At 37.2% G+C, this 67,069-nt stretch overlaps 2 protein-coding genes across 5 annotated transcripts in view; one reads left to right on the top strand and one right to left on the bottom strand.

The window, feature by feature from the left end:
- The first annotated feature begins 3,612 nt into the window (after window positions 1–3,612).
- LOC112964179 (insulin-degrading enzyme) lies at window positions 3,613–40,487 on the top strand. 3 transcript variants are annotated; one of them, XM_026061929.1, is made up of 14 exons: window positions 3,613–3,736; window positions 4,735–4,857; window positions 7,319–7,401; window positions 12,676–12,820; window positions 14,840–14,950; window positions 17,022–17,142; window positions 19,464–19,555; window positions 25,970–26,081; window positions 27,211–27,378; window positions 30,306–30,578; window positions 32,950–33,011; window positions 34,648–34,720; window positions 36,660–36,727; window positions 37,805–40,487. In XM_026061929.1, exons 2-14 carry the CDS (start codon window positions 4,777–4,779, stop codon window positions 37,898–37,900), a joined length of 1,485 nt encoding a protein of 494 aa, XP_025917714.1. In that variant the 5' UTR covers window positions 3,613–3,736; window positions 4,735–4,776; the 3' UTR covers window positions 37,901–40,487. The 3 variants fall into 3 exon arrangements, with proteins under 3 accessions (XP_025917714.1, XP_025917713.1, XP_025917712.1); XM_026061928.1 differs by lacking the exon at window positions 12,676–12,820 and adding an exon at window positions 11,988–12,132 and having other exon boundaries at window positions 3,614–3,736; XM_026061927.1 differs by lacking the exons at window positions 3,613–3,736; window positions 4,735–4,857; window positions 7,319–7,401 and adding an exon at window positions 12,002–12,132.
- A 17,917-nt stretch (window positions 40,488–58,404) lies between these two features.
- MARCH5 (membrane associated ring-CH-type finger 5) overlaps window positions 58,405–67,069 on the bottom strand; it is a 33,924-nt gene continuing 25,259 nt past the window's right edge. Inside the window, exons 3-6 of one of the 2 annotated variants that reach the window (XM_026061912.1) lie at window positions 66,419–66,549; window positions 62,651–62,834; window positions 62,007–62,173; window positions 58,405–60,768 (exon numbers count right to left, since the gene is read on the bottom strand). In XM_026061912.1, coding sequence (XP_025917697.1) covers window positions 60,652–60,768; window positions 62,007–62,173; window positions 62,651–62,834; window positions 66,419–66,549 — 599 coding nt within the window. In that variant the 3' untranslated portion in view covers window positions 58,405–60,651. The remainder of the gene's footprint in view (window positions 60,769–62,006; window positions 62,174–62,650; window positions 62,835–66,418; window positions 66,550–67,069) is intronic. The other variant, XM_026061913.1, reaches the window with a different exon arrangement.

Genomic DNA, 67,069 nt, shown 5'->3' on the forward strand with positions numbered 1-67,069 from the left:
CTCCCTCTCTCTCTCTTTCTCTCCCTCTCTCTCTCTTTCTCTCCCTCTCTCTTTTATTGCATTTTGTAATGAGATTTTGTGGAAGTGGCTTTCAGTAGGCTGTATTGCCTCTCGTCAGTTTTACTGGGGTTTTGTTGTTGTTGAAGTTATAAACAAATCTAGGAATTTGAGTTCGTTTTGTCTCTGTCATGACGTTTTTGTACGTTTTGAACAAGATATGTATAACTCCTTCCACTGTTTATTTGAGAATATCATCATTTGGAAGACAAAGTTGAAGTTGGCTCCGAAAACAGACATTGTTCTTTGCTAAGTATAAAATCATTTTTTGCAAAAAAAAAAATTGCTTTGACCTGTCTGTGATTAATATCACAAATATTATGGTCTCAAGTATATTATTTTTTACCCTTAGAAGCTTGGAGGTTTTTATTATGTAGATCTGGAATGTAATAGTTGATATTCTTACCTAGAAATATGTTTATTTTAAAGCACATTTATTCCCTTCCCAAGTAACATTATTCGGTGGATCTGCTGCTTGTCTCCGTTTTACATTTCAGGAGAGTGAAAAGTGAGATGGTATCTAGTAACTATGTATCACATTTGTGCTTGTTTTTGAAAACTGAATATGACTGAGTAACTAAGGACTACCATAGTCTTTCATGTACAAGAATGTACATGTAGAAGTAAATTGCATTTACAGTTCCAACTGTGCTCCCTTTTCATAAATGGTTGAGAAGCCTAATTGCACTGCTTGAGTTTAAATGTCCTAGAAGCAGATCCTACCGAAGATCACCTACTTTGCTTTTCCAGTGCATTTCAACTCTGACTTAAACTGCATGGATATTCATAGTTTTATATAGCACAACACAGGAATGAAAAGCAAAAGTAATGTTACATAATTGGTAACTTTTAAAGATGCCCCATGACACATTTAAATAACTGCATAACATTGTATTTCTACTTGTGGGGCTCTTTTTTTTTCCCCTCTTCTTTTCCTGCCCTGCTGTTTGTTGCTCTTGGTGGTTGTCTCTTGCCTTAGGTTGCAAGTCTCAGGCAGATGAAATGCCTTCTGGTTTGTTGTACGTGGTAGTGAGTGTTATTCTGAGAGTCCAAAATGTAATGAATTATTCCAGTGGTGACTTGATGGTAGGGTGGGCAGGGGGATCCCTTAAAGTAGAATTACAAACAGAATTGCAATGCTAATTTCCACAATTTCATTTTCTGTACATTGAGCAGGCAGAATTATTTTTAGCTCTTTCATTCTAGCATGTTCCTATAGCAAACGTATGGATGCTGGGATTGCCACTGCCTCAGTGGGAGCAGGACAGGAGGAGCGAAGGGGGAATAACGGACCTCTGTGTTATGGAGTAAAACACCTTTGTCTCGTTGCTGCGACTGCATGATTATTGGAGTTTTACGAGGCTAATCTTAGACTGGCCAATGTTTAGGAAAAATAACGGGGGGGAGGAGGAAGGCTGGGTAGATTTCTCTAAAATTCTAATAGACTTTATGGTTTTTATAGTCTCTTAGCAACTTCATTTGTAAACAGTCAAGCTTCTGCTCACCAGCTGTCCAAGTTAAAATGCAAAACATAGTAGAATATTCCTATGGCTCATTTTTATGTAAACAACAATCTCTTTAATAGATTTCACTGTGTTGACTGAGCTAGTGTCTGCTGTGTTGCAAGAACAAATGTTCGCTGAGATTAAAATGCTTAGGTCTTCGAATGTTTATGTAGTATTGGTCCTTTTTGTGTAAAAAATGAAATAGATGTAACATGCAGACAGATACAAAAACACTCGATGTGAAGTCACAATAAAAATGTTAGATCATCTCTTGTCATTTGCAATGAGAGATCAAATATCTGTCTCTTAAAGATGGATATTCTCATTCTGGTTTGGACATTGCATAGCTGTTGCAGAAGAGCAAGGGGGATGTGTGCGTGTGTGTGTGTGCGCGCGCACGTGCGCACGGACTCGTGCTGATGATGTGCTTCTTTCAAAGGTGGGGAGTAAAAATAGCTCCCTTCATGAACCTGGAGGCAATCATCTGTATCTCTGAAACATGAGGTTTGATTACTCCTCTTTAGTGTGTATGATTTAAAATACTGTCTCAAATCAGTCTGCGGTACAAATCGTGCTTCAATTTTTTTAATCTAATGCTAGAGAATGTGACTTTACAATCCTATGTAATTCTTTGAGATATATTTCTCATTTATGTTAATGTAGCTAATGGTAGCTATTGTTGAGTGATCTTATACCCCACTGTCCTCCTGCTGCTTCAGTTGCAAAGCACAGATTAAATTATGGTGATTTGAAAATCTTGATAATAGGGGAATCTGGAACTAGATACAGTGGAACCCTGGTTTTTTTTCAACCTTCTTGGATCACTTACTCATTTATGTGTAAATAGTTAAAGAAAAAGGAGGGATGAGGACATAATCATTTAGATTATTAACCATCTGTGTATTTAAACTTTTCTGTTTTGCAAAATTCGTCCTGAGGGTATTCTCTGATAATGTATTTGTAAAGTAAAATACTGTAGTATGAGGCACAGCCATATGTGCATTTTGATTTCAACACCACTTTGCTGTGAGCATTAGAAATACACAGCAGAATGTTACTAGCCTGAAGATATTGTGATATAAAAGAACACTCATATTGCATATATTTGGATGTTTTAATGTGCATTTTAGCCATCTGTACAAGATTTGATACAATTCAATATTGCGCTATTCAGTATCTAGGGATTGCTAAATGTGTGTAGGAGGTAGCTGCGTGACCTTTTTTGACAACTTCAGAATTCTTATAAGCATTTATATACTTTTAAAGCTAGCTCATTATTTCTGTTGAATAGTCCTACATGTGGTAGGCAGTTAAGCCGAATTAAGGAAGTTTTCTTAATACCTATTGTGAAGACTACTGGAAAAAAAAAATCTATGAATTTGTAATTTTCTTTATGACAGATTTCCCTCCCTTTTATCTGTGGTCTGTAGGTTTCTAATTGAGTGTAATTCTGTTGTATTGACTGTAAAATGTATTAACTTTCCCACCCCCCAAAACGCCCCCAGATGTCAGTCCAAAATGAGAAGGACCCAAAGTGAGGAAACTTGCTTACTATTAACCAGATAATGAATGGAAAAGTGAAATTGCAGTAATATAATCTAAATGCCTAGGTCTGGAATAAAATTTCATTGCAATAGAAAAAGATTATATAGTCAGTATTTTCACTTATCTGAGTTTTGAGATAGGTGGTATGAAAAATGCTAGTCACTTCAGTAATTTTGTAGAAGGTCTTGAGGACTACTTTCTATGTTTTCTAAAACAAGGATAAAGTCTAAGAAATAGAAATTGCCTCACCAGTTATGCATAACCCCAAACTCTAACACGTTACAAAAACAGTAAAATTAAATTGTGTTAATAGTCTGATTTCATGCTTAACTTTAGTGGATAGTTCAATATACATGTATTTGCTATCTAAATGTACTCTGTAATTGTCTAGTGCCTTCAGGGGCCATTTACCATTTCCAGAAATGAATGCTTTCTAGTGATGGAACAGAAACAACGTTCTGGATACTTTTGCACAGTCTTTTCTGAAGCGCATTGATACCAAAGTGCTTTGTCTCTTTGTTTTCAGAGTTGCAATAGTTTCTAAGTCTTTTGAAGGAAAAACTGATCGAACAGAAGACTGGTATGGAACACAGTACAAGCAAGAAGCAATTTCTGATGAAGTCATTAAGGCATGTTAAAGCACTTAATATATTTCCAATATCCTCAAGTGAAAGTCAGTGGTAAATTCTTACTTAATTCTCCCTTTAACAGAAGCGAGAACTTAAATCTGTTGTTCTGCATTACATGGAAATTGTACAATGAGTCTGTTTTAATATTATGAGAAGTAAGGATCTTATGTTAGTCTTTAATTTTTATATTTTTATTACATAAAACACTTTAATGGTTTTAAACCATGTTAAGGTTAAATACAGGGAATATTATACAATGTTGCAAAAGGTAAATAATATGCAATGGCTACTTAAAAATATAAGCATCAACTTTTTTAAACTTCAAAGTCTCTATTAAATGTTAGTGAACTACTTTGTTCTTTGAAAAGGAATATTTTTATGACTGCTATATGTTTAATTGTGTTTTTGAAATTGATTTTTGCAGCTTATAAAATGAATATATTTTGCAAATTAAATGAGTTTCTGAAAATCAATACTTCGAAAGAGGAAGTGGGCAAACCCTTGTTGAGTCTAGTTATTCATCTGTTCTTTGAAGAAGAGATGGCTGTCAAATATGCCCTGGTGCTGTATTGGGCCCGCCCAGACTGCTTTGGAGAGACGTTGCATAGGAGCACGTTGCTTCATTTAGCTTGGCTGTAGCTGTGTTCTTGATCAGAGTTTCTGCTTATGAATTTTGTGTAACGCCTTCGCTTAATGTTCACAGTAGGAGAATTGCTGAGATGCAGAACCACTTTCCACTGTACTGTGAACTTTCCAAAATTATTTTTTCTTTTGTCTTCCTTCTTCTGAACACTGCATCCTACTAATGGCCTACTCCAACTTTGATTACAGACTTTTTTTTCCTGTTATCTTACCATCACTTACACGTAAGCTGTTGCAACACGTTTGTATTATCTGTTAGAGCATAAAAGAAGTAAGTGTTGTTAGAGCATAAAAGAATAATTATATTAATTAAGCAGAAATTCCGCTTACCCTCATTGTTTCCCCTATTTATCTAGAAATGGCAAAATGCTGACCTGAATGGGAAATTCAAGCTTCCGATGAAGAATGAGTTCATTCCTACTAACTTTGAGATTTTGCCATTGGAAAAAGATGCAACACAGTACCCAGCCCTTGTCAAAGTAAGTTATCTGTATTTGTTCTGTTTGCTAGCTAACCTTTGGGAAATTTAGTAGTTACTCCTTTGTACATTTTAAAAATAGAGGTAATTTCTTATGCCAAAGTGTAAATTGTTAAACTTCTTTCTTAAACCAAAGGAATGAAACCCTTGGGTTATCGCCAGGAAGACAGTAGAAAGCCCATTCTTGCTGACCTTTGGACTATGATTATTTGGGTTCCTATGAAAATGATTCTACAAATCACTCACACTCTTCTTGCCCCTTTAAAAGCGTGTGAACAATTGATAGAAATAGTATTGAAACTTTTTGTTTATTCAGCAGAAGGAGGACTGCCACTTTTACATTTTTTGAGCAGTGTTCAGTAAGTCCAGGGAGTAGCCAAGGCTGTGTTTTGCAGCTGTGTATGGAAAAAGCTTGCATTTGCGTGTGGAGACATGTACACACACAGATACACGTCACTCTCCACTATCCTGGAAGTTCATTTAATGATCCTCAATATGTTAAGCAAAACTCAGTTTTTCTGAGTACCTAAATATTTCTTCTCACTACTAAAATATAACTGTCTGCTAATGCTCATTTCTGTTTTAGGCTTAGCTGGAGGATAAACAGGAAAAGTCTTCTGCCACTCTGTGTTCTGCTTCTGTTTGAATAATAAATTAATTCCAAAATACTTTTTGTACACTAGATTGATCTAAGTCTATTTTAGTGTGCAAACACATCCTTCAGAAGAACATATCTGTTCTGCATAGGGCACTTTAGGCATATGCTTGAAGTAGTGTTATTAACAGAGGAGGACTTTGAGTATATGTTTATATTCATCCTGAACTGAGGCACTAAGTCTCAGCAGGGACAAATACTACAGCTCTAGTGACTAACACTGCTTGCTACAAACGCTTGGAGGTCCTTTAGTGTCTCTGTAGCAACTACACAACTGATCCACATAAAAGCTTGGCTTAAGGCATCTTCTTTGGAAATGTATCTGCCTTTTAAACATGTTTGTTGAGGGAAATGTTTTTAATCTTCTCACTTGATGAAATAGACATTATCTCTTCTGCCGCCATCTCTTTTATCTTCTCCCCAGCTCTATGTCTGTCCCCTTTTCCTTTTGTTGGCCCTGGCATTTATCTGACCCCATAGCAACCAGCAGAGATTAAACTTAAAAAGAAAACAATTTTTCTGCTGGTTTCGATGCCTAAGTGAGCTCACTATGGACTGGACCACGGTTGTGGGAGACACCACTGTTAGGGAGGGGACAGGAACATGGATGTAGGAGCAGAATGGCCCTTTTCACTGGCAGCTTGTCACTAGGTCAGCTCTGCTGTAATGGCACGACGTGCCCTGGAAAGCCCTCAGGACAGAGGGCAGTTAGGGGGTGAGCTTTGGCCTGAGGACCCAATTGCTACTATGCACTGGAGATCTCCAGCTCTTGGGTTAGGTTCCCAGTGCTGGGCCCAGGCTCTACTGCTTATCGTTCTGTCCCTGGTGCAAGACGGTGTATTCTAAACTGTGTACTAGCAATTTAATAATAAAAAAAAATGTTGTCACAGAGAGAAGCTGTAGTTTGGCTTTTTAGTGTAAATAGAGTATTGTATAGGGAAAGGTGTGCCATAAGGGACAAGACTTAGTTCTTTTATGTAAAAAGGAGGAGGAAAGTACCATTCTAGATCCCTGAGAAGCAAAGAACATCTGCTCAAAAATATGAGAAATGTTTTTACATAAAAAGTAATCTCTAATTATGTATTGCAATTTTTGAAAAAGGTGTTGGGGAGAAGAAATTAACTAGTGTTGGAAGGGAGGAAGAGGATCTATTTTAGTTTTTGTGGGAGAAAAAGGAATGGGGGGGGTTGTTTAGAGTCTTTCCTGTACTGAGAGATTATTCGAAAAATTTTTGGTGATGGATCTTTTAACTAATTTTCAACTAGTTTTATTTTTTTTTTTCTAGATGTATGTGGGTTTTTATTATCAATGTTATTTTAAAACAGCATAATATCTATTCATCATTTTTAACAACAATTATAAGAAATTATATTTTTAGTCTAAAATATATACCTGTGATGGTAGTGTAATCACCTCCATGCTGCCCCCATCATGGCACATCCCTTAATGCCAACACTAACAGAAATTTCCTTGAAGCTAACTTTATAGATATCTTTGTCCATTCCTGCTCTAGAGAAATTATTCCCATGTTGATCATGAGCTCATTCACACAGCTGCAGCCATTTAGCCGCTTGCTAAGATGACATATAACTATATGAGTAATGTATGAGAAGAATAATGAGAAGCCAGTCTCATTAAGGATTGATGGATGTATACACAAATTTATATAACAAAAATGTGAATTTAAGGGGACAAAATTAAACTGACATTAGAAGTAATTAAGTGAAGTTTTTTAAAAATAGTGTAATCAAACATTACAATTAGAAGTTAGGTGATTTAATAAAAAAACTCTCTTTTCTTGACACAGGACACTGCTATGAGCAAACTATGGTTCAAGCAAGATGACAAATTTTTTTTGCCAAAAGCTTGTCTCAACTTTGAGTTTTTCAGGTATGCAATATGTTAAGTATATCACACAAATTGCACTCCAAAAGTTTCTTGTTTGTTGGGAATCTGCATTTATGTGGCAAAAACTTCACTGCATGTTTTGAGGCTTTAAAATGGTTATCCTTGCTTGGTAATGTGCAATAAGATACAGATAGCAGGAAGGCTGATGAATTATGCAGTAGTTGAACAGAAAGCAATTGCTATTGGTCATCTATATTAACATGAAAAGTTTATTAAAACTATTTTTCTTTTATGCTTTATTTGCTATACCTGAAATATACCTGTCAATAGCCCTACTACTTATTGCAATATACCTCTTTAAAAATGAGTGAATATTTTTTGAATTATGACTAAATAGCAACTATTTTAAGATAGTGTTTTATTTATAAAATGTTCTTCTGATATGGTTTTAGGTACTTGAATTCTCTTTTAATTTGGGTATTGCAAGCCAATATAAGATTTTAAGTGTCTAAAATAGTGGGAAATTATTTAACTAGCAGCAATAATTAATTTTTTAGAAGATTGCCCTCTGTGTTATCAATTAATGTGTGATTCTCACCTCAAGATGTGTGATAATATACTGTGATGTTGAATCTGGTCTTGCATTATTTTCATCACAGGAAAGTTACTATTTTTTAAGCAAGCATGGAAATGATGCATCTTCTTAATGCTCCAGATCCTTCCTCTGGAGTAATAATTCCTAGCTTTTGAGTTTTTTAAAAAAATACTGCTGTCCTTAATGTGCAGCGATTTATATGATGGACTACAAAAGGTGAAAATAGTTTCAGAAGCTCTCCTCCTTTGTACTAATGAAATGTATTAGTGATTTTGCTGGAAAGGCTATTTTATGGACTCTGATAGACATGTATCCTGTAGATACACTGTTGAGTCCCTGTTTTGAGTGATCACATAAAATTTTTTCTAGATAGTCTTGGCGGACTTTTAGGTTGAGGGGTTTTCTGGAGAGTGGAGGGAGAAGCTCAGCATTTTAACATATGTTTCCTAGTAAGTATGCCATTCATGTAATAAAAATAAGGTCATATAAGAGCCACTTTTAGAGATAGTGTGAAATAGTGATGCAAAATGCTTTAAGACAGTAACAGAGAGAACAGTAAGCTCAGAAGAAAATAGTGTGTTAAGTCCCCTGTAATAACTGACTTAAAGCTTGGGCAGAGAATATAGAGTCAGGAGAAAGAGAAAAGTACTTGCCTGTCTGAAAATATTTTAAATTGCTAAACACCATATCTGAGGGAACTTGTTTTATGGCTGCTATTTAGGGTATCCCTGTGACTCAAAGTCAAAACTTGGTACTAGTGTTAGCCACCGGTTGGGAAAAATAGATTGCTTAGATGTTTCCTCTTTCTATTTGCTCTTTGAAACCACAGGACAAACATTACAACAGTTTTAGCTTTCATGTGTCAGGAAATGGAAGAGCAAAGTGATAACTACCTGTGAGAGAAATAGAATTGCAATTCTTTGTTTTTATCTGGTGCAATGGATTTCCACTCTATTATGTTTGCCAAAATCCCAAATGGGATTTCATTGATTGAGACTGATTTTATGATGTACAGGTATTTTAAATATCCAGATGAACTATGAGGGATACGATCACTAAACCAGTTTATGACAGATTAAAAGATAATAGTACATTTTATGTAGAGTGCACAAAGGTATAACTATATGCATATATGCACAATATGGTGACAGTCTTTCCCAGTTAGATTTGTACCTTCTTCTCAAGGAGTCTGTTTGAAGAGCCAGGAGTACTTGAGCTTTGCTGGCTAATGTAGTGCAATGATTTGTCTCTCTACTCCTCGGAATGACTGTAGAGGGAAAGCTAGCTTTGGTTTGTGGTTTTTTTCCTTTCCTTTTTTTTTAAAAAAAGGTATGTTAATTGTGTATGATTGGATATGAGGAGACTGATAACATTGGCTACATCATCTCCAAAAGAAGTGGTGAGCAGGTTTGTCAGTTTTTGGTACTTGAAATGGATTCTTAGTGAATCTCTCTGTCTTTTGAGAACAGTCATACTGATTGTCATTGGAAGAAAAGGTAAAATGTGTTTAGTGTTTCCTAATGAGAAATGATGAAATATCCATGGCTTCTGTGGCTGTTTCTTTTGAGTAGAATTCCAGATGTCTTTTCTATTCAGGATACTTGTGAATAATCCCGTCTTAATAACATACTTTCCTTGAAAAGTTTTAGCCATCATCTTCTGATCTAGAATGAGCTTATGCTGCCTTGTAGCAGATCCCAAGAATTTGTTCACACTGTAAGCTGCTTCAATAAGCTAGAAAAAAGCAGGAAGATTTCTACTGCCTGCGGCCCTAACCATCATGGATCTTTGGAAGGAGACCCAGAGATTCTAGCAGCACCTGCTGCGTAGATGAATTGAGGTGAAGTTGATGAGGGTCGTGAAATATTTCCCTCAAACATGGAAACCCTATGACGTTGCCATGGTGTGAGACTTGTATTAAAGAAACCCTGCATTAAACGCCTCTGACGTGAGATTTACCATCTAGCTTATAGGATGATAAAAAGCTTTTGCTTTTGTATGAATTATGACTTAAGAACTCAGCAAGTATCCTTTTTTAAAAGGAAGTAAAGTAATTCAATGTGATATTGTTTTGAAAACTTTCTGAAGATAGTTATAAACTCTGCACTTCAAGTCCCTCAGGGGTTTAGAGAGATGGATGTTAAAATACAATGCTAATTATTTTTATCTGGATGTGTGTTTAAGAAACTTTTTAAGCAACTGAGTGCCTTTGATTAAAATAGTAGTTCATAAGGTAGTATCAACACTTAACTGTTGAGACTAGCAATGTAATTTATAACTCTGAAGGGGGGAAAAGACTAGACTAAGATTTTTTCAAAGACACTATCAGCGATTGACTTGCTCTGCTTCCTCAAATTTAGTTTAAAAAAAAAAGTAGATGAGAAATAAGCATTTATTTACAAAGTTGTCAGGAATAGGCAATGACTCCCAGAACAGTATTATAATAATATTCTGTTGTTTTTCACTCAACAATTGCAAAATGATTTAGTAGTTGTCTGTATTTTCAAAATTCTCTGTTGGCCTGACCCAGCTAAATGAGTACACAGAATTTATAATGGATACAGATGTAGTAATCACTCAGAAAGATTAAGTCTCTATTCTGGTGTCAAAATGGAAAAGAATTTAGTGAGTTTGGAGGGAGATTTAAGATAATGTAGGATTGACCTACATCTTGCTTTGAATTCAGTGTTAATTAAAAAATTAAGTATTAATTGGATTTGCATCATTGGGCATACTAAAATTGTTCAGTTTTGTTCATTGTAGAGGGAGCTGTAAATAGCAGAATCTTATATTTCTACTGCTCTGTTTGCTTAAGTCAAAACGTATTTGAATACAAGCCCAAGCCCAGAATAACTACACAGTAGCAGTAAGACAGCATTTCCTGGGCTAAGATTTCAGACTAGTGGGCTGTGCTTCTTGAACAGAAAATGTTTTGTCACTTCCTTTGCTTAATCTAAATGGCAGGGGAAGTCACGGCCTCAGTAAGAACTGCTAGGAACTTTCTTAAAAATACCTTTGTATTTCTAAGTTATCAGTGTAAGTGTATTGGTGATGTGATCTGTCTTTGTTTTACTATGTTAATGTTAGTATACACTATGAAATACCATGGTAGGTCAACCTAAATACATCTAACGTGGTAGCTTGTCTCTGAATGTGACCATTAGTGGTTGCTTAGGGGGAAAAAATCAAAATGGCAAGGTTTTGAATGGTAAGCAGTATCTTGACAGGAAATTGTTTTAGAAACTCCTGATTATCTCTGTGAAATTGGTTTTAAATGTACATGTACTTCAGAAGCTTTAGAAATAAATATCTGGTCATAGTAGAAATAAGTTGTCTTGACTCTACAAATCTTTAAGATATACCCATATTTAACAACATCAATACTATTGAAACATGGCTCGAGTCTTTGAGTTGCATTTCTCTTTTTGAGAGATTTGCGGTGATACTGTATGTGATTTGATAATACTAACATAAGAGTAGATTAAGTATAGTTGTTGCCATTAAAAAGATATCACACAAAATTACCAGGATATGAAAATGAGTAAGCCAAGCTTCTTTCCTGAGCTGAGCTTAGGATGTGCTGCATATTTTTCGTACCATGAATTGCTAATTTCTTAATTTTTTAATAGCAACTACTTTGTTTTCTAATAGCATAAAAGTATTAAATTAATGTTTAGTATCTAGGCTTTCATTTTAGTCAATTAAATAATGTTTATGATTGTGTGTTTAACTCATTTTACACTTCATGTGTTCTGACTTTTGCAGCAAAGTAAATATAACATGGTTTGATTTTTCCAGCATAAATAAAAGAATATCTCTGGAGTCTTCAATGTACTTAGGCAACACCCAGCCATAAGCAAGCTAAATAATTATTTTCAGGTTATCTTCATATTTGGTTTTGAGATAGGAATCCTTCATAATGGGATCCATCAGCATACTTGCAGTAAATATTGTTTCTTTCAAACTTAAAAGGCCAAAAGAAACTGAGAAGTAATTTTAAACTGCATATTTTACTTTCAACATTTTCTTCCAGCCCATTTGCTTACGTGGATCCCTTGCATTGTAACATGGCCTATTTGTACCTTGAACTACTCAAAGACTCCCTCAACGAGTATGCATATGCAGCAGAACTAGCGGGCTTGAACTATGATCTCCAAAATACCATCTATGGGATGTATGTAAGTACCCAAATCAAGGAAAAGCTTCGAGCCTTGAAATTACTTCCACTCATCAACATTTTTATATTGATTTGATGGAAGCATTTTTATTTAAAAAATGGCTTTTTCCATTGTGGGTCTAAGACTGTTATTCCTTTTGATCTTGATTATTAACCATCCTTTCTTTAATTTGAATTTTAAGTTGAATTTTGTTCAAAGTCTTCAGCAATCTTTCCATTCATATTAAGCAAATTTCTTCTTTCTTTTTATACCATTCATGAAATTAATTAGCTATAAGATTTGTTCCTCCTTTAAAAAGGAAAAAACCTAATCCAAGCTTAGATTTTTATTTCAGTTCGTCAGATACCTACTAAAAACTTTCTGACTAAGGGGGGAAGAAAACCCCCTTTCACTGCTGTTAAATAAATGGTATGCTTCAACTTTCCTTTCCAAGAACTACCGATCATGAGGCTGCATATACATACTCTTCAGTCATGTTTCTTCATCCATTACTTTGTCACTGCTTGAGGTATCAAAGCATTTCTTTTGTTTTTTTTTTGTTAGTCGCTACATTTATGCTGATCCTCTCCATTGCAACATGACATACCTGTTTATCAGGTTATTGAAGGATGATTTAAAAGAGTATACATATGCAGCACGCCTCTCAGGTTTGATCTATGGCATTGCATCAGGAATGAATGCAATACTTGTAAGTAAGAAAAGAACACAGGAGGAAATGAGACAGCTTGGGAGTTGTTGAGCTTGGAAAGAACACTTGACTTCTGCATTTCTAAAAATCTTTTTTTCCTTGCATATATCTCATGAATTAAAGGCAAAGCAAAACGATGTATTTTAATGAGTAGTGAATGACTTGTTTTAAGATCACAGTGTCTTGTGAACATGTGTGCTGTGCGATTGTTGCATTGTAATTCACATTTTTATCTGCTTGCATGGTAATCTTAAAAGTAACAATGTTGATTTCTATATAAAACAGAATAACTTTTCAGTTGAATGAAACTTAACTTTACAGATTTTGTTATAATGCTCTAATTCTGCAGTAGTGAGCTGTGGAAATGGCTTGTGCATGTGTTCACTAGAATGCAATGCTGGATATTTATGGCTTTCCTTAGTTGTTTTTGTTATGTGTTTTGAAGTGCTGACAATATTTACTTGATAAATATTGATATTATGTTAAATGGTTATTTCTGGGATTTATCATAGAAGATTTTAATAATCTCTCTTGACATTCTGCTAAAAGCTTTTGTTAACCATTGTTTTAGAGCAAAATTTGTTTTGAAATTTCCTGTAAGACTATTATTTTCAGGATAATCTTAGTAGGAAATTGCTGCATATAGTCTTTACATTTCTTGTATGAAAAAGAGTACTGTCTTTTTATCCCTACATTTTTTTTCTCCAAGAAAAATCTAATATTGTATTTCCTGATAGCATCCACATACTGAAAACATGGCTATCTGTTTTCAGTCTCAAAGCTTGCTGACATTCTCAAGGTCAGAATTAATTAATTAAAAAAAAAACAGGAAAAAGAAGTTCATTTTGTCCATTTTTAGCCACAGTTTAGAGTTATTTTTGTTAACCCTTTTTGTAGGGATGGTTCTTGTACCATAAAGATTCTATTTGCAAATACTAAAATCAGTTTATGCCATACTGATACCTAGAAATTTCTAATAATCTTTTCTATATCGTGAGATGTTTTATAGTCAATAAGTGTAACCATTCAATGTTGGTGTCTTAAGCAAGGATAGATGCTACACTAAAAACAATCACCCACATATAATACTGTTTTTGTTCTCGCACTAATTTAGGGTATTGGCCTTTGTCATACATGCATTTTTTATACCCTTTTCTTCAAATTCATAGTTTAGATGTAATTACATTTCAGTAACTATAGAGGGAAAAAAATCCATGTTTTCAGCCCTAAAATATAATTAATATATCAAAATGTAGGCATCCATTTGAATTCCTGTTTCCAGATATCAAATTTTGAAGTTTTTTCTCCCCAAAAAACTCCTAATACCTTTTTTTTCACTAGACAAACTTTCTGTAGCTTGATGGAACCATATAGTCATTTTTTTTTTTGGGGGGGGGGGCTATTTCATGTATGCCTTCCAAAAACTTTGTGTGATCAGAGTGATATTAAAATTGTAGGCCAACTTCCTGTTTTTTCAGCCCAGCACCATCCTTAATACAAATAGTGCAGCTGTTGGCAGTACCCCAGTTTTCGTAATATTGCTTACTTCCACTTTTGTGAATTATATTTATGAATAAAAAGATAAACATGAAACAGGGCTAAAAGTAAGTTGGAGGAAATACTTGAAGAGGGCTGTGAGTCTCATTTTCATAACTAAAATGAGCAACCTAGAGTAAAACCGTTTCAGTACTCTGAACATACGGTTTACTGACTGCACCCAAACTTGTAAACAATAAAAAGCTATATTCAGAATTATAGCTTGGTTACATCAAAGTGAATTTATATTAATTCTCTGAATTCATAACTCCTGGGCAAATGTGCAATGATATATTCATCATTTAGTTATCATCTTTTGATGGGTAAAGTGATTTTACTTTAGAACGAGTTAGTTTTGAATAGTCTCGAATTTAGAGTAAGTGTTGAAAAGTTTATTGTTCTTTGAATTATATGAAACTTGGTAATTGTTTTATTCTTTTTTTACCTTCCACATTTAAAACAAATTATGCACTTTTTCCGTAGCTTTCTGTAAAAGGTTATAATGACAAGCAACATATCTTGCTCAAGAAGATCATTGAGAAAATGGCTGCTTTTGAGATTGATGAGAAAAGATTTGAAATTATCAAGGAAGCGGTAAGCTACCTGAGGAGGTTTGAATGCATTGACTTGAAGGGAAATCTGAGGGCTAATTATCCACAGAGGCACAACGAGAAGTCCTGCCTCACTGGGTTTGTGGGAGCTTTTTTCTTTGGTCTTTTTTGTGGCCACAAGTTCCCCAGAGTCTCTCAGTTATTTTTGACCAAAAAATGTAACAGGCCCTGGAGTCTTCTGTTAGGCAATTTTTCGTATAATTGACTAAGGGATTGCAGCTTGCTTTGATAGAGGTAGAAATGTAAGAAGGAGGAAGAAGAATCTAAACTATCCCAGTTTACGATTTGGAAATGCCCCAAGGGATCTAGGCGTAAAAGAAAGGGAAAATAAGAGAAGGGTAAGGAGGTGTTGAGAAGAGTGAATACATTTCTTCTTCTCCCCAGACACGAAAGAGCTCTGCTCCCAGGCTAAGATTCTTTTGTGCAAAAATAGCTAATTTGCAAAGTACATACTGACTTCTGGCAGTTTGACTTCCTAAATATAATGACCTATGCATATTTATGAAATAAAATTTTAAAAGACTGTTTAGCTCATGAAGTAAATTTATAACATTGGTTATGTTTGCTAAGCCAGACAAGAAATGTAAATACTTGGTCTTCAGCTGTTTTCCCGAGAGGAAGACAGAGTTAAAATAAAGGAAGTAACTTTTTACAGAATATAGCAATTATATGTTGGAAGTCATTGCTGTGAGTTGTTGTGGAGATAAAAATGATTTCAGAAAACTGATTAGACAGATGTTGGGGGACAGGCTTATTTTTGGCCCAGAAAGTTTGTACATAGTCTGCAGTAGATGAGAGCGCTGTGATTTTGGGGAAGATCACTCCCTACTTGCTCTAGTCTTAACCGTAATCCTCTGCTATTGATGATTGTTAAACAGATCACTGGGCTGGACGAACGCCAGGGCCATCTTTAGTTCATTACCATGTAATAAGAAATTTTAAGTAGATGTATATCAAATATGAGGCAGATTTATTACAACAGCACTTTGTTCAGGGTTCTGTGCATCTCAAATATATTAAGTGTCTGGAAAGTTTAACTGGATGTGACAAAAACCCCATGGGTCTGTGAATAATCTGGTTTGTGTGATTTTCTTTTAGTTTGTGGTGCTTCCCTATTCATCTTTACAGCTTACTTGAGTTTTGTCTCTGTATTATGCATATTTTGTCATTTTATAGAATTTTAGTACATAGACCCTTTTAGTATTTTATCCTTATTTTGCATATCTAAAAGTCAAATCAGTTGGGGAGATTGCAGTTTTCCCCCTCATGTTTACATCTACAGATGAGGGAGGTATCAGCTTCTTTCTGCTATTCGGAACAGGTAGAAGGAGGATGCATCCTCAGCAACTTCATGCTCTTTCTAGCCCACATCTTCTGAAATAAGTTGCTTTTCTCCTATAGTGTAAATGATGTGCTTATTTGTGTCTGTGTAAACCCAGGAGATCCCAGCTTGCCAAAATGATTAGTTTGCATTCGTTAGAGGAAAGGGTTTTTCGCTTATCTTGCAAAGGTGTGAAACGGGCTAGAGAGGAGTTTCTGTAGAGAAGCTCACTGATTCTTCTCTCACCTCCTTTATCTAGGCCAAGAATGCAAAGAATTTCCCAATTGCTCCTGTACTTTTCTGATCATTTCAGCCTTGGGAACTGGGAGAAAAATACATGTCTTACTGGCCCCTTTTTCCCCTTGCAGTCACTGTAGAATGCCTATTTCTGGAAGAAAGCAGCTTGATCTAAATACTTATTTAAGATCTATCTACCATAATTGAAATGTCATTCATTAATTTTATGTTTGGATTTAAGTATGGTTTCATTCTCATTTGAACTATCTTAATGATCACTGCTTAATCCATTGCCTCATAGGCCCATGTTACTACTGAGATGATTTAACACAATTGTTGAACAGACCTAACAGGCAGGAGAATGCTGTTGACATTTGAAATGTATGTTTTTGGTACACAGAGTACAGGGTTACTGTACAAGAGTACAGGGTTACCATTTTATGTTTAGAAATGGAGTTCTGTAATTTAAACTTAATTGATTTAACTTTTGTTTTAGTACATGAGATCACTTAACAACTTCAGGGCAGAGCAGCCTCATCAACATGCAATGTATTATCTCCGACTCCTGATGACGGAAGTTGCTTGGACCAAAGATGAGTTAAAAGAAGCTCTAGATGGTAATGTTCTGCCAGTTTTAAACTTTACTCTTTTTATTTTTTTTAATGGAGTATGTCTTATTACCAAGCTAATGAAGGTATCTATTTTGAACTCTACCCATTATTTAAAGTGAACTCCTGCAGTGCCAGACCTGAGCTGATGCTCTTGGGAGTTGGTGCATCTGCACCTCTCCTCCAGTTTCTAGAAAGTTTATTAGTTGAGACAAAGGGCTGTACAAAGGTATGGACTCAGCTCGATCTGGCCCTGCAGTCAACCTGCTGCAGCTTCTTGCCAGCACTGGGGAAGCGTGTTGCTGAAAATTTGAATGGCTTTGTGGGCATCAGCCTGGGTATGGTGAATCCAGTGTCATTATCCAGGGGCCCTAACTGCCATTTGTGTAGATAATAAAAAAATTGGTTATAGTCCTTAACAAAGAGCAGGCCCTTTGCTATATTTGGGAGGAAGAAGAAATTTCAAACTAAGAGGTTTAATCAATTTTAGTAATAGCTGAAGAACTCTTCCCTACGTGTATCTTACCGTGTTATGACAAAAGACTATTATTGGGACATATCCCAATACTGGGATAGTTTGTAAAATACCTTGTAATATCTCTTTGGAATGTACTGAGACCTTCTTTTCAAGAATAATGTCTTGCTTTTGTTTTTGTTTGGGTGGAATGGGGGTGGATTCAGAATGCGTATCCCTAGTGGTCAAAGGCTAGCCTTGTATCCTACTGTTTGAAGTTGTGATGCTGAAACGAAACTGCTGCATTCAGACAGATTCACCAGATGCCCTGAGAGGGCTGCACAGAGGTTTTTGATTTTTTTCCATAGAATTGCTCCAGGATAGAAACAGAAATGTTTAATTATGTAGTATCTGGAATGATTGCAGGTATCTCTGAGACTCTCAGTGGTGCCAGTGCTGCCCATGAAGTCAGTGATGAAACTAATTCTGATTTTCATGGCAGTGGCTCAGCTATATTTAGATCATTCCTTTTTTAATGACTGCAGAATTTGGAAAAAGTAACAGATTTTATGTTCCCTATGTAAGTCTTCTTTTTAAGATTAATGCTATTGTATTCAGCATAAGAATGGTTAAAAAATTGAATGTTTTAGGGTTACAAGTCTCCTTGGTATTGCTGGAAATCTGCTCGAAATGCAGAGAATTTATGCATGATTTTTCTTCCTCCTTTCATGCTCTCTCATACTCAAAACAACCCTAATCTTTTGCACTATTAACAAGCAGTTCTAGAGGCAGAATTAAGATTATGATTACACAACAATAAAAGGACTGTTGCCTGTTGTGTTGGAAATGCAAATTTAAGATAAAAGAAGCAAGGAAAGCAAAAGTAGTTGATTTGGAATCAAGAAAGAAGAAAGATGTAGAAATAGTGTTTTTATTGGTGGTCAATTACCTCTTTTAAGAGAGGGAAAGCGAGATAAGCATTGAATAGCTTTTCCTAAGAGAAATCACCAGTCTGTGTTAGATATGTATGTATCCCCCACTGAATAACTGCGTGACCTCATTATCTTAAATGCATTTGCCTTTTGAAAACTTTTGTGAAATACAAAAGTACTGTAGCTTTTATAGTAGTCGAGAAAATGATGAATTGAGAAACTAATGGATTTGGTAAAGTAGTGCAGGGATCCTTGCAGAGTAAGAGAATTAAGAGCCGATCTGTTGACTTTAGTATGAGCAACCCATCCACTCAACATACTTCCCACTCTTATTCCACTGATTCTGTGTGTTAATCTATATTTGCTTTACATACGAAAACTGCTTTACAAAGGTGCTAGCATAGAGTGTGTGTGTGTATATAGCCTAGTATATGTTTTAAAATAAATATTTCTTGTGTATAGTTTGTTGCAAAGATGTTATCAAAACACCATATTTGAGCTGAGGTGTTTTTTTTTTTTTAGTCTAGCTGGTAAATGTACTGTGTTTCTCAAGCATTGTAAGCTACATGTTTAGTTAATGGCTAAAGCTTTATCTTGGAACAGCACCTGAATGATTGTAACTGTTTTCTCTGGAGAGAGAATGTGTGTTCAGCATGACTGGAGAGAAGGCTTTTTTTTTTTTTTTTTTTTTTTTTCCCCCCTCTCTCTCCTTTTTGGAATCTGGGTCAGACGATATGTGAATTCTAAGCAAAGCAAACTATATGATGAGTGCTGCTATTTAGACCTGGAAGCTTTCCAATGCTGCATTTTTAAGAAGCGATCCACTTTTTTATGATGATGAGTTTCTGTTTCTCTAAGAAATACACCATATATAATGATAAGTTAGATACTTCTTAATGTAAAAATACATGTATTTGATTTAACTGTCTAAATATCTATTCTAGATGTCACTCTTCCCCGCCTCAAGGCCTTTATATCTCAGCTGTTGTCACGGTTACACATTGAAGCTCTTCTCCATGGCAATATAACAAAACAGGTTGGTATGATACTTCTTTAATAAAACAATTTTTATTTAAAAGCAGCATTAGAAATGAAGGGCTAGTTTAATCTTCTCAGATTTTAAAACAATTTCACCAAATGTGATTGTATAATTGGAGTTTGTACTTCTTTATTGGGAGTATCATAGTGTCATCTTTTCCACTTTAAATTTCTTAGGCTAAGTGCTGCCTCTGTATGGCTCTTGGAGATTTAATAGAAAACGGCTTATGATCTTAATATTTTAAAGTCTGTCTTGCATCTCATTACTATAATGTGATCAAGCTGCATAGGGAATGATGTGCTGCAGATCTTGCTTTTCCGTTTACAAGTTTCAGGCCAACTAACAAAGACTTAAGAAGCCAGAATTCTGCCAAGTGCTTTATACAAAGCTAGACAGGAATGGTGATCCTTAAAAAAATAAAGTTCAGCTCTCAGTTCTGCCTTTTGGGGAGTAAAAATGAGAAAATGTTTGTTCTATCTTGCATTAAAATAGTAATGGTTTGCACTGGCATAGGAAATTTAACCAAAGATCTGAATATATGTACTAATACAAAGTGTAATATCTTTCTTATAGTAAAAATGAGAAGATTTCTGCATTCTTTCTTTCTTTTCTACCAAGATGTTATACCAGTTCTATGATACTTTACTAGCAGGAGATGTTCTAAAGTATTGCCAATGACTGCTGAATGTACGGAGAAGAAAGTACCTAGTAAGGAGGGGGGAAAAAATGATGAAGGAGCTAGTAGCACTGGGTGTAAAAAGTTTGTTCTTTCTGGGGCATCTCCAGAATATTTGTTTTTTAATTTCGTAGAGTATTTTTCATGTCAAGAAATTTGATGGCATCTCCCCTCCCCTTAATTTCTTACACTTTTTTGTATGATATGAAATTCAGTTCTTTCTAAATCACTGAATGGCCAGGGTGATCTTAGATTTTCGTGATGGTTCAGTCATAACAAACAAATGTATTCTTCAGCTGGCATCATGGGTGCCTACTCAATGGGTCAAAGTCCTATAGCTAGAGATTTGGGAAGGATCGATTGTTATACCCGTAACTATTTAATAATTAGAAGTGATCTGTGATCCTCCCCTGAACAGATGTGAGTAGGAAAACTTACCTGTCCTTCATCGCCCATATTGTGATCATCAAGTTCGTGGCTATGCTGCACTGACCACCTCTTTTTTCAAAACAAAACAACCCAGAAATTATAACCTAGATCTGAGAAATGTTTCCATCTAAAATTTAATCAAAATTGACATACTCTTCTGACAGGTTTTGGTACTGAAAAAGATTAAAAGCTTAAAATTGTCTTGTTTCCTCTTGAATTAATTTCATTCTGGTATATGTTCTTTGACCGTTTGTCACGTTCATTTGCCACAAGTGGGTGAATAGTAAATTAATCATGTTCAAACTCTCACAGTCTTGCTCTAAATAATCTGTTGTAATTTGGTGTGCTGATTGGCAAAATGCATAGTATTTTCCTCTAACCTTTCAAACTTTTATTAGACCTTGCTCTTAGTCTTTGCTTTGGGATTTTTTTGTTTTGCTTGTTTTTTTTAACTTTCCCAGCATGTTTTTATGAGATCACTTTTATGTTGTGAGTTGATGTGGCAACACAGACTAAGAGATTTTGCTGTTCAGTATATTTTCCAGTGTTTTTTAAAATGTTCATTTCTTATTTAGTGTAAGGGGAGTTGGTTGGATGTTTTTGTAGATTGAAATGAAGATTTTAATGGGATTTACAGAAAGAGCTGCATTTTTCTTAAAAGTTCTACATCTCACAAAAATCACTTTTTTTTTTTTTTTTTAACAAAGTATGGGCCGTTGCATGTGAACTACTTCAACTGGAGCAAATAATTTCCTGAAAACAATAGTAACTGTAGAACTGCTTCAAATCAATACTGAATTGTACATTTGTTCAAAAAAACACCCTAAGTATATTTAAGGCATTAAAGAAAAAAAACTTCAAGTAATGAGTAAGGATTCATTAAAATATTAGGGAATAATGCAGAATATTAAACAGAATAAGAATTATGAACTCTGTCTGTGGGTATAGTCATACAGTTTAACTTCGATAAAATTCCAGACTGGATTTGTGAATTCCATCACATTGGATTTGTGATCATATTCAGGTGCTTAGTGTGAGTTTCAAAAATGGATAAGACATGTAAGGGACTAATGCTGTTGTACCCTGCTCATTAATGCATGAATTGATCAGCAATTCTGAGTTATCTACATTAGACTATTTACAGCGGAAATACACAAGTGTATTTCTGTACAATTAGTTAGAATGCTGTATATGGCCTTTATGTAGGTATGTGTTTATGGGCAAGCTGTCTAATATCCTTCCTTGCATTATGTTTTGCCTCCTGGTCATCTGCTGATCTTGTTCCATTCTGGTAATAATTATTGACAGCTCCTGCAGTGGACCAGCTCTCTGTTGCTGAGATCAGCCAGTCTTTAGGGCTCTAAGGCTGCCAGTTGTGTCTGAGCTCTACAAGATCCTCATGCCAATTTGCCTTTCTAGCTCGTGTCCACAAGCCGCAGCAGCGTGGGTTGGAGTTTGGCAACAGCCCTGCAAATGGGGGTGGAGGTGCATGCGTGGTTTGTGAATCAGAAGCCCTGTCTCTTGTTCAGCATAGCCAGCAAAAATTGAGAATTAGGCTACCAGTGGACCTGTAGGTGCAACTGGCAGTACCGTATGTGCAGCTGGCTGCACTGTTAGACATTCTCTCTGATGAAAAGGAGAAAGAAGTGCTGGCTCTTTTCTGTGCAGGGTCAGTCTTTGAGAAGAGTAATGACCGTCAGCAGAAGGTTGTTCTGCATATGCAAGAGGATCAGCTATAGAGAGACAACTTTGAAATGAAGAAGGTAGCATTCATGCAAATCTGTGCTTCACTCATGAGGAAGAACACTAATGGAAGAGTGACATTCAGCATAGGAAGAAGGGTTGCCATGGTCACTGGGAGGCTGGCAACCTCTGACTGTCACTGAATTTAGGTTTAGAAAGGTGACAACGAGTGCCATCTGCCACTCAGAAGGTTCCTTTCCTGTGGTTCTCAAGGGTAAGAGATGCAGAGGTCAAAGCAGGCTTCACTTTGCGTGGCTTCTCCAGTGCTGTTGGGGCCACTGATGGGAAGCATCTTTTTATCTCTTTTTATCCCTCATCGGTAGAAGGGGCTTCATTATGCTACTGTCTGCTGTTGACCACCACAGATGTTTTACTTATCTAGCCAAATGTATGATGCCTGGGTTTTTTTGTTGTTTTTTCCCCAGCAACTTGTGCATGGCAAAGTTGCACAAACAGGCCAATACATTATCTTGCTGAGCCTGCTGAGATCAAAAGAGTTGCCGTGATTCTCTTGCTCCTTCATGACTTTGCCTATATTCTCATCCTGTAGCTTATGAAATCACTCACCAGCAGTTTCCACCGTCATGAAGACTTTTCTAGTTTTTGCTCCAGCAGTAGTTGAATAGCGATGAAGTGTGTGTTTGGTGACTTGATGAGGAATATGAAAGCCCCTGTGTCAGGTGTGAGGAGGACACCTGCTTCCTTACCAGGAGTCTCTTTGCAAGCTGTGGTCTATAACATATGAGAGAGAAAGTGCAAAAGTTTGTAGCAGGAAGCCTTTGAAAACAATAGGTCATCGTTACTTGTGTTTCTGGATTCTGAACTCTTTCTGCCACTTGCCACTGCAGCTTGTTTTAACTCAGCAGGTACGTGAAAGAATGGGCTGGGTATCCAGAGCCCAGTCCTGTGAGGACTAGAGTTCAAGCAGGAGCTTTGCCATGACCTTCTGCTTCCTGCAGTCTGCTGCTAGCCCACCAGAGAGCATTCCTGAGCAACTTTGGAGCATGTAAGCAGTTTTCTGTGATAAGCAAGGGAGCCCAAGTGTGGAAAATGGGCTGGAAAGGCCTGGGAATGGGGGGGGGAGGGGGGGAGGAAATTGTGGCTGAGGTAGATTGATAACTCTTGCCAACTTCCTCACCACCTGCAGTAGCTTCTGCCCCTCACACATTTCCTTTTACTAGAAGTAGGCATCTCTCACTTGCAGCAGACATCCAATAATGCCTCACTCTGCTCCGGTCTTGGCTTGGCTTGGCTTGGCTTGGCTTGGCTTGCTCTACATGTATGAAGACCTGTATGTTTGCTGAACTCTCTTTCATTGCAGCACCCTCCCTCTTCCTGCTCCAGCATGTTTACTGTTCTCTGAGGTGTAAGATGTGGCTGTGCGGTCTGGCTTCACCCACAAGTACTCAGTGTCCTTTCAGTAGGAAAATGAGTATGCTTCATTTTTTACTCTCCCTGTGCAAATAAAGCACCTTTCTTCCCTTTTATTTAAAGGGTTGGTCTCTGTCCCCTCTGTAGAATTGTGTTGGCGAGGACAGGTTCTGGACTCCTGCTCAGGGAACAGTTCTCCTCTGCCGTAGGAAGGGACTGAGCCTGCACCGATTCATGGGTCTGGGAAACATGGACTTAAAATGTGTCTTAACAGGGGTAGGCCTAGCTGATGACTGCAAGTTGCCTATGTGACCCCTATAGTAAGTGAGCTCTGGTTAGGGAGGATTTGCCTCTGACATGATCTCAGGGGGCAAAAACAGGTTCTCTTTTTGGAAAGAGAGGTTGGGAGGGGAGAAGAGCTGCAGGCAAATATTCCTGGACACTGACAGCTGTGTCACTAATCTGTCTTGCTGTCAGCAAAGATGACCCTTTGCCCAGGCAAAGGTGAGCTGGAGTCAAATGTGCCTTGATGATAACAGTGCATGTGGAGCCTGTGGAGGTGCTGGATGGTGAGGGAACGCCACTTCAGACTCAAGTTCAGCTGTGTGATCTGTGGTGCTCTTGGCTGAGGTTTGAGTTATGATGGATGATCGCAAGTTTGGTGGAAAGAACATGTCCAGATTTCATTTTACCGCACGAAATTGTTTGTAATAAGAAATTAGAACTTTAATGTCTGTGCAGCTGCCAGGCTTGCGTGTGCTAATCCCAGGAGACCTGTGGCAGGACAGAGGGTGCCTGATGTTACCCTGGGGTGCGAAGGGTGGGCGTTACAGCTGGGTGTTTACGCAGGACTGTGGTGAGTAGGCAGAACCAGCCAGGCAAACCAGTGGTGCAGTGACAGGCGTTCCTGGTGGGGCTACACCCTTTTTTTTTTTTTTTTTTTTTTGACGGTGTGGTTTATGGCAGATAACAAAATGTTACAGGTATGGCTTGTCTACACTTCAAGCTTACTAACATGTAAACGAGCACATTTTATTTGGGATTTTTAACTGTCGATGCAGAAATTATGGCTGAAAAAGAATAATTTCTGAAAATACTTAAAGCATTTGTATGTTCCAGTCTCTCTTTAGTAATTTACATGACTAATTTCTGGCAGTTTCAGTAAGAATTAAAATTTTGCTCAAATGTTTTAAAAATATGGACAAATTACTTGTTTATTTAAATACCTGTTTAAGTCCTTTGCAAACTTGGGATCTGGAATCTTCATTCTTGGGCGTCAGTTCGTACCAAACACATTGGAAATAAGAAAAAGAACTTGAGCAGCCTGAGACCTCAGCTTTGGTTCCTAAGAAAGCAATATATTGTTTTTCTATCTTTGTATACCCAAAGCTTTCTTATTTACTTTTAAAATTTATGCATGCCCTGTCTTGGGAGAAGAAACCAAAATATTTAGAATTTTAGTCTGATACTTAAGGCCATGAAATACTCTTTTTGCATTTGTTCTCATTATATCTTGTGAGGTTGACACCATTATGCTGTTTTGAAAGCTCTCTGCAATAAACTGTAGGCAACAGCCTATTTAAAAAATAATAATAATAAATTTTACTTTTTTGGACATGGCTTCTTTAAGGTCCTGGTAACTAGGCATAAATTTTTTCTAGTTCGTTAAGCAGCAGGTGCAGACGAGAAAAAAGAAAAAAAAATTTAGTGCATCAAATAAAAGAAAATGGCTGACCAACGAGTCCTAATAATACCAGTGCTTCAATAGAATGCATATTTGAAGTTAACTGTTAGTTTGTTGGGTTTTTTTAAATTCCACCTGATATGTCATTTGTTTTGGAAACATACATTGTAGATGTCTAGATTTCAAATTTTGGTACATGAGTACATCAAAGTGGTGAAGGGGGAAAAAAGAAGCCCACTGAACATCAATTTCAAAAGTGTTGTGGAAGAGGGAAAGTAGTTCATGTAATGAAAATAAATTAAAAAAAAAACCTTCTTCCCATCTGTTTATTTTTAACTTCTATTGTATTTTTATTAAATTACAATATCCCTTCTTTCTATTCCTGTTTTCTTGGGTTTGGGGTTTTTTTTTTCCTTTCACATCACCATCAATAATTGTAAAGTTTCAGCTTGCTGGTAGGTACGGAATAACTGATGATTGTTAAAAATCCTCTCATTTTCTCTTTCAGGCTGCATTAGGAATTATGCAGATGGTTGAGGACACTCTCATTGAGCATGCTCATACAAAGCCACTTCTTCCCAGTCAGCTAGTGAGATACAGAGAAGTGCAACTTCCTGACAGTAAGTTAAATCATTTATAAATAAATTTTTAAAGCACATTAAATTGAGATTCTCTGTCTGCTAATGGCATTTTAAAATGAATGTTATTCTGTTGCTGGGTTTTGTTTGGAAATCAGATTTGCTTCAAATTACTTTAAATTGTAAATTGAACGATATAATTAGGGTATGGTTTTGCTATGTTACTAAAATAATGCACGAGTATAGAATCTTTTTGGTATACTTGAAAATGAATTCAGTTTTATTTTTAATCTGCGTTTGTAAGTTGGATCTCAGTCCTAATTCACTCTGTATGATTTATGGAAATAAGAGCCCTGTCCCATTCTGTGCAACACTATTATACACATTTGAATAAGCGTTATTCTTTAAGACCAGATTTCAGTATTAATTGAGCATTCAGTGAAGGATTGTCCAAAACAACTCTTGCTTATTGTGCTAAATACAAAGCTATTACCCAAATAACTTTAATGTTTGTAATATCAGTTCTTTTGGTGTCATAGTGTTTTTATGTTATTTTACTTCTATTGTGCAAAAAATGTTATATTTAAGGAATGAGGCATGGGGAGTCCCTGGGAGTTGCACAGGAGTGATGACGTATGTAGCTCTACAGCCAAAATCAATTACCTTTTGATGATCATTAGCCTGTGGAAATTACCATATACCAAAGAAGCTCTTGATATTAAATGCTGAATTGTTTTTAATGTTCATAAGCATTTCTGACAAATTATCTTTAAAACTATTTATATGGTAGAGGCAATGCAGAATTCCATTCCAGTTCCAAAAATATTTACTTGAAGAGAATCAGCCAATTTAGACTCCATATCCAGTGAGTGCAGATGCTTGAGTTCATTATACCTGAGAAGGGGTATCTGGCATGTCTTTTTGTGAAGACCCTTTTGTTTGTAATTCACTTGCTCATATGTGCAAGCTCTGACATTTTGACATGCTAAAATAATCTTTTCTTTGTTTCATGAAAAACCCACTTGATCTGTTAGTGGAAATTGTGCTTTAAGGGTCCCAAGCCATTTATTATAATTCCATTCCTCCTGTGATAGACCATTATCTTTCTAACACTGGATAATGAGTATGTATTTTTTTTTTTAACTGAAGTTGGTTTAACTTTGTTTTTTAGGAGGTTGGTTTGTCTATCAACAGAGAAATGAAGTTCATAACAATTGTGGAATTGAAATATATTACCAGACAGACATGCAGAGCACCTCTGAGAATATGTTTTTGGAGCTCTTTTGTCAAATTATCTCAGAACCGTGCTTCAATACTCTGCGCACCAAGGAACAGTTAGGTAAGTTTTCCCAGAGTTGGTGGTGACCATGTGTGTGTATATACTCAAGTGCACACACGCTCACGCACTTACATGGGTAGACGTGATGAGGTGTTCTTTCCCTGCTTAGTGAATGTCATTTAAAGGACACTTGGTAAACACAAATTTTAACTGCTGATGACTCAAAAGAATGTTACTGTTCGCATATGCTAAATTGAGAAGAAGCAAGCATAATTTTTAAGATCATATGTGAAGTATCTGAAATCAGCTCTACTTTAAAAAAAATGTGATTACTATGCAGAAAATTTCATATCTGCAGTTGTAAAAAAGGAGATTAGGTCAATTTCCTAAATTTTAGGAAATCTTCTGAAAGAATCATTAACAGTTAAGTCTCTTCTGCTCGCAGTCCCACTTTCAGCTGCACTAGAGGGTTCACAAGCCCTAGCTTAGGAATACTCCTGTATGGGTAATGGTAAGCTGCAATGTTGACCAAGTCCTAAATACACTTTGGGCTTATTAAGAATACAGGTGTTCACCAGAAAGTACAAATAATCATTACCTGAACCAGTAAGACTGAAAACTAGTAAGGTTAACCCAAATAGGATAACAGGAGAGACAGAGACTTTGCGTGACAATTAGCATGATTGAGATTTAAGGAATACAATTTTTTTAAAGGATGAGAGGCAGGAGAATAAGAAAGGAGGTTGCCTTGTAAATCAAGATTGTTTATAGCCTAATATCCAGGAGTCCTGTTTAAATTCTCAGTATGATGACTAAAAGGAAAAAGAACATGGGTACCATTATGGTGTTATGAACTACCAGAAAAGTCAGGCAGATTAGTCTTTTTGTGAGCAACAAGTAGAGAGAGCCACATCACACTGAGCATGGGGATTTTAACTCTCTAGATATCTGTTGAAAAAAGGGCAGGACCCAGGTTACTTAGCAGGTTTTCGGAATATGTTGGTGGCAGGTTTTGTATAGAAGCTGGACATAGCAACTGAAGCGTGGGAGAGAGGGAAGGACCAGCAAGGAAGAACTGTTTGAGTGTATGAATATGGACCAGCATGCCATGACTGCCAAATTATAGAGTTCACACCTCTCAGGAGAGAAGACAGCAATAATACAAGCAGCCTTCAATAAAGTCAGTGGAACTGTTATTAAGATCTGTGAGAAAGCTAAGGAAAAAAGGAGTTCAAGAGTTAGCAGTCTATTAAACTGTGGAGGAAGTAACAAAGACTCGTTCAATAAATACTTCAGCAGTAAGGGAAAGACCAAGGAAAAGAAAAGTTGTCAATGGTATGAAAAGGTCAAAATGTTTCAGGACAGTTTTGTTAGTTTTCACTTAAAATGTCAACAGTGATGAGGTGGTTTCCAAAATAAGTACCAGTGATCAAAGTCCAGGGGCTCACCTTTGACCAGGAAAAGAACAGATTAAAAATTATTCAGGCAAGTTAAAAGATTTTAAATAGTTTAGGCATGATCAACTCTATATTTAAAGGATGAAATCCTGAAACCAGAACTGTTAAAACTGAGAATTTGCAGTGGATAGGTGAGGTACTGAAAGACTAAAGAAGGTTAAATGCTATACTTATCCTTAAAAAAGGAAAGAGAAAAGAGCAGGGAACTTACAGATCAGTCAGCTTGATTCTGATTCCTGGAAAAATGTGGAACAAATTATGAAACCTGTTCTAAATATATAGGAGATAACTGAAAAATGGTTTCTGGACAAAACAGGTCAAACTAACTTCATTTTTTTTATACAGAGTTTGGCTGTATGGGTGGAAGTGGTGATGTCATATGTCTAGTTTTTAATAGCATGACAGTCGCATAACGTTCTCTAACAAGCTAGAGGAAGATAGTCCAGATGGAACTGCTACATGTTTGGATAAAAGACTGGTTGGAAAGTTATGACTGGAGAGTTGTTAAGAATAGTTCATTAGAAAAATAACATTCTACAGAGCCGTATTGCGGTCCAATACTATTTAGTATTTTCATAAAAAATCTGGATAATAGACGTGAATATACTTAATAAATCTTCAGATAATACTAAGCTAGGAGAGACTGCAAGTGTGTGGGAGGGCAAAATTAGAATTCAAAATTAGTTTGACATTTTGGAGACATGACTTGAATGAAGAAAAGATGCTGTTCAGCAGGAACAATTTTGCAGGAATGATCAACTGCACAGACACAAGATGAGGAGCAAGTGGCTAGATAGCACTTACGTTGAAAACAATCTATAGGGTACAGTGGATCAGATGCAGAACATGAATCAACAGTGTCATGCTGCTGTGGAAAGGCGTGCTGGGATGTATAAAAGGGAGCTTCCAAAGATGCACAAAATAATCTTTCTGTACTATTCAGGTAAGGCTTTTGAACACAAGAGCATCAAGGAATGATGTGTAAAACATCATTTAGAAAACTGAAATATGGTGGTTTTGTTTTTAAAGGGGGAAAGAAGATTGAAGAAAGGCTCAAGTATTCATATATGCCAAAGTTGCAACAAAAAAGAATGCTTTCTTTTCATCTAGTTGATAAAATGAGAAATAGTGGTCTTACATTGCAGCAAAGGGAATTCAGATTAAACATTATGGAAAATAATAGTAAGTTTCTAACATTGAGAGTAGTGGAGCACTAGAATATAGCCTAATTCTTGGTTGTTTAATACTGATGACAAATTTCCTTTTGTTCTTTCTTAGTATACCTCATCTCCTCCTCACCTCTCTCCTCAACTGATAATTTACTTCAAAGAAATAGAGGAAAGAAGTTTTTTAAAAATAAAGTGGCATATTTTGAAACACTGCATTATTTTGTTCATAATGCAGAACTATATCTAGTATAAAATTGCATTCCTAACAAACATGCCATGCTTGGCAAACTCAGTGCTGAAACAAGAGTGGTGGTTGTAGTTGTTGTTGTTTTTAATCTGTGACTATTTTTGTTTTGCCAAGGTTACATTGTGTTCAGTGGTCCACGTCGGGCAAATGGCATACAAGGACTGCGATTTATTATCCAATCTGAAAAGCCACCACACTATTTAGAAAGCAGAGTTGAAGCCTTCTTAAAAACTATGGAAAAGTGCATAGAAGATATGACAGAAGAGGCCTTCCAAAAACACATCCAAGCTTTAGCAATTCGTCGTCTAGACAAACCAAAGAAGTTGTCTGCAGAATGCGCTAAATACTGGGGAGAGATAATTTCCCAGCAGTATAATTTTGACAGAGGTAAGAAAAATTATAATTATTTTAAAGGTAGAAATACAAACTGCAAAACCAAGTGCTAAAATATGCTACTGACTTTTTTGACAGAAATGTTTATTTAAAATTTAACAACTAAAATTTTGTGCATTTTGCTAAATCACTCATTGCTGAAAATTGCACGGAAGTGTTTCCAAGATTTTTTCTAGGGCACAGTGTGTAATTTGAAAGTTGACAGGAAAAAAAACAGCATCTGATTTTTGTTTTTAAGAAAAATGACAGTGACATTTAAGCTATATTTCTGTTAACTTCAGTCAGGGTAGGATTTCGTGCTGTATGTTATGAACTACATATAGAAAATGCTTAAAATATTTTGGAGTTCTTAGTAGGGCAGTAATGAATGCCTCTGCTGAAAGAAAGGCTAAACAGTGGATGATATGCTTAAAAAATGTTCAGTTTTCCTAGTGGTCATGGGCGAGTATTTTAAAGTTCCACAGCTGCTCTGGACTCCAGAGCGAGGAACGCTGAGCGCCATAGTCCGACTGCGCTTGGGGCTGTGCCGAATGCGAGCGCAGCCCCTGGGTACAACCTGAACTTTGACTTGGTCCGTTTTATGTGCTGCTTGCGACTTGTGTTCTCCTGGCTCCGGCTCTCCTTCTGCCCGGAGGCATGACCCCACTTGGGGAGCCTGTGCTCCCTGTGTCGCAGGGGCCGCTAGCATCGGAGGATAGCGCTGTTCCCTGGCACTCGCCCTGTCGTAGCGGGTAGCGGATGCTTCCCTGACCTTCTGCTCTTTCCCTTAAGGCTCAGTGAGACATAGAGCAGGTCAAGGATTGGAAGTGGTTTGGATGTAGGTGGCTTTTACGTGTTGATGTTGCATGAGCTCAGATTTCTTACGTGGTGTTTGGACACTTGTATTGTACATGTGCCTAAAGCCTGGCTGAGATGCATTTGAATATACTTTGTCATTCCTGACGGTGCACCCAGTAATACGAACCCCGTTCACCTGCCCATTGCGTGGTCTGTGGGGGCAGCAGAAGGGAAACCGCGGCAGAGGCAACAGCAGGCACCTGCACTAGCACATGATCTGTCTCAGGTGACAGGAGGCCTAGAAGAAACATTAATTTTTTAAAACCTTGATACTTTAAAGGTTATAAGCTCATAAAGACTGATTAGGATCCAACTTGTAGAGTTCTTTGTGAAAATGGATTGAAAATTTTTTACGTTGATAGCATGATACTGTGTTCTTACATACTATTAAAGTTGTATTTTTCTCCTTTTCACCAATGTTCGGAGATTTTTAAACCAGAATATTGAGGTATATAAGAAATATTCTGAGCAAGGTTTTATTTTGTATTACTAAATAATACATTTTGAAACAAAACTAAGTTGATTCTTACCATAAAGATACAGAATTCCTAAAAGGTAATGAGTAAGACTTTGAAATCTAATTTTTATTTTGTTCACTATTTGCTTTATTAAAAAGTTTTCCAAAAGAAAAAAACAATTTGATACTTTATAAATGAATTTTAGTTTGTAACACAAAAATTCCCATTTCTGTTTTAGGTATAGATCAGCTTTGCGTCACGCTTTCGTGTCTCAGCTCTTATTCACAGCTGCAATTTTCAATCTCCCATGCATAATAAACTTCCTACATAAAATTCACTCTGTATCCTGTAACTTCTCTTTTGCTTTCCATGCGCAGTAATGGCCTTTCACATAGCAAATACAGTCTTTTCTGTAGGCAGTGACTAACTGTGAACTGCTTTAATAATGAAGAATTTTGAATTGTCATCTAGCTTGGTCTCAAGAGAATGACAGCTACTGACACGAAGATTTCATGCCTGAGTATGAGGTGGTGTGAAAACTCTGACCCCTCCAGTACTTTTTTGTTTCTGATGAAACAGTTTTACGTAGCTAGGGAGACACATTGTTCCCAGATATCTTAAAGGTGATTATTCCTTATCATGTGTGCTATAGCCAGCTACTCTTCCTTGCATTTATCATTAAAAATCTTCATGCCATCTTCCTAACTGTGAAGGAGAGCTATCTATCATCAGTTTGCATGATAAAGGTGTAACATGGATTTGAAGATATTATACAGAAGTAGGCATATTTTTTTTATCTACTGAATAGATACAGTCTGATCAGTATTCTTCAAACATTTATTTTTTTAGTAAGTCCAATCAGATGGACATATTTTGTGTAATTTTTTCCTAAGCTTCCAGTGACACTTTGAGTGATACAAGTAGTAGCTTGTAAGTTAAGAATGCAAAGCATATCATTTGCAGTCAATTGCAGCATCTGGATTTGGAAGCAAAATGCTTTCAAATAAGTAGTGTGCTAATAACCAGCTAGGATTTGCAGACTTGTTTTAATTTTTACTTTTGTTGTGCAGATAACATTGAAGTGGCTTATCTAAAGACCCTGACCAAGGACGATATCATACAGTTCTACAAGGTAAGTTAGTCATGTAGTTAAAGTATTATTCACAAAGAGATGTATATGTACTAGGTATTACTTGTGTGAACTATGAGAGTATATACTTATGCTTGTTGTAGGTAGGTAATACGATTGATGCACATACCTTAATAATCATTTTGTTTACTGAATCTTCCTTAGTTTAATGGAAACTAGCATAAGGCAAGAATGGTGGAAAGGGATTTTTTTTTTTCCCTTCTTACCAGCTGTTGTTCTCTTCTTGTCTCATTTATCTTTCCTTTGTGAATAGAAATTATGCTTCTATGTGACTTTCTGACCCAGTTTAGCGAAGGTTGCAAATTTATTCTTTTTTTTTCCTTGAACCAGTAGATGATTCAGCATATTTTGTCTGCATGAACTGTGAATGAAAAAGATATTTTTAAAGCTTTCCACACTGCAAATCAATACATTTCTTGTTCCTCTTATGCAGAACAAAGGAACAACATAATGATGCAATAATCATATATTGCAGCTCAGTGTGAAATTGTTAGATAGATGTCTAATATGAGCAGCTGAAATACTGGGACAGGCGGGAGGAAGTGGTTCACTAAAAAAAAAAAATTAATTGGGCCTTATTCTTTCTGTTTTGCACCAAATTTCAAATGCAGTGATAATTCAGAGTGTTGCAAAGTGGTGTTTTACTACTTCTGGAGCAGCTAATAGTTCAGGGAAATACTGTGGAAAAATACTGTGGCTGCCTTTGGAACTTTGTATGGAAAAATTTCTACCCATGAAGAAGCATGGTGTGTGTATGTGTCTGGGGGGGTATATACAATATGTGTGTGTGTGTGCGTATTATATATGCACGCATATAGTAATGGTGTATATATACACATATAGTTATATGTACATATACATATGTGTACCTATATAGTTGTGTGTGTGAATGTCTTCAAAATTGTTTCTCTTTCGTACTCTGTCTTTGTCCTTTTCACTAGCCAGGGTCATTCTCATATAACCTTCTATTTTGAGATTTAATCTTCCTGTTAAAACGGGTTACAACTTAAATGGCACAGTGAACACTAATGTTTTTCAGAGTATGATAACATGGGGGAAGATGTGCAGCAGATATAAACTTAGTAAATGGAATTTCAGTAGCTGTTGTTTAATAACTGATAATTTGAACAAGTATCCACATTCTGTTTTTGTAGGTATCTACTCTTACTGTTTTGTTTTTTATATATATATGTGCTAATGCAAAATGCATGATTATCCAGTGTTGCAGAGCAGAAATAATTGGCTGGGTGGGTGAACTGGTCCAGCTGTGTTTAATATTTGTGTTCAGGGTGATGTGCTTCCAGAAGGCTAGTAGGGTTTGGAAACTGCAGAGATTTTGGTTGCATACCTGATATTGCAACAGTTAATGGCTTCATTTCTGTTATTTCTGGGATTTTTTTGTGTACCAAATGCTACATGAATTTCTTAGGCAACTTGGTTCTAAAATGATTCAAATAACTGTATGGGTGATCTTTAATAATATTTTAAGGGACATTCCAAAATTTGCCCTCATTTTAAAACTTAAAATTTAATTGCTGTCATCCTTTTACTGTTTTATAAACATAATCTGTGAGTGTTACCCCACACCTGAAAGAATTGATAATGTTGTCTACTGTAGGTGCTGTTAGCAATAGATGCTCCCAGGAGACACAAGGTATCAGTACATGTCCTTGCAAGGGAAATGGATTCCTGTAAGTATTGTACTGAATATAATATTTAATCAATTCCTGTTCAAGCAGTCATAGTTAAAGACAGCCATGTTACATGGTATAAATACAATGCACTGCATATATAACTTTTAGAGGAAAAAATACTTCTTTATAGGTTTTCTTCACATGGGTGCTTCAAAATTTTTAATTGACATTCGTGGCCAAGTTTTTCAGCCTTCCTGAAATATACTGATGTTAAAATGATATATCTTAAAATGTAGTGCTTCTTTTCTCAAGAGGATATTTTAAAATAAACATAAAACATTCCTGCTGGGGAAAAACAAAATTAAGATTTGTGGTATCAATGTAATTTATTTATTTTTTCCTGACAAACAGTGAATGTCTGCAAGTTATTATTCAAACACCTTCAAAAAAACCCCCCTAAGAATATCAAATATATTTAAACTTGAGAAAGTCAAAGTTTATTTAGGCTTTATTTTCAAGTAATCTAGATTAGTTGTGCATTGTAAACCATGTTACTCCGTTCTAAAGTTCAAGAAGGAAAACTTTAAAAATGTTTATGTTTTAATGTAAATAAACTAAGAGGAAAAACTTCTATGCTGTTTTGTGCAGATTTTTCACCAGTTTATAATGGACCTAAATTCCAGTGTGTAACTTGTTGTAAAACCAAGGATGGTAACGGTTTGTCTGTAGAATAGAAAGAAGCAGATACTTGTGTGCCTGTCATGAGACTCCCCCCAGTGTCAGAATGACTGATTTTATGGTACCATGGAAGTCACAATTCTGCAGCTGTGTAAGGAAGACTTATTTTAAAAATATCTGACCAGTTTTCATGACTGATCATAGCTGAGCAGAAATAGCTCTAATACTTTGCCTAGCTAGAGAAAACATTTTTAAAATGTAAAAACTAAATTCCCAGAATGGCTTGTGCTTGGAAGGATAACTTCCTGAGAGGAGGGTGAGTATGGGAGATGGGCTAAAAACTGGCAACTCTACAGACATTATAGCAGGGTATTCTGTCCTGCTCTCTCCACACATTCCCCAGCACCAAAGCATTTAATCTGGTGTGTGGCCTCTTTCCTGCCATCACAAGGAAATGGGTACTTTCATGCATTTCCAGTGAATCCTAATAAGCATTCTTGGAAACAAATGCAGGTGCTCAGCCTCTAAAGAATAACACACAGGAGGATGTCTAAAAGTCTTCTGGAGAAGAACCCTTCTTCATGGAGGCAGATGCACCGTTTCCCCTAAGAGTGGAAAAAGAGTGGAAGCAGGAGAGTAGAGAATGGGGATTTAGGAAGGAGAAACACTTGAACTCCCCGTGTGAGTGTCAGGGTTGAAATTTGAGGATGAAAGTAAAAGGGAGGCTTAAGGAATTTAAGACTAGGAATTCTGTGGGACAGGGAGACTGAATGCAAGGAAAAGTTTGGGGTGGTCTGGAGTTAGGGGATGCATGGGGACAGGCAGGGAAGGTTGGGGGTCGCTAAAGAGTTTGGTACATGGGGTATCCCACCCTGCCTTCATAGGTGTATCCTACCAGAAAATTCTAGTATAATTCTAGAAAATGTTGTGAATACGGATGTGCTATTGTTGCATTGCCATTGTTGCATATACCATGGGCATTTACTACTGTTCACATAATTTGTACTGAAAAACAGTTCAAGTATTCATTGCTCAGTGAATTAGCAGTTTTTTATTTCTACGTTCTCTTTGTGTGCAAGTAAAATGAATAAAAGCCACTACTCCTCAACACATGGTCTCAAGTCAAATCTTGGATTAGTCTATTTGAATTTCTAAAGACAACTGTGGAGGTCAAGTCAAAATCTTCAGAAAATGTTATTTATAGATATAATAAAATTAATAATCTGTACTTTCTGTACATATCTGTCTTATAAGAGTTCATATGTATACGGTATTAATTAAATTATGGTCCTAAATTAATTTTGATAATGTTAAATAGGCCCCGTTGTTGGAGAATTTCCATGCCAAAATGATGTGAACCTGGCACCAGCACCACCACTACCACAGGTAAAACTGCAGTAGCATTGAAGGAACTGTAGTAGCATTAAAGAAAAGGTTATAGGGAGAAAGTACAAACTTCTTTAAATTCATACTGGTGCAGGTTGATGTTTCAGCTCTTTTACACGTGCGTTGTCATCCTCAATAATGGCAGGTTTTTTCCTGACTTTTTTTTTTTTTCTTTTTAACTTGAATAGTCTCTCCTGTTGCCTTTGTTCCTATTATTCCATTGAAATAAAAGCTAATGGAAATAAGTAACTCTACTGAGTATCTACACTATGGAATAAAGTGCAGCTAATTATTGTATGAAAATACTGAGTGTATATGATAGGATGTATTACGTGCCAAGAGAAGGCTGCATATGCATCAACAAATTTATCATCTTTGTTTAAAAAAAAAAAAAAAAAAAAGCCGGTCTTTATCCTAAGGCCTGAAATACTAATGCAAATTCCTGTCATTGTGTTACCTGTGGAGGAAGCAATTTGCCAACTTCTATTCACACAAGTATTACAGATTTCACTGTGATGCTTTGTGTGTGAGTGGAGATAATAGCTAATAGCACGGGGCCCTTACTGAACCTTAAATGAATTTGCTTGGAAGGATGGTAACATTTGTGCCAATAGGTAATTACCTATGTTCTTCTTCCCTTTTTAAAAAATGTTATTTTGAAATAATCACAGTGGAAGTATAATAACTCGTCAAACTGCTACTGTTTTTATGATCTTAACGCTGGCATTCAAAGGATAGCTGATATGTTCTGAAATAGAATTCATAAATGAAAAGGCAAAGTAGTTGAACTTTGTATTTACTGAATACTTGCCATTATTAATAATGCAATTACTGCATTATAGATACTGTTGTAAATTGTCCAGAGTAAATACAAAACCATGTACTTCCTAAGCAATAAAACTATATTTTAGAAGATTCCATAATAATGAATGGGGATCACTTATACTGCAGAAAAGAGAACAAGAAAGATGTGTTTATGTGTGGCTGTAGCAAAAGTTAAATCTTAAAGTGAGGATTTTCCCACTTTTCTGATTCAAGATATTGAGCAGACTTTTTCTTGCATACGCTTCTTTGCAGCCAAGTGTGATTGAAAATATGACAGAATTCAAGCGCAGTCTGCCACTCTTTCCACTGGTGAAACCACATATCAATTTCATGGCTGCAAAACTGTGAAGAACCCCAATGGATGAAGAAATGCAAATGATCAGTACTGACATGATTTTAAGGGATTTCATGATGAACAAAATTATTAAAGATTATTAGGATAAATGGTTCTGTCCATTATGAAAATCCCAAATATGTTCTTGGTTCATTCAACATTAACTGTGTGTTAGGGATAGAGAGTATAGAAAAATCAGTTGTGGTCATGTGTCATTTATATTACAGAAAGCCTGTTGAAAACCAAAATCAACTGAAACAATAAAAAACTTGTAGATGCAGTATATTTTTAAAATAGTATATCCCTTTAAATTTTCATTTTGATAAGCCTCCAGAATAAACAAATTTTGCTTGTAATATCCATATCCTTCTTGAAAAACACCATTTAGTAGCCCAATAATAATCTTACTGGGGGCCGAAAGGGGGAGAAAAGTAGGTCCTTTGGGGTTGGGGGTCAACAATTTTTCATAAAAAGAGAGACTTTCACGTTTTTGGAAAGTGACATGTTGAATGATACTTTTTTAATTGATCCTTAATGCAACCAACATATTTTCTATTTAAGTTTTATGAAGACCAACGGGGTAAACAGGAAATTTGACAACACAGTAATAAGTGAGGGAATTGTCTTAACAAGAGTAACTGAAGATACTGGCATGATTTTAATCTTTCTATACAAACTTTGGGACATTTTATATTCAAACTAGTAAAATGCTGGAAAAGCTTTGTTAGTCCATCTTATTTCTGTTACCAGAAGTGTTGTCCTAGTCTCCTGATATTGTAAACATCCTGTTCAGTTTGTCAGGGTTACTCTGAATTGTTGCCATTTGGTGTATAAAATATTTTATTTGATGTCATTCTTGTTTTCCGTTGCTCATACATTATGAAAGTTCTCCATCGGCACATTTTGCCTTATTTGTTATTAGGTCTCGGTCCAGCAAAGCACTTACTAGTGCAAATAACTTTAAGCGCGCATTAGTTCTTGACTTAAGAACAGATGAAGTCAAATCCGGGGCCCTTTAATGAATCAGTGGAGTTCTTGCAATACGTCTGTGTGAGTCCTGTTTGTGCCCGCAGCCAGCGTTGGGGACGGTGCAGGACCTGGCTGGCAGTACTGCTACAGCACACTACTTGCTTCAGGTTACATCACAAGATGTTGCTTCCCAGTTCTTTTAAGAAGGCTGCGCAAAACTGAGAAAGATCAAGAATTATGTTGAAATATTATACGTATATATTTCATAATTTAGTAAAAATGGTAAAACAATATATTATGTCTAGTCTTCACTGAGCTGCTCGCTTCTGCCGATTATTGTTCTGCTTGAGACAGCAAATCAGGATAAAGTCTTCAAACAGAAAAAGGTAAGGGAGCATCTTAGTAATTACTAACCTCTTTTACATTTTAATGCATATAATTAACTGTCGTTATTCAGACAGGATAGAGTATGCAAAGCACTGAAGATACAAAACCTGCTCATGTGAGCCTTTACTCTCAGGGGTGTTGCTGAGAGTTTGCTTCCTATTAAAAGAACCTGAAACTAAGGGCCCTGATCTCACATGCGTGGTGTCTTCCCTCAGGATCCTGGTATCTTCGATAGGGCTGTTCTTGTCATCGCAATCAGTGTTCTCATTTACACCGATTCTGAAGCCAATTTAAATGGGCACTTGACAGGATTAGGGCTTTTCTTTGTGTTTCTATGAGAGTCTCTTTTAATTGAGTAAATACAGTGCATTTAAAAGTTGTTTCAAAGGTTAACAATACATATATTTCAACATCTTTTTAATAAATTTGATGCTAGTTTGTGATGTAACCTGTTGCCAGTGAAGGCCACTAACATTTTTTGTAGCCTAAGGAAAAAATTTTAGGCATAGTATAAACAAAAACAGTACTGGGGTCTCTGTTCACCACATTTTTCATGGATCCTTCACATGTAATGGGCTTTTTACCCTCTTGCATTTGCTTTTGTTTATAATTTTCTTTTAGTAAAAGTATTTGTATTATATATATTAAAAGTTCTGACAACATATTATAAAAATATATATTTTGGGACTTAGTATTTAAACATACCACTCTTATGGTGAATAAAATGAAATTGCTTCTGTCATATGTAAAAATAAATATATATATATATTCATGAAAGTACGATGAACTCTAATTTTAACAAATTATATGAATAAATTGGAACTACAGTGCATTTAACACAAACTCACAAATCGTGTTTTCCAGAGGAAAAATGTAGAATTTTAAAATTCTGTGAGGGGATAAGGAAACCCATGCTTTAATTGCTTTTAAGTGTTCTCCAGCATTTTACAGTTTCTGAGTTTGATATAGCAGTAAATTTTGATAAACTCAGGCATACTAATGGGTTCATTTTAATGGATCCAAAGCTGCAGTGTCTACAAGCAATAAAAAACTACCTAGAATACACTGTAATTCAGTTTTAGTGCTTGTTAATTAGTTTATGTAAGAAACCATAAATTATTATTACATAACTGTAATTTTGCAAGTGCTATTTTGAGCAGTTTATGTGGAATTGGGTGCATGTGACACAGCCAGTATGACAGAGTGCTAGAGTTATTCTGTTTACAATAAACAATCTGAATTTAACCTTTGGAGTTCTTAATTTGTTTTATTTTAACTTTTTGCATACTGGTAATGTTACATCTATCAGCCTGTGCATTTTTTATCATTATTTTTAATCATGAATTGCTAAGCCGCAGTTGCTTGGACTAGTTAGGCTGGATAAGACTGCTGTATAGTGTTTCTGTTCACTCCTTGGAAGTTTCAGAGGACAGTTGCTTCCCTGTGTGACACCCCACGTCTTGTAGACAGATCAGCTTTGTTGCTGAGTGTATGAGAATTTTATAAAATAAAGGTGGACAGGATTTTTTTTTTTTTTAATTATCAAATCTAAAATTCAGAGCATCCCTGCAGTCTAACTTAAACTTACTCAGTGCAGCTTTACAGCGTTTGCTTTTGAGAAATTATTTTCTCTGGTAGTTTTCTTTGTTTTACGCACACCACAAGATTACTTTCAGAAAGCTTAGCAATAAATATGATTGTTAGGACGGTCGATAGTGTGAACTCTGGCAGCCTAAAGTTATAAATGAGCCTGCGCTTCTGCTGTTGTAATGGGGCTCCTTGAAGTAGCATCTTACTTTTGGCAAGGTAAAAAAAAAGAATGATTTTGTCCCTGGCGTTGGGAAGAGTGGTTGGAAATCTCAGCAGAGGAATAAAATGCCTGGCATACTCAGCTAGGAAATGATTTGTCCCTAACATTAGGGCTCTCTTTCTCCCCTCTGATTGTTAGGGATGGTATAAATCTTGAAACATTGGCTTTATTATCTTTTGCAAAAAATCAAGCTACCCAGATTTGCTTAGTCAGATTGTCACTGTTAGCCGTAGAGATAGCTGAGCTTTTTCAGGATGTCATTTAAGTGCTTAGGCTTGAACAGTTCTTGCTAATAATGTGTTCCACAGTGTAAATATGTGTTGTGTGGAAAAAGCATTACCTACCTTTTTAAATTCATTTATTATTTTCTAGCTCTTGTTATAACACGAGATCAGCGGAATATTAGTCTACCTTCTCTCTACCATTTAACTGTTTGATATGCTTTTGTTACAGCTCCATTGTAAAGTGCAAAATCCTAATCTACATCTTTCTTCATATGTTTTTGCCCTGTTTTTTCTATAGCTGACCATTGAACTGATACTATTGTCAACAGTGATGCCTGGGTCCTTTCCTTCAGCTGACAGTAATTTGTTATCCAACAAATCCAAAATCCAACTCTGAAATACTTATTTTCAAGTCAGTTTATTATTGTTACTGCATGGCACAAAACACAAGGTACCTCCTATACTATTTTGAAGGAAGGAAGAGATCAGGGACTCAGGCACCTTTCTTAACTTTCATGTAATTTTATAAGAAGCCTTGCCTATGTAGATTCTGCTGGAAGACTTTTATCTGAAACATTTCAGAGTGCACATACTATTTGAAGAAGATGCTCATGAGTTAGAGCATGTGTTGTTGGTAAAATACAATATCAATAGTATGTGAAATCTGAATTAGAAATCAAAAGAAGAAAGTACGTATAAGGCCAAGGGCCCAGCAGAACTGGAAAATGTCACAACGAAACCAACTTACTTGAGCTCAAGCATCTAAATAGAATCAAATATTTAAAATATTTACAATTTTTTAAATTAATACTTTTAAGCCTCTTCAAGGCTATTAACTAAAAGCAAAACACATTAAAGGATGTAGACACTCCAGTGCTGAGCATTTTTTATCTTTTAGGAATCCCTCTTCTGTGATGCAATGCAAAATCCTGAACTAGAGCCCTTGCCTGTTTGTGCAATGCATGAGCAAAGATATGCACCTCCGAGTTGGTATGTTGAGCAAGGAGCTGACTAGGCTAGCCGGTGGGACACTCCAGTGAGAGGGGTGCAAGTTTAAATTCTGCTTCTTTCTGAGGACCTTTCTGTGCATTAGAAAGACATGCTGAAGTCTTGTGCTTCAAATTTCCCTTACAGCTTTTCCCTATCTGCTAGGCTTCCCTTTCAAGAAGGGAGCTAGAAGTTGTGGTGCTCTTCTAGTGACTGCCAAAATTATGTGAACTTTTCACTGAAGTAGCAGCTGGAACTCAGGACCCTCTTCCAACACGCACACATGCACACACACACATGCGTGCACACACACAACTGGATGTCCCTGGTACATCCAGGCTCATATATGCACGTATTCTGGTACTGAACACTTACTCTGCAAAATCAGAATAGGAGGGAACAAGGTGGGTCCCCAGCCTCCGTTACTGCTCTCCTGGGAGGTGGGGAAATGGCCTAGAGAAAATCCTAGCAGAAGAAGGAACCGAATCCATTTTTTCTGTAACTTGCACTAACCATTGAGCTGTGGTGTAGAAGAATGTGCTTTTTATGTGGAAATCTGATGTAAAGGATGAGCTCCTGTGATGAGAGAGGTAGAAGAATACCTGCTTGTGAACCCCAAGGAGATGTAGGTGGGAGACAAATACTAACATACTCAACATTGTTAAGGCCGAGTCATTTCAGGGCACGTGCAAAAATGGTATTCAGGGAAATCTAATATAGCAAATGTGGGTGCATACAAATGTTAGTGACAGCTGAGTGTGGGCTTTGAAGATCTAAATTTTCGATGCAATGCCTTTTAGTGGACACAGCTCTTAAAATGTGCTTTATAGCTATTAAAGCGATGTGCTTGACAAGGAAATGCTGGAGCTGGTTTAAAACATCAGGAACTTGTAAACATTTCACAGCAGTATTGCTCAGAAATGGTTCACTTGGTATTTTTCAAACTTTTCAACTTGCTTTGGAATGAAATAAATTTAGCTTGATAGAGGTTTCAACCCAAGTGAATATTTGCACATGAGTGTAAAAGCCAGGAAGGGTCACAATAGATTGATACCTGCAACTTGGAGTCAGTGAGCTCTCAAACAGTTTAGCATTTCCCTACTTTATCTCTTTGTCATTACAGTAACTTTTAGCCCGGTAATACTTGTGCATTTCAAGCCTCCTGCAGTCCTGGAAAAAAGTGTTTCTCAAGAACACTTAATCCAAATAAAATTCTGTGTTTCAATGGTGAGATAGCAGTATCATTCACTGGTGTTAAGGCTGAAACTTAAAGAATCAAAAAAAATCTGTGCCAATAATAATTCCCCAATTTGCAGATTTGATTAATATTTATTTCCAGATAAAATTTTAGGAAAAAAAGTAATTGTGATAATTTTGCAGCATTGAATGTGTTTTAGGAAGACAATAGTCTGTACTTATAACTGGATCAGGCATCTCCACAAGCTGATCGTTTAATTTTAATACTCCTTGTGTCGTCTTCAAAGGCAGAGGCAACTGCTGTTCATCTCTCGCTACGTGCAGGTCTCTGTGACCCAGGAGAGATGACCAGGCTACTCCCATTGTCATGTCAGCTAAAAGTGTCATTGATGGTGTCCCGTTAGCACGTGGACCAGGTGTGGGCTGCACGCATGTTCTAGGATATTTTTTCCATGATTAGAATTTATCTGGATGGAGCCTGGTAAGTTTTACCCATCAAATTATACAAAGATGACACCTAGAATATGTCTAAGCCTGGAGAGCCACACTGGACTGCCACTGAAGCTCAGCAAAGTGGGTGGTTTAAGCAAGTAGAACTATTTTGGAAAGAATCTGAAAACAGGTGCTACTCAGCCACAACAGGAGACTGAACTGATCTGCTGTTGTATGTGCAATATGACTTACACTGCTGTGAATAACCTAATAAATATGTACATTATGCAGCCTTTTCCTGGAAGTATGCATATTTACGAGTGGAATAGCTTGTAGGCTCTGTGTAGCTTGAAGGATGCATATACAAAGAATGCTTGTAGTCTGGATTTCCCACTTGAACGTAAATGTCAATAATCATTAAAGTGTTATGAATGTTAAAATACAGAAGATTGTATTAAGCTCAATGTATACAAAATGTAGAGTGAGCTGGGGTGCTTGCCCACACCGTGAGCCGCATAATGAAAATAATTTTGAAATGGAAGATAATGCATATAAGTTGAAAGCAACTAGTTGCATGCCATTTTGCACTTCTTGTCTGATATCATGTCCATTTGTCACGTCATTATGTATAAATTCCTGTGAAAAGGGGTCATGTGTTATGTTTGTAAGCTATCAATGCACAACTGTGGCACTGTATAGCTAATATTAGGCTGTTTAAAAGTTGTATTAAGTAACAGAGAGTGTAATACAAGACCTGCTTTCAGGACACGTTCAGTATCTGAACAGCCTACGTTTCTTTGAGCTTTGAAAGCAACAAATAGGTAGCAGAATCTCTCATTACTTCTATTAACACTACATTGTCTACTAAACAGGAAAAAAAAAATGCAGTTAAGATCATTTGGACATTAAATCCTAACTAAATATTTAAACTGGCCTGACTACTTGGAGTAAATGTGTTGCCCTGTAGTATCTTGGTAGCCCTAGATTATGGAATATTTATATTTTACAATGGTTTTGGCATAAGCTGTGACCAATCATTTAAAATAACTTGAAATGCTTTTGGGACAGCTTAATAATCCTGGTACTCTTGTAACACATTCAGTTTGTTTTTTTTTCAAATTGAGATCCAGATTAGCATCTGTCATGCACAGAAAGAACATTAAATCCAGGCAAAATCCTACTGGTTTCAGACTTTGCTGGATTGAGATTTATTTTAGCATTGGTATCACAGAGATCTTGGTAACAGAGATCCCAAAGGGGCTGCCTTGCTCTTCCACAGGAGTCACCGTACACCATCTAAATTTGTAAAGTATAAATTTACAATATAACTAACACTTTTTTCTTAAGCTAAAGTAAATAATACACCTTCTCAAAACTGTGTGGAAAGATTTGTGTGTGATTGCCCAGCAACTCAGGAAGAATTGTTTAGAAAATTAACTGCAACATAAAATTAAAGCTGTGTAGATTTATGCGTACAATTAAATAAGGCTGTAAGGGATAGTACAGTCAGTAAGCTTGAACTGTTATTACTTATTCTGCCGGCAATTTCTGGTTCACTGAAGATGCTGAGGTGCCTTCATATGTGATGCTGGAAATGTCCTGGCAACAGCAGTGTGCACAGTCCTGGGCAGACTGTCGGTAGACTCACTGGTACTGCAAGAGATGCTGCACGACTTGGAGAGACGTCATGAGAACAGATAGCACTGTGGTATCCACAGACTGCGAGCAGCTCTTCCAGACAAAAAGAGCTGAATTTGTAATATTTCTTCCTGGTTCTCAAAGTACAGGAATGGCTAAAGGGATCAGGAGAGAGAAGGGTTACCCATTTTCGCTGGCCCCTTGTAATCTCAGCTGCATTGGCTAAATAGTAAATTTCTATTCTGAGCAGCAACTACAAATCAGTCTCCTTACTCAACAGTTCTTCCCTTTTGTTCAATTTAGTATCAAGTGTTGCTACTTTTTCCCTGTTAGAAAGAAAATTTAATTATATCTTATCTTTTGCAGTATTTATAGTAGTGTTTCTAACCAGTTACCTGTGCATATGGATATGGATGTACATATATATCTGAAAATTACATGCCACATCTAGCCCCTGATCTTTGGATTGAACCAAATAACAGAACTGGGTGTTATATTTATGGTGATGCAAGAGAACAAAAGACCGCAAGTTTGATTTTTGGTCCCATGCTGAGTCTTTAGAGCTGGCACTTTCCAAACTATTTTTGACCTAGAAAGACAAGTAGAAGTGATTTATTTGATAGTAAATATTGAGCTTTATTGTGCCAATTTTACAGTAATTTTAAAGAGTAGGATTGTATGTTTAATTTGCAGAGGAATGTTCAGATTTATGACGTAGTCATGAATATTCAATAATTACTTCTTACTGTTTGACCAATTTGGGTAAGGGAAGACCAAGAAAGGAAGAATTAATTTTTAGGTTTTATTTGCTATTTCAAAGTTTAAAGAAAATTTGCTATGCAAGAAATCAAATTTCATAGCTTAATTTATAGAAAGTGTCGAATTTTTTTTAACAGCTATATTTTAATTTCTTTTAAATGTAAAGCTTAATTTTCATTGCTTGGAAAACAGTGTGTTCATCTGAATAAAAATGTCAGCTTAAAAGATTCACCATGAAACAAGACTTTTCCTTCACACTGTAATTAAAATTCTTCTTGGTGCTATCTGCTACACCATTTGCTGTTATTCCCTATAATAATGTGAAGAGTTGTGCATCTCATCTCTGTGCATGAAGATGATTTTCTTCATTCTGATGAGGAAAATCGTGTTTGTACAATTCTAAGGATAGAACGTAAAAAGAACTTTAAATGCTTAATCTGAGATAATAAATCACTTTTAAATCACAGAAATTGTCCAGATGTCTATTTTATAAGTAGCGAGACCACATGTAATCTTTATCTTCACAGCTTTGCCATCTTGTTGTGTGTCCTAACCTGACTGTTTTCCTCAAGCCCTTCCTTTTGTGTTACCGGCACTGCCCTCGTGCTCAGCTGCATCAGCAGTCAGTTACGTTAAAGTGGAGTAAACGTTTTTATAAAAATGTTGCTTGTCTGGGGGCCTTGCTAAAGTGTCTCGTACAACACGCAGTTACTGAAGATTTTCATGCATTTTCACGTTTAATTCATGTTATGCCTGTTTTGGCACCCAAGGCGGGTCTGTGGCTGGAATTTTGTCTGTGGATTATTTGGGTGCAGCTCAGCGTAGCCGCGGGGTGGTGCGGCAGCTCGCGCGTCGGGCGGCGGTTCTGCCTCCGTGGAGTCGGGCCTATTTCGCGCGCAGCGAGCGTAAGAGCATCCGCGTCGCTGCCCGGGCGAGTGGGCGCTGGGGGCCGGCGGCGAGAGGCTCCATGACGGGAGGCCTCGGCCGATCTATTTTTTGGGGGGGTCCTGACTTAACTGGGGGCTGATTTGCAGCGGCACCCGGCATGGCAGCTCCAGCCCGTGCGTTGAAGGTGTGACTGATGCCATACCTGTGACCCTGGTGGGGGAAAAACAACAAAACTCGGGTGATGGGGGTCGTGGATGGGGCTGCCCGACCCCTGCGGCACACGGCCGGGCCCGCAGCCCCCGCTGGGGCGTTGGGGTGGTAAAGCGCCTGGGCACCCCGGTCATGGGCACCACGGAAACTGGTAATTTTGCCTCCGGAGCACGTTTCAAAGAGAGCGAAACGCAGGGGCTCGTCGGAAAATACCGGCCGTCGTGTCTATGAGAGAGGAAGAGCAGCCTGAGCCTTCGTTACGGACTGCGGGAGGAGAAGGTGCCGCGGCAGCAGCCTGCGCCCGCGCCGCCCCGGCGCCGGCCTGCGCCACCCTCCGGGACGCCTCTGCGCCCCGCAGCGGGGGCTCCTTGCCCCACGTCCCGCTGCCGGCCCTCGCCGGGCGCCGGCGGCTTTCCGGTTGCTGCGCGGAAGAGAGGCCTGGTTTGCACGCTGCAAGCATGAACTGCTCAGCCCGTTCCCTCCAGTTCTGTCACACAGCAAAAGCTCTGGTTTGACTTAAGGGTAAATGCGAGGCACTGTGGTTGAAAGAGAGAGAAAATGGAGAAGGGGCTCTGAATCAGCTGATTTGTATTTAAGGGCTTTATTCTGCTGGCTCTGCCTTTCTAAAAATACAAATATTTATTTCCTGGTTAGGAGAAATAAGATATAAATGATACTCTGGCAAGAAGTGCATGAAATCAGACAGCTGAATAAATTCTGCTCTTCAGACCCGTAAGCTTGACAGGAACATTGCAGAAGTATTGCACGTTCTTGACTTGAGAGAAATCTTGTGCGTTAGAAACATATCCCTCTGAAGACTGATCCGAACTTTTGAGCTTTCAATTGAATAATTGCTCTGTGAGATTTGAAATATTTTGAATTATTTAAATTCCCATTCACTGTAATTGAATAACATTGCAGCTGGTGATTTTAAATGTTGTTGAATTAATTATGACATTTTGTTAAATTCCCTTTTGTCTTTGCTTATGTCGGTTTTTTTATTTCAAAGAGGGCCTCAGCTAAAGCAGAAAGCGTATCACCCCACTACGGAGGAGAGATGAGTCAGAGATCCGCCAGCCTGGATGGCCTCAGCCCCCCGTACGCCTCCTAACCACCGGGAGGCAAGGCTGAAGGGATGGTGCTTGCGTAGTGAACAGCTGCACTCTGCAAGCTAAAGCTTCCTTGCTAAGCGCTGTTCTTCTGACCTTGTCTGCCGTCGCCTTTCAGGGAGAGTCAGATCCACATATGCATAGCTGTAATAAATTCTCTAAAGCTAGCAACAGAGAAAAAGGTAAATTCGCGTAGGCAAATGGGGGTGAGTCCAAAGGTGAGGGTTTTGAGACGGCTCTATCAATCATCTCGTGGCTCTCCTGAGAACAGCAGATGCACATCTCCACCCGCCTCCTCAGCCACCCACCCCGTGCTGCTGGGCCAGCCGAAGAGTTCATCTGACCCCACAGTGAGACGGCGCAGGGAGCTAAACTTATTTCAGTAAACCAAGACATCTAAAACGGGCTTTCTGCTAAATTAGCTCCATGAATCAGCTCACAGTGCCAGTGTCAGGAGCTGGGAGAGAGGAAATGAAAAACTGCTGCCAAAAAAGCAATACAAGCCATCACATTGGCTCAGTTAAAGCCATGCCCTTAGCCTAAGGAGATTTATAGGAAGTCTGATATGATGCTGCATACACTATGAAAAGACTAGAGCCATCTGTTGCTTCAGCCTTGTAAATCTAAAGGTTCCTTAAATGTTAATAATAGCTTACTTGCTTAAATAGGAACAATGTCTGAGTAATGGCGTTAGCCCTGCATTTACACCCCATATATGACTTAGAAACAGCAGAGTGAAATCTGTACCCAAACGGCTGCTTTTGAAGCTGAACTACCAGGTTGCCCAAGGGGCCTTTTGCAGGCAGCGGTGCCGTCCTGCCCGAGGCGCCCGTGCCGCGAGCGGAGCGGGTGCTGCCAGCCCCGAGCCCGTCCCGCAGGCGCTGCCGCCTGAGCGCAGGCGCAGCCCTTTCGGCCAGAGCTGGTTCAAACCGCGGTGCCTCCCACCGCAGACATTGTGAATGCCTGAGATACGTCCCGTCTCCAAAAAGCAACCCAACCATGCTACCCGTATTAAAAGAAGAAAGGGCTGCAACCATGACTGAGAATAACTGAGAATAATTTTCTGATAACAGGCCTGTCAAAGCCTTTTTAGGATGCTGGATTTCGGTCTGAAACACTTCAAGTCTAAGCTGAAAGCAGCTTCTTCCCTTGCCTGTACCCCAAAGCTTATTTTTATGTCATCCCTCTAACTTTATTTTTCTCTGCCATAATTCAGAGCAGGCTTTATATGGGAACAGAGTAACTGTCAGCTTGGAAGAGGTACCCAGCTCCTTCTGTATATCATGGGGTTTAGAAGGCGAGTGCGTTGTTGTCCCAAAACGGAGAGCTGTATACCTATACATGGAAAGAGAAAAGATTTGTGTCTTCCAGTTTCTTGCCATCCCCTACTCTTGTAAGGAGTAGTCCAAGTTTAATTTCAGTATTTGGTGTTCACTTTCTGTGTTAGTTATGCTAAGTAAGTGGTACACTAACTCCTTCAATACACTACACGGGTGCTCTTTTTTACTTGGCCTACCTATGTCTGATGTTATATTTGATTAATTTTGGATTCTGAGAGAGTTATTGCTCTAGTATACATCTCCCTGAGACACTAGTTTTTAATTTAAAAGGCAAATGCATTTGTTTTGTTACTGCATTCTTGTCAGCGGTTTACTACGTGGGAACAAAATTTATTTCTTACGGATCAGACAAATGGTTCTTGCATATTTTTATATATCCTTTTAGATGCTGCTCATTAAACTTGAAACACCTTTTGATGAGAAAGCAAATCAATGGGCTAAACAGTAATTATCTCCTACAAATCACTGTTCTTGACAGAATAAGGCATGTTTACCATTTATTCACCCGTGCTTGCTGGCAGCCACTTCATGATAAAACAGAATGCTGTTTTTTCAAGGTACAATTCAAAGATAAGCAGTTCTTTAGGCAGAACTTCAAGAGTTTGATATGAAAGTTTTAAGCAAAAAGAAAAGTGAATATATATTTCTGAGCTTAGAAAAAAAGGCTCAGGCTGAAACCAAGAACAATTAATTACAAACCTCTACTGGAAAAAAATCAGTGCATGCTCATCACCTTGATGCTTGCAGGCAGATTAAAAAATAATAATAATAATCTCAGCTCAACCACAGGTGCCCACATGAGGGAAAAAAGCAATCTTCCCCCAGGATTTCAGTCTCCGGACTAACCGCCACCTGCTGTCTTTTGAGAGAGAAGTTATCCCTGGAACGCTGCACTTGCATTGTGTCTCATGTATACGTCAAGGCTTAACACAGGACAAAAACATCTTGAATTTAGCAGAAGTACCAATTCAGATAAGTACAGGCTCAGCTGCTGCTAAATTGGCAATTATAACTAGATAGTCTCCACTCCCCCGCCATCATCATCGTCAGCGCTGGAAGTTTTGCCTCAATTCAGCAAGTATTCTGTTTTGTAAGCTTTCATTTGTCTTCCGTTTGACAGCTTACAGTGATTTTGTTCAGCTGTACTGGTAAACTGCAGTAAATGGAAGAGCTCCAACCACCAGAAGTGTAAGAGAGGGATTAGCCAAAATCTACAATTCCTACATAGTTGGAAAATGGGAAGATTAACTATAAAAGAAGGACTGAAGCAGAACATAAGATCAGATCATCTTCCTAAATACCGCACGTGTTCAGGATTGCAAGTCCAGGTCCAACTATCTTTATCACTGACCTTTAAAGTCCACTTTTCAGCACACCCAAAGCTACTGGCAGCAGCAGTAGAAGCAGGAATAAAGACAAAGTGCTAGCTGGTGCTAGCATTTTACTAGATCTGTTTTCAGACGATACAGAATTTAGCATTCCAGCAGCCGTTCCAGGCTTACATTGCTGCTGCGGCTGTAATAAGGAGGGATGATCTTGCTCCAGGCATGATATGAAATCTGTACCTGTTTTCTCCCGAGTAGTTGGTGTGGTTTTCAGAATCCTGCTATAATGCTCTCATTTATGCGTTTTGTTATTTTGCAGACTCGGAGGCTGACCTGGCCTCTGTAAAATTGTTGTACTGCTGTCTGTCTGCATTTTGTTCTCAGAGCCTTGTAATGCGCTACTAGAGTTTTTCTTTATAGAAATACTGTACCTGCTGGGAAAAAATGTGCATGATGGTCTTCTAGTAGAGCAGACTATATTCAACCCCATTCTTCTTTGAAGCAAATAGCAGCTAGCTCAGCTATCTGCATTTAGGTTGTGCTTTCACTGTACAGCAATGGCAGAGGGCACCCTGTGCCCTTTATGTCTTTGATGCCACAGCATGACTCATGGGCCTTTCCTACGTCCTAGCACAACTGGACTTGGCTTCACCCCCAGAAGGGGAGTACAACACTGCCAGCCTGGCCCCAGTACAGTGTCATTACTTTCAAGCCAGCCCAAAGCTCTTTAGTTCTCTGGTGCCCCAAGAAGGGACCCTTGATGCAGGTAGGCAGTAAGCAGGCACTGTCTCAGGTCTGCACAGCAAGAACACCCAGCTGTGCACAAATCTGTCAAACGTGCTCAAGAAACCCCACTCCCCCACTGGGATTGGCAGCATATGCCGTCAAGTGGTTGCTTTGTTGCTATAGACAGAAAAGGGAATCCGTTTGCAGTTCTTGGACTGAAAAATCAGTTTGCGCAGATTAAAGTGACTGCAGTCACTGCCTGTACCAGAATTTAACTTCAGTGTACCCTCTCCCCATCCTTTTGCTTCCATATGTTTTGGACAAAAGAGTATCAAGTCATGTTACTATATTTTGATGGTGACACTGCTTAGTTCCTCTTCAAGGGTTTCTATAGTCAATTAATACAGAAAAAGACTTGACTTTTAAAATTACAAAGTTATAAAGATCATTCAAGACCATCTAATTGCATCTCAGAAGTGCAATAATGAGGAAAGAACCTTCTTTGGGAACACAGGAAACATTAGGATGCAAAAATACACCACTCACTTTTGGAGTACCATGTGGCATATAATTGTGGCATGTATTCGATTTATCCCAATTACATTTTAATATATTTATTTACTTTCTGAATGGAGCAAACTGCCACATTGAATTCAGCTTGCTTAGCCTTTTGTACCTTTCCTGCAGTATGCAGTATCACAAGCCTTGTTCCTTTAAAAACAGAATGTAACTGAAAAAAAAAAAGCCTAAAACCCCACCATTCTAGCTGCACATCATGGCTGAATACACTCAGTTCCTCTTGGTCATGCTCCCATGTATGCAAACATGCTTTCACACTGCACTGCCTGCCACTCAGAAGACTATAGTTTAGGTACAAGAAAAGGATTATATGGCTTCTTTCCCTTTCTAGATGATTATGCAACCGCCAAAAGGGATGAATTCAAGTCTTAGGCACTGCTTTTGAAAACACATTGCTAATTTGTTCCTGAGGAATATCCAGATGCAGTTAATTATCCTGTAATGAGGCTCCTCCTAAAGCTGACCATCTTACAGGCTTTTGAAGATGCCTAGCTTATTATACAGAATGATTTGACATTCTTTCAACTCTATACGTGGATGCCACAAATGATTGTATTCATCAATGAATAGACAGGAAGGAAAACATTGCAAGTGAGGTTGTTGCAATTTAATTATTGTGGTAACAAGGACAAATAGGATAACTATGGAAGATGCATTTTGCTTGTCAGCTACAGGTTTGCAAATAACTACTTGCCTATATAAAGTTTGAATGCCAGCTATGATAAATAAGAACTTTGGCCCCCACTTTGAAAGTAAGAAGCTATAAAGTTAATTAATACATATGTATCATGCAGTTTTGGGAGGTGTCAGCAATATTGTTTCCCATTCTAACTCCTCCTACAGCTGTGCTATCTGCAATTGCAGTTTCCACACAGGGATTTTTCCCTATCTCAGTGCTTGGCTTAAAAGACTGAGGCATGGAGAGCCGAGTGCTACAAGCCATATGATGTTGATCTTTGGATAAGATGATGTACTCTTGAGATTCATACTTGGACAAGAAAGGCCCCATGATGCTCAGATTCTTAAAGAGGTGAGATGATCTCTAACATCTGGGCCAAGTTACAAGTTGTGTTGCTGTAATCCATCTCTAAAATTTCTCCACAGATTTCACTCATAAAACTATTTTATGTTTTTCTTGGTCCTAATCTGTAGATTAGGACAAAATATGCCTGTGGGCTGCTAATAACTCTACCCTTAAGTGTAATGTGAAGGGATTCCAATACATAGCATATGTGATTTAGCTCAGCAAGAACCTAAAAGCTTTGAGCAGGAGTTACTGCGAAGAACGTTAGGGACTGTCTGTGATCACCTATTCTGACTATCCAAAATATCTTAAGATCTGAAGGCAGAAGGAATACATGTTTTCTGTCATTTGGCATCTAAGTAGCTATGTATAAATGTATTAAAAATATACATGTAATTAGTTTTGCCACATAACTACTAAAAAAAAGCTCCCAATTTTGAGCCCCTTTAGAAAAGGGAACAACTCTGTTCTTTAAGAGGAGCTCAGCAAAGAAAGGCAAGCACACATACTTTTGAAACTACATGGGAATTTTCTCTCTATACTGTCAGTTCGCATTTTCATCCATCCTTGAAATGAGAGTACCATGAGCAAGGAAACCTGATTAACATTAAGGTGGCATGTGACTTAAATACCTAGTACAATTCTGTGTCTATGATAGGAAACTAGGCTTGGTAATGTGGGAAGTCCACATGCAATGCATGGTGTTTAATTTATACTAGGCAGAAAGCACTTTAATTTTTATACTACCTTGAAATTTAACAATGCTCTAGGGTAGAGAGCCCTACAGTTAAAAGACTCTGTTGTTGTTTCAAAAGAAACCACTGACAGAAGGGAAAACCATTACCTTGCATTTAAAAGACACTATGCAACAACAACAACAAAAAAAACCTGAAACCTTTGTTTAATGAAGTTGAGACTGAATTATCCTCATGGGATAATTTTCTATGCCCCTCTCAGAGCCCAGAAGAAACACTACTAGCCGTTCTTAGCTTGGTAGTGAGGGAATTTGGTCTGAGTCTCAGACGCAGTGCATCAAAAAGGCATTTTTTTTCTACCTCTCACATGATCCTAAAGTAAGTACGTATTCCTTCAGTCCCCCTCCCCCCAACCCCAAAGGCTTTCATCGTGCTTCTGCAACACTTCTCATCCAGAGGGAAACATAATGTTATGTATATTTAACCAACATCTGTCTTGGATTAAAAAGAAAAAAAAGAAGAAAAATGAAGTAGAAATGCAGTTATACTGGAGAAGTGAGACTCTCCTCCTGCACTATGGTCTTGTTGCTTGAAACTGAGTAATGCAAGCAACTCTTGCAAAAGCAATGCTGCAAACTGGTGCAAGGTACTAGCAACATACACACAGAATTACCCACGGGATCTTAATGTGGAAAGATATAAGGGAGATAAGGCTGTAGAGATTTTCTTTTATCAAGTATCAAACCAATCAAACGCTTCAGAAACAGCTATAGTTTTGTTAGGGGAAAAAATGCTTTTGATTCTGTGCTACCTTGGGGTGCATTAACTGCAAAGTGACTGGAAAGTTAGTACCAGAAGGCTCTTCCAGAGGTAAGAAAGGGAAGGCTGGCTCATACACTAGCCCATTTCCTTTAATCTGCCTAGTGAGTAGGGATGTCAGCTTCTTGTAATAAAGTCTGGAGAAGAATGGCAACTATTCACAGAATAGTCCTCAGACATATGGTAAATACTCAGATGAGTGCGTTCCTTTATCAGCTCCTGGTAGCTACAGCAAAGTGTTATTGAAGTGTATTAAGAGTGGAAGGGTAACTGAAAAAATAAAAACACCAAAAACATCTGAGATTTTACATGCTGTATCACTGACAGTGGTCTGAAACTAGAAATAAGCCCCATAATAAAGTTAAAAAAAAATAAGCATAGTACTTTCTATGGAGGCCCACTGCCTAGGCAATTGCTTTTCCATGGCTTAGTCATCCAGCATTAAATGAGGTGCCTGCAAGATATGTTTTGACAGGTGCTGCTGAGCTGTTTGGTTGAGGCAGTTTCAAGTCATGTCTCCTATTTGCTTTTAGTGATTCTGGAATGGAATTTTTCTACTGAACTACTTAGTATAGTACAACCAGAAATAACTCCTTTCTGCTCATAACACTCAGAGGTGCAAAAGCAATTAAATATCCAGAGCGTACAAATAACTAGCTAGCCAGAATGGACAAAGAGGCCTCAAACTTTCTTGAGCTATAGAGGCCAAGATCTAGCAGAGATTGTTCATCCCTATTTACAGATTTACAGAACATTCCTTAGCACATAAAATTTTTTAATTTGCAATAATAGTCTCCTTGGACACATCCTGTAACTGTTCCCTTTCCAGGAAGTGAGCTACAGTACTCAAGCTCTTGAAAAAACAGGGTTGGAGCAAGGTAGTTCAGTTACTGAGTGGCTGAGAGAGAATAAAAAGATGATGCACTGCCAGAGTCGGTGATGGATTCTGACTGCATGAGAAGAGTACATATCAGAAGTCTCACAAAAGGAAATACCAAAGAGAATCTGTGGTTTCTTGAAGCATTTGAAAACTTGTTCAGTTTTTCAGAAGACCCAGGTAGAAACAGTAAGTGTAGGTTGCCAGTAAGTCCCAATAATTGAAGAGTCAAAGATCTCAGTTTAGGGAAACAGAGCTAAAAGCAAGTAAGATGGCAACAGCTGAATTTCTCAAATGTTAAAATGCAAAAAAGAAATGAAGCCATTTAGATTAGTAAAGAAGGAAGTAGATAATTAACATTACATTGCCCTAATGTTTGTAGGTCATCTTAAATACTGCCTGCAGTACATTCTGTTCAGTTGACAATACTGTAGATAGAGTAGATCCTGTCCTAAGGCAGCAGAATGGATTACATTATTGCTTCAGTCCTAGCCAGGAGCAGTTTCCAACGTATTGCTATTCACATGAACTTATCTATAGCCAGGAAGACTTTTTGTAATTTTTTTTTTTTAACTGGAATTAAATCAAAACTTCTGAAAATTCAGGACAAAGCCTAGTTTTCCAAGAACAGTTCTTCTCCCCAGTTTTCTCAGACACCAGTTAACTGTCACCCTCCCTGAAACTTCTTTCAGTCTAACAACTGCCATCCCAATGAAGTAAGTAGCTGCACATGTCCCTTTCTTTTGAGAATACAGGAGGAAAATGAAGGTGGTGAATGACACTTCTGTGCTAAAACAGAATCACTTCCAATTTAATCACTATTCAAAAATAGAGAACTTTTTCTTCAAACTGTACAAGAACAAACCGATACTCAACCACTTTGGGGGGTCTGGATAGTAAATTTGTTTTCGCAATATGCAGAACAGAGTAGTTACTTTGCAAGGATGCAGAGAAAAGGGGTTGTTAGAGGAAAAATAAACTGTCCAGATCAGTTTTCAGAATTTCTTAGCTTTGACCTGTGATCAGATCTCATTTTTCTTCTCTCCAGCAACCCCCACACCCCAGCATGCTTTAAAAACAGTATCAACAGCAGTTGCAAACTAGAAGAGAATTACAAGACCAGGCTTGTTAGTGCAACTGGCATTTATACTTTAAAATGGAAAGTAGAAATTGGTAGCACTGCATTTCGATAAAAACAGATAACACACTCAGTGATGCATTAAACAAGTTTGACCTAGTTCTTCAAGAAAGAAAACCTGAATAGAAGGTGGCATGGAGGCTGAACATTAAATACAAGGTTCCACAAGCAAGATTACTGGTGTAATGGTACATGGATCAATTACTTTTGTACTTTTATGTCTCCCAGTTATCTCCATCAGTAAAATCATTATACAAACAACAGGACATTTTCATGGATAAAAAGTCTTCTAAAAAGAAGCTAATAAAAAAAGCTACTCCAGGAATCTGGAGCCTCAAATGCCTATTCCACAAACCAGCAGTTGTCCACGTTCCAGTGTGTGTTCAGGGGAAGGGAAACCTCACAGCAGCCACCGTGAGCACTATGCAACTCAAGTTCTAGTCAAAACTGTGTCCTCAATAAAGATAGATAATTCTGACTGAGGTCAATGAGATCTAAGCATATCTTTAAATACACGCACAGAACTATTCCAACAGCTTTCCAGGAGTGAGGCCTTGAATAGCCACACAGTTTGATCCTTCCCCAATAACCAAGAGACAGCTAACTTTTGAGAAATGATGCCAGATGAGGTGGGAATTTGAATAATGCATAGCAGGTAACTCGAGTCAAACTGTTCCAGTTAAGAGTTTTTTCAGGGGAAGAGAGAGGAGGAAGGAAAGAACCACCATTCAAACAAAAATAGTTTTAAAAAAAGTATAAAAAGTATTTAGAGCTCCATCTAAACCTAAGATTTTAAGATGGGGGAGGGGGAGGAGGGGAAGCACATCCTATCTGATTACAGAATTAGAAATCAGAGTTTGTGCCTAAATGCTGATGTGATGCAAGGCTAACAGAAACCAAGTTACATGTAAGAACGTATACTGAGAAATGCTGGAGAACATTTACTATTCCTTGCTCTAGAAATAATGGGACATGAACTAACCATTAACAAACAAATACTTCCTGCAGCCAATATTATCTTCCTTGATAAAAAGGGATCAATGTATTCTCCAAGTAAATTCTGCACATCAGCCAACCCAGAGATATGTAATAACACCCAATCCCAGCTTTGTATTATCAGAAGTCTTTCATGCTACAACAATTGTTTTGCTTTAAATGATGATGTTTGAGAAATGCATTCCCTACATCATTCATTTATCACTAGAGGGAAAAAAGTATAATATACTTAAGTGTGAGCTTAAAGACTTAAAATATTTTCTCCTTCATCCCCAAGATATTTGGGCTATCAACATAAAATTGATTATATAAATCCTTAGATATGTGTTAAAATGAAACATTTTTCATGCAGTAGTTTTGCTTTTGTTCAACTGACAAAATACACTAAGGAATGTAAAAAATATTTATTCAACCTAATTCAACATGACTATAGTTTGCAATACTAAAAACAAGATTTACAACATAGTAATCAAAGTAATGACCTTCTGTCACCCAGTTTAAATTGTTTTATAATTCATACAGTATTTTTGTAATTATATTTTACAATAGCTTCAATTTTCAGAGAAGACAATGAGCTTTCCCATTGAACAAGTTTCAAAACCACTAATTTGCATCATTCAATTCTTCATGAGACTTTAAAAAACAGTAATAAATTGGTTGGAAATATATACAGTGAAGACCACTGAAAAGATGTTCTCCAAATGAGGAATTCTGTAAGAAAAACGTATTACATTGTTTCAAGACTATCTTACAGAAAGCAGCAACTTTCAGAGGTTGCTGCTCTATATTTAAAGATTTAATATAAAAGTCAGCCCACTCTAAGACAAATATAATCAGCAGACTTACAAGATTATAGTAATTCTTCAGTTATAGCAAGAACCTCAAAGTATTTGATATGAATGTATAATTTTCAATACCTGTAATTTTGAATACTAGTTGGTAATTATATACATTTTTATACAATTCTAAAATATTACATTGCAGTATTTAAGATAAACATACCATAGAAAAGGTACCATATTTTGAATGTCACTAACATACATTATTGCAATCAAATATGAAGTCCACTCTGCATTTACTTAATTTCTGGTGAAAAGCAATATTTACTGATGAATACTTCCACTAAGATATAATTTTTACCTTTCTCCATGCATCTGACATACTATCATGAACAAGAAAAAAAGAACTTTGAGAAAAAACAAACAAAGTTGTTGTGAAGCAAGAACTTCAAGTACTAAAACTAGGTTAAGTCTGGTATGACTATTAAATAGCTGTATTACGTTTGTCAAAATTTAGCTTCTTGTAGTTTATTTCTGTTGAAGTTAAGTTTATAAATATGTCAAATAACTGAAGTGCTAATGTCTCCCTCAGCAGGCTACTCCACACATATTGTAACAGTAAAGCTTACTGTATAAATAAATTAACTTAGGTTATTACACATTTAACATCTATCCTTTAGTCCTTTACAGAATGGAGCCAAGTTATCGCCTTAAACTGTCTAGCCTGCAGAAATGCACCATGCTCAAATTAGGGACCTCAAAGTGTAGTGTAACCCCCTCTAGCCAATGTACCTGGATTTATTTCCTTCTCTAGCCAATGTACCTGCATTTACTTCGTTCCAGTAAAGCTGCAGGCACAGCAGGGGAGAGTCTAGTCCTGATACAGAGCTGAGTTATGCACCCAGGTCTGGAAGTTTAGAAGGATGCCCTGGTCTGTCAGTTTAAATATAGCTTTAGTGTCCAATGTTGTTTCCTCACATTTCTGCAATTTTTACTTTTACAGATACTTACACAATCAAAAGGAATAGCAAATATACTTGCAATTACAAAACAACTGCTCTAATACCAAACTAATTACAAACTGAGTGGCTGAAATTCACTGCCCCATGTAATTACTGTGAATGGAAAAAAAAAAATGCTATCCAGTACCAGTTACAAAACAGCAAAAGAGCCATGAGAAAGTAACGCTAGGCACTGCTTAAGATACCACTGGACAGTAATAAAATAATCACCTAGAAGCCATGCTAATTTCAAAACCTAGTACTTAGGTGGCTAAAGTTGACAAATATGGGTCCTCTAGAAAGTGATCCATCTTCTGCCCCTCTGGCCTGTCATTTGACTATTTTACACTCCCTGTTTCACATCATGAAGGAAAAAAAAAGGAAATCTTTACTGGCTGATAACCCGCAATTACTTCTCCTTGGCAATGACTCATGTTTCCTTTCAAAAAATTCCTTTGTGTCAGCTGATGAACTGGATTGCCTGGATATGAAAACACAGTATAGGAAAGGCATCTGGACATAGCCTACATTTTTAATTAACTACACAACTTAAAATATTTTTGTTCTGTATAATTGATGCTTTTTCTTTTCATTCAGCATTTTGGCTCAAAGAATGTAATTCAGAAGCCTGTTGCCCAACAGAAATACCCAAGAATAATGAAAACAAGTCACATTCTTAGGTTCAGTGTTGCTGAAAGGATTTACCCTGCCACAAGACAGTGCTTTATTTTATTCAAAGAAAAAAAAAAAATAAGAGCAGCAACTTATAATTCTCCACTATTGTGCAATAATGATGGAATCAATAGAACAAGGAACTCTGTTAGGTGAATCTGTACAACATCTGAAGATCACAGCCTTATGCTCCTTCTTGCTCAGGATAATTTAGAATTTTGCGGTGAGCTTGGCGCAAATATTGCTGCTGTTTGAAGTAAACTTTAAAAGCTCCTTTTATAGCAACAAAAGCAATTCCACCCTGAAATAAAAAGAGATTTTGAAAACCTGCAAAGTTCAGTATCATACATTGCAAATTATCTTTTTAAAAATTTCTGGTAAAAGACTGTTTATTTTCTGATCAAACAGCATTTCTTTTCAAGTCAAGCTAATTATGACAATTCCAAATGAGCATCACAGGCATAACATTTTCTGTCACAATGCAGCATTACAGAGGTTCATGTTACATAAGGGGATTACATACGGGGTCTATAAATCCTTTTGAAAGCTTTTATTTGCTCAGGAGTTTGACAAATATTCTAAAAATCAAAATCTATCCTATTTGAAGAACAAAAGTAAAATGCAGATACATATCTGTTCTTCTCCCCTTCTCTGAACAAATATTATACAAGGCATAAAGAATATTACCATTACACAATCAGACTGAAAAAATCCACTTGCCAAAGGCAAGTATGGAGTGAAATAAAACCTGTTTTTGTAAACCAGAAAGCTTTCTTTAAAAAAAAGTTTCCCCTATATGTTTATCTAGAGTCTTCAAAATACAAACAGGTGCTAGGAGGCCTTTAGTCTGCATCAATGGTTGTAATATCACTATTTGTTCCACGTGGAAAAGACGGGGGTAAAAATGTCTTGGTATTGAAAGAGAGGGCTGAAGTGACAGCAAGACAAGCAGGGATACCACCATACCAAACCCAGGCTGCTTCCTTTTGGCAAGGCTGCGAGCCCAAGAGGGCGTTCACAAAGGGAGAGAGAATTTCTCCTCCCCTTGCTCTTCCCCCTGCATTTGAGTCCTCTGGAGAGTTCATTTTTCCCTCCTTATTAAAATAAATAAAAAGTGGATTCTTTCAAAGATTTAGTAATCAGACGCTAATACAAAAAGGCTAATGATATAAAACCCAAGTCTTCCCTTGCACTGGTTGTTCTTAGAAGACACTAGTTTCTCATCCTCATTATCACCCTTAAATTGCTGTTAAGATCTGACTAGCACAGTACCAAGTGCAGGTTTCAACCTTGTCTAGAACTGAGATCAGTTTCTGTCATAGGGGAAGAAGGTCAGTCTCACACATGTAACACGACGCTTGTCCACTGCCAAGATAAGGAACCTTAAAAAACCCTACCGTTAATCAAATGCCACTCTAAATTCTAGTTCAATTTACGGTCCTTTTTACTTTTGTTCCCTTAAAACACATGCAAAACTTAACTTCACATTCCTATAATATTATTATAGCCACTTACGAAACAAACAATACCAAATCTTACCAAGATTGTCCTTTGTAAATTTGAATTAACACTGCTGAACATCAGCTTGCCAACTATCGTGGCGATAGTAGGGAAAACTAGAGCTCCACATAGGATACGAGTAGCAGAGACATGATCTGCTAAAGGGTTGGCCTCCGCTGGAATACGAGGAACAGGGCATCCAATGCCTAAAGGGATGAGGGTGGGGGAAGAAAAGATTACAGAGCCACTACCTCAAACAGAATATAGAAAGCACTAAAAAAAATTGGCTTCACTCTATATGAATAGCCCGTTTTAGTTACTCAATTTAATCACTTTCTAAGAACTAACCCTCTCCTTGGCAAATATTCTATTTCCATTAAATGACTGTGTTCCTTTTTAGTTTCAAACACAAAGCCATGATTTACAGTAGCTTGTAACAGGTAGCTGCTACCTGGCTGCAGGGAGGAGAGGAGAAGCCTGACGGCCTTAATTGAAGCCATGTTTATGCTCCTCTCCTCCCTGCAGCTAGGTACTGTATGAACACAATCTAAATAGACTGAACATTAAAGAGAGAGAAGGTAATATCACCCTCACTTAAGAATGGTCAAAACTACTCGTCTGTACCCACCTCCTGAAGGCACAAGCCCAAACTTGGTATTTCCCTTTAAGTTTAATCACATTACCTGGAAATATGCTGTTCAAAATTTGTAGCTTATTAGAATATTTGCGCCACAGTCTGAGCACGTAGTCTTCCCATCGAATCATCTTGCCCAATATTAGCATGACTGGGATGGTGGGAAGTCCAATCAAAAGAAATAAAGGATCAGCTCTCTCCATGACATCAAGACCTTCTTTATGACCCACAACCTGGTAAATATGTAAGAAGTTTACTGGGTAATTGACAAATGTAGCAGAGATCACTACCAAACAACAAATACACTTCTAAAAGTTTCTGGTTTGATTGGGACTGACCATGCATTTTAACTTAAAAATAAAATAAAATAAAAAAATTACTGTTTTAGATGGTGTACTCAGTTTTTCTTTTGCATTCTTAATTGCTTATCAAATGCAATGTTGGTGAGTTACCAGCCCTAATTTGCAAGTCATTAGTTGTAACACAATTCCCTACAATCAAGAAAAGACTCATGTGCTTCTGTGCCACCTGTATTTATGAGTAAAAGTTCAAACATATGAAATATAAAAATAAGGTTTTCCAAAATGCCTAGGAAAACTTGCAACTTTAGAATGATTAATTCTACAATCAAAAAATGCTCAGATGTTACTATTTAAAGGATTAATTGATAGCAATTATCTCAGGACATTTTAATCAAAATCAATTTAATCAATTATTTAGAAATACTTGATGCAGAGATCACAGTATTAAAAAGTATTAGTTCTCTAAATAATGCAAAAAGAGGTAATTTTCCACTCTAGCAGAAATAATAATAGCATGTCTTTACTTGCACCTTATTTTCAAATATGGTTAGTGCTACTATTTTAAAGGAAATATTAGACTAGGTCATTACTGATGTGTCTAAGACTTTTCTACTGGCATAATAAAAATCAGACTTTGCAGTTTATAAAACGCAAACATTAACTACTTCAGAACAGTGCATTTTTTTCCTAAAAAGTACATATTTTTCACTTTAAATAAGCACAGTGGGCTTTTATGAAGTCAAACCAACTATTAGACTAAATTCTCTTTGGTTCTATTTCAGTAATAAGGCAGGCTTGCAGAGGACAAAATCCTAATACTTCAGAAGGCCAAATAAGTTAAAGTTGGATTCAAGCACATATTTAGACACAGTTATAAAGTCTCAAAAGTAAATCTGATAAGCTGAGAGGAAAAAAAAAAAAAAGATAAAAAATGGTAGATGTCCTCCAGCTTTGTCTCAAGATAAGAATTACTAAATGCTAACAGTCCTTGAAGCACTTCTGGAAAGAATGGGCTCTTTCATGACTTTTCCCATAAGAATCCAGGAAGACAAAAACACGAAAGTAGTAATTATTCCATTTGTCAGGCACTGGATTTCCTGATGTGTTTTGATTGTCTTTTATTGCTGCTTACCCAGATATGCAAAAAGCTATCAAGTCTTCTCTTGCATAGAACTTTGAATAGATGGTAAGAACATGTGACAATAGCAAAAAAACAAAAACAAACTAAAAGACACACACACACACACAGAGTACTTGGTACCAGGAATAGGTGGGACTGTGAGAAAAAAGATAGGGTGACAGACCACAATATCTTCAGCCAGTACTTTAGCCTTGTTTTGAAAAACCTTCCATCTTTTCTTCTAAAATGGGAAGATGTTATTTACCACAGTTTCTAAAAGTAGGAATAACTGATGTTGTTGTTGCCAAAAGATTATTCCTTCAGAGACAAATATTTATCATTTGTCTTCCAGCTTCTTCACCACCTTGCTCCTAGATTCTCATGTCTGACTGCTATCCATTTCCTCCTCGTAGAGCTCTTCCATCAAAAACAAACAAAAAAACCAAAAAAACAATGACCCTGTCTTGTCTTTCCTGCTTTAGAACACCATTTCTCTCAACATTGTCAGCATTCCCATATGATTTGTTACTGGCTTAACCTGGCTTAACTGGAGCCACAATGCCAAACTCATATTTTGTTTTTCTCCATTTGAAGCTTAACCTACAAAAATAGCTTTCAGGCTTCTCTGTGGTCCTTCAGCTGAAGGAGTCTGAAATGCATCAGGAAAGAAGTATTAAATCTAGCAAATTGAGAGTGGCAAAGGAATGGAACAGTTTCCCTCCTCTCCTCCCCTTCTACTCCCATCCCCTTCACCCCCCCAATTAACCTCCTCCCTTGTAAGCAGAAATAAATTGTCCTCTTACCCAGACTGCCATTCATATGATCAAAAACCATATTAAATCAGAGGAAAATAGCTAACTCGTCACACCTAAGATTTAACCAGCTGTCTAAACTAACATAAACGTGAAGTTGTAACCATGCGGTTGCTTAAGTAGATCCACAGCTTGCCCTTTCTCAAAGCCAGATTCTCATTTCCAAAGCAAATTAGCTACAAAATGGAGTGCTTATGTTTGCATTTGGTTACCACAGTTCTATGAAAGCTAAAAAAGTCATAAAGGTTCCTGCAGAAGAGCTTCAGTATAGCAGCAAGCAAGCAGATAAAGACAAGGACTGACATACTTCAGTAAATTCTGTATTTATTGCAATGTCCCTGTAAGGGCCACAACAAGAACAAAACATCTCATAAAGAAGATTCCTATATATGTAATTTGGAGAATCATCCATTGGAATGGAGGAGGCATTAAAAGTCATTATCTGAGGTTTTTATGCAGCCTGTTGACACTGGTCACATTACTACCAGGGAGATTGCATCAGCTCATCTGGGCTCCAGTTTAACTGGTTATCACATGCATTTCCGCTATGAGGTCATGTACAAACAGAACCAAATTGCACAAAATCTTGAGATGGAGTGACTGGTAAAAGTAAATGGATGGACCACGCAATTCAAGAGAAGAAGAAGGAAAAAGAAGTTCTGCATGACTTATATGGATAAGCACTAGGTTGCATATTTAAATTTTACAACTGTGCAGTGTAATACTTAGTAGGATACAGATGCATTTATTAATTCTATCTACAACTGAATTAGCATCAGAAGTACTTCTGTTTATGCTTTCATGTAAATCACGTTTGGACTTGATACAGGAATCACAACTAAAAAGTCTATGCACCTTCTAGCTGTACAATCTGCAAAAACTCTCCAAAGTCTTGTAGCTGAAGTAAGAAAGCCATGAACAAATCCTACCATAGACAGCAGTCTAGCACCTGTCAACATTATTTTTATATTTAAAGGGCAACTTCACAAGAACACAAGTAGGATTTTTTCTTTCTTTGCTTTCAACTGACCATACAGGCTGAAGTACTTAAAAGAAACTAACCATTAATATGCAGTGTTTTGTATTAGTTGTTTTTGCACAAGTTACACCATTCAGAGCATGCACATTTTCTTTATATAAGAAAAAAAATGGTAGGTTTGTGAAAAATTCACTATGTCTCAACCTTTTGAATGTTATCAGCAACTTCTTCTTTCCTTAGGTAAACAAGAGAGAAGTCTTATGTCTATTCTGAAAAATTAGGCGCTCCCTTGGTTAGAGGCTAGCCATTAATGGGAGAGTAGGGGTAGTGGTTCACCAGCTTATTACTTTTGCTGGCTGTGCTGTGTGCAGTAATGAGCTTCATTAGCTGTAGACCTTTGCTTGATATGGTATGATCAGTTAAAAGTAAAAAGCTTTCCATCTGCCCATCTTGCGAATTCATTTGTTAACTATACTAAAAATGCTAAAAGCAGCTAAAGCATATTTTAAACTAAAAAAGGAAGCTATTAATAGACTTTTAAATAAAAAGTCTGTTTTTCAGAAGTGGTGAGTGAGCTCTAGAGAAGGAGGGAATATATGTGTACCTGCATCACTGTCACAGCTCCATAGGTAACAGCTGTCCAGTAGATAGAGCCCACCATTATTCCAGCTGCAGCAAACGGACATGCCTTTGAGATCAGCCGATCTGCAAGATCCAAAACGTAAACAACTGGACCTATGATAAAGGAGAAGTAAGGTTTCAAGATGTATATATAAACATACTGAAGAAAGCTCTCAGTATGTATCACTGCTAAGAAAGCATGAACTTGGCAAAATATGAGTCTGACATCCCACATATGCTGTTTAAGTGAGAACATGCAGTTAAGAAGCTAATAGGCTAAACTCTTAACTTACTTCTATCTATCATTTCATWCATTGTAACATCTTTCTGAGAAATAAATATACTGGTTACAGCACTGGCTAATTCACACCACTGAAGTTGAGTGGCTCCTTTTTGTATGTGTGCAGCCAAAAGGGGCCTAATCAGGCTAATCCTAGTAATTCCTTTGTTCTAGAGAGAAATTTTAAGTTTAGTGGCTTTTTTGTTTAAGATTATATTAGATATTTCAGTTTTCAAAAGGAAGAAATACTAGTAAGTTACAACATACTCCATATGCTGATCTTTGACAGCTTTTTCACCTGAGAGCATTCTTTCCCTAGAACTTTATTCTGCTATACAGTGTGCTAAAAAAAAA

This window comes from Apteryx rowi, unplaced genomic scaffold (assembly GCF_003343035.1).
Source record: "Apteryx rowi isolate R43461 unplaced genomic scaffold, aptRow1 scaffold_188, whole genome shotgun sequence".
Taxonomy (NCBI): Eukaryota; Metazoa; Chordata; class Aves; order Apterygiformes; family Apterygidae; genus Apteryx; species Apteryx rowi.

What these genes read in the sequence shown, in the direction of transcription:
- LOC112964179 (XM_026061929.1), top strand. Translation starts at nt 4,777, where the DNA reads ATGAAGAATGAGTTCATTCCTACTAACTTTGAGATTTTGCCATTGGAA. An exon ending in CAGGAATGAATGCAATACTT is followed by an intron (nt 12,821 to 14,839) that starts GTAAGTAAGAAA and finishes CTTTTTCCGTAG; the next exon opens with CTTTCTGTAAAAGGTTATAA. An exon ending in CAGCACCACCACTACCACAG is followed by an intron (nt 36,728 to 37,804) that starts GTAAAACTGCAG and finishes GCTTCTTTGCAG; the next exon opens with CCAAGTGTGATTGAAAATAT.